Source organism: Brachyistius frenatus, unplaced genomic scaffold, assembly GCF_029030835.1.
Source record: "Brachyistius frenatus isolate BFR_SWC_R1_liver_20210118 unplaced genomic scaffold, ASM2903083v1 Contig_29, whole genome shotgun sequence".
Taxonomy (NCBI): domain Eukaryota; kingdom Metazoa; phylum Chordata; class Actinopteri; family Embiotocidae; genus Brachyistius; species Brachyistius frenatus.
The window spans coordinates 1,994,711-2,060,050 of NW_027210628.1; the positions used below are offsets into that span (position 1 = coordinate 1,994,711).

General features: G+C 41.5%; 6 protein-coding genes across 6 annotated transcripts in view; 2 read left to right on the top strand and 4 right to left on the bottom strand.

The window, feature by feature from the left end:
• Positions 1 to 12,144, bottom strand: part of enc3 (ectodermal-neural cortex 3) — a 12,954-nt gene extending 810 nt beyond the window's left edge. The window contains exons 1-4 of the mRNA XM_069699106.1: positions 11,897 to 12,144; positions 9,588 to 10,622; positions 8,729 to 9,503; positions 1 to 633 (exon numbers count right to left, since the gene is read on the bottom strand). The exon at positions 1 to 633 is cut by the window's left edge and continues 810 nt beyond it. Of these exons, the coding sequence (XP_069555207.1) occupies positions 8,757 to 9,503; positions 9,588 to 10,610 (1,770 nt within the window). The 5' untranslated portion in view covers positions 10,611 to 10,622; positions 11,897 to 12,144 and the 3' untranslated portion in view covers positions 1 to 633; positions 8,729 to 8,756. The remainder of the gene's footprint in view (positions 634 to 8,728; positions 9,504 to 9,587; positions 10,623 to 11,896) is intronic.
• Positions 12,145 to 16,071: 3,927 nt separating this feature from the next.
• On the top strand, positions 16,072 to 17,863 carry timm13 (translocase of inner mitochondrial membrane 13 homolog (yeast)). The gene is made up of 3 exons (XM_069699108.1): positions 16,072 to 16,309; positions 16,474 to 16,542; positions 16,923 to 17,863. Exons 1-3 carry the CDS (start codon positions 16,190 to 16,192, stop codon positions 17,019 to 17,021), a joined length of 288 nt encoding a protein of 95 aa, XP_069555209.1. The 5' UTR covers positions 16,072 to 16,189; the 3' UTR covers positions 17,022 to 17,863.
• A 966-nt stretch (positions 17,864 to 18,829) lies between these two features.
• On the bottom strand, positions 18,830 to 26,830 carry tmprss9 (transmembrane serine protease 9). Its single transcript, XM_069699336.1, has 15 exons — positions 26,683 to 26,830; positions 26,349 to 26,476; positions 26,199 to 26,266; positions 25,925 to 26,100; positions 25,727 to 25,771; positions 24,459 to 24,572; positions 24,102 to 24,267; positions 23,375 to 23,649; positions 23,105 to 23,247; positions 22,035 to 22,320; positions 21,803 to 21,916; positions 21,560 to 21,728; positions 21,204 to 21,469; positions 20,555 to 20,691; positions 18,830 to 19,910 (listed from the first exon to the last, which is right to left on the bottom strand). Exons 1-15 carry the CDS (start codon positions 26,828 to 26,830, stop codon positions 19,749 to 19,751), a joined length of 2,397 nt encoding a protein of 798 aa, XP_069555437.1. The 3' UTR covers positions 18,830 to 19,748.
• Positions 26,831 to 29,105: 2,275 nt separating this feature from the next.
• lsm7 (LSM7 homolog, U6 small nuclear RNA and mRNA degradation associated) lies at positions 29,106 to 31,478 on the bottom strand. Its single transcript, XM_069699109.1, has 4 exons — positions 31,430 to 31,478; positions 31,059 to 31,149; positions 30,845 to 30,916; positions 29,106 to 29,601 (listed from the first exon to the last, which is right to left on the bottom strand). Exons 1-4 carry the CDS (start codon positions 31,433 to 31,435, stop codon positions 29,459 to 29,461), a joined length of 312 nt encoding a protein of 103 aa, XP_069555210.1. The 5' UTR covers positions 31,436 to 31,478; the 3' UTR covers positions 29,106 to 29,458.
• Positions 31,479 to 31,777: 299 nt separating this feature from the next.
• On the top strand, positions 31,778 to 33,932 carry LOC138621224 (kelch-like protein 23). Its single transcript, XM_069699110.1, has 3 exons — positions 31,778 to 32,784; positions 32,961 to 33,372; positions 33,504 to 33,932. The coding sequence occupies exons 1-3, from the start codon at positions 31,800 to 31,802 to the stop codon at positions 33,805 to 33,807; spliced, it is 1,701 nt and encodes a 566-aa protein (XP_069555211.1). The 5' UTR covers positions 31,778 to 31,799; the 3' UTR covers positions 33,808 to 33,932.
• A 54-nt stretch (positions 33,933 to 33,986) lies between these two features.
• On the bottom strand, positions 33,987 to 47,058 carry LOC138621225 (ceramide synthase 2-like). The gene is made up of 11 exons (XM_069699111.1): positions 46,996 to 47,058; positions 45,920 to 46,096; positions 42,968 to 43,085; positions 40,874 to 40,992; positions 40,396 to 40,453; positions 40,077 to 40,127; positions 38,468 to 38,560; positions 37,564 to 37,692; positions 36,495 to 36,601; positions 36,073 to 36,229; positions 33,987 to 35,997 (listed from the first exon to the last, which is right to left on the bottom strand). Exons 2-11 carry the CDS (start codon positions 46,093 to 46,095, stop codon positions 35,788 to 35,790), a joined length of 1,218 nt encoding a protein of 405 aa, XP_069555212.1. The 5' UTR covers position 46,096; positions 46,996 to 47,058; the 3' UTR covers positions 33,987 to 35,787.
• Between the last annotated feature and the right edge of the window lie 18,282 nt (positions 47,059 to 65,340).

The following is a 65,340-nucleotide window of genomic DNA, read 5'->3' on the forward strand; positions in this document are numbered from 1 at the left end:
TGCACAAAATCATACACTTCCCCGAATGTCTTCTCTCCTTCTCCACACGCCTGGCATAGCAAAGGTCTAATTCAGTCCATCAGCAGTCCAAATAATTTACACCTGAATAAACGCCCAGTGTCATGGAGGAGAGAGTAACCACATTAAAGGACAGCGTCACTTTTCTTTTTTTTTTTTAGTTCACTGTAAAACAACATCAGTGAGAGATGATACACGTCTGATGGGAAGTGAGTCTGTTGAGCAGTGCAAGGCTGATACAGTCACAGTAGCTTATTTAACACCAGGAAACAAAGGAGAGAAGTTTGCAGGTTTTCCTTCAGAGGCGGCTCACATCTCTGCCTCTCGTGGCTCACGTGTTACATAGAGGCGGCTGTGAGGTCCCTGCAGTATACATGGCAACGAGTCCAGCTCAGACGAGGGGCGACATGGGAAAGTTACACAAGAAGTAAACAGATCAGGTGGAAAGAGGCCGCAGACTTCCAGTCTCTGGGCTGTTTCCAGGACCCGGGCCTTTGCTCCTCTGCAGCTGAAGTTAATGTGAATCAGGCTGGATGGAGCACACAAACCCCTTCCTCTTCTTCTTCTTCCTCCTCCTAGGAGACACATGCCTGCATACCAGACGCCATGGCTCATCTGGGGAGAGAGACAGAGGGAGATTAATATTTAGGTTCTGTGAACTCTGGCTGTACGCTGGCCACATGACCAGAGGGGTGGCTCGGACATTCTCAGGGAGTGGAGAGGAACGCAGAGACTTCACTCCTCCGGAATACACATCAGCTTATCACCATGCCATTTTATCAGGCTTACCCACATAGCATTAATAATGCCTCAGGACGGAGCGTTATTTAACCAAAGTCCTCCTGGCATGTGGGATTAAGCTGCTCAAGCCATTTATGTTGCTGGGTAATAAATATCTGAGGGTGGCAGTGCAGAGGACCCCACTGTGAAAATAAGCTGCTCTGGACTTCAGATAAGACACATATTCTAAAACCATCTGCTCATCTGCTTTATCCGGATATAATTCATACTGTATAAGGTCTTCTTATGATTCAATTTTCACATTGCTGCATCTGCGAGCATCGTTTTTATTATAAACATTGTAATAGATTCTCTGGAATCTCTCATCTTCAGCTTTCTGTGCAGCGTCAGATAGCTTAGTGTGTAATTTTCCTCGCCTGCTGTTATGAAGGAATGTTCCACTGGATATTTGGAGGGGTTGGAAAGAAACCTGAACATGAGGTTTGCCTCTGATTTGCATATTTTTTATGATAACTCAGCTCTGCTCGCTCGACTAGAAGAGAGTCAACATTCAGGCTTTGCTGGGGGTTTACTTGGATAACCTAATGAGCCCTCATTTCCATTGCTGACAAAGCCGGCTGATACTACAGAAGCCTCCGCTGATCCATATGCATCTGTTACTGTTATGAATACTTCGCATGAAGTGTAAGAGTAGGACACAGCTAGGGCACCGCACTACTGGAAGAAGGACAGGGAGGCACCAAACGGTTACAAACAAGTTTTAGATTAAAAATCAGCAGCAGGAAAATACTTTCTGTACATTTAAACTCTCTGAAAGAATTACTGTGTTAGATTGGAGTCATACAAACCATAGTATTTTGTAGAGGTGTGACCCTTCACTGGACTCATGATTCAAATACAATTCATTTGGCAATAAATCGATTTCACGGTGCATTTTAATGCAGTTTAAAGGGTAAACCAGGTCATTCTGTATAGTTACAATTTACAGAAGTCCCGTAAACGCCTCACATGAACGCTACCGGTAGATGTTGCAATTTACAGATGTCCCCTAAACGCCTGACATGCAGACTATCGGTAGATGCTACTATTTACAGATGTCCCCTAAACGCCTCAAATGCAGAATGTCAGTCAACACTATGATTTAAAGATGACCCTTGAACGCCTCACATGCAGGATATTAGTAGGCGCTACTATTTACAGATGTCCACTAAACGCCTCACATGCAGGCTGTCAGTAAACACTATAATTACAGATGTCCCCTAAATGCCTCACATGCAGACTATTAGTAGATGCTACAATTACAGACGTCCCCTAAATGCCTCACAGGCTATCAGTAGATACTTGCTGCAGCTAGGCACATAGGATCTAGTCTGCACTCAGAAACTGCAACACACACACATTTCAGACAGGTCTGTGGCCAATTTTTTTTTTTTAAATTGGAGTGTTCCAATGTAACATTCACTCCGCCTCGAGTATTTTGTTGAATGCTAGAAACAGATGTGTCGACACCAAAAATGCAAGAAATGTTGCTCATTTCTTTATTAGTTGAATCGCCTCAAGGTAGAAACTTTCTTGGGTCATTCTACGTGTTTTGGTTCTAGGTCAATACAGTATCAGTTTCAGTACCAATGCCAAACATATGTTTTTTTATTAGCTTCCATAAAGAGATATGATAATCTTTCTAAATACACTTACTTGCTGTCTTGCCAAGACTTGGATGAAAACAATGCTAACTGAGCTAAACTAACCAGCTCAGCTGCTTGAAAACGAGGAACCAGCTAGCCTGGCTCTGTTTTAGTGCAGCTCAGCTCACCCTACCTAAACAAAGCCTGAGTAAAGCAACAGTAGCAGTATTTATCGTATCACATGTAACGGCAGGCCTGATGGAAAGTTTCCACTGATCTCTCTCTCTCCCTGTATATGTGCATGGGTCACTGGCAGTACTTTCAGTTCTGCTGCTGCTGGTCTAATCTCTCTCAAGTGCAGATGATGAAGAGCATGCCTGTGAATCTTAAATAAGCCACCACTCTGGTCTGCTCAAACTATGACAATAGATCACCGTTTCAGAAGAGTTGCCGCTTCATTTTTATTAGTGTATGTCCACTGTAGTGAGAGTGGGCATTCACATGCTGCATTCATGCTGTGAAGAAAGTGCACGAAGTATTAAAAGATACAGAACCTGTTTGATTCTTCCTCTGAGTTCTGGTCTACTACAATTATTTTTTTAAACGTAGTCCAGAAGGGAACAAAAAGGTAGACCGTTGTATTCCATAGAGACATACTCAGATTCAAAGTTTACACACTGTCATCATCAGTAGATCCATCAAACAACACCCTGCCTGTCTCACATGATCAAACCTCGGCTCCCTCAGCCTCAACAAGGGTCCTGCTGTCACTGGGAATAAGCTGGAGACTGTCTCACAGGCCTTTCATTATCACCTGTCATGTCAAGGTTGATTATGCTCAGCTGTATCAGTGTAACTATAATTATTTTGTATGGACACCCAGACATGCTGTTGTGCATTCAGACTTGGTTTGTAAATGCAAATCAGTGTACAAAATAAGGAAATTCTCCTTCACCCATTTGCTGTAAGTCAGGTATTAGTCAGGTACCCTCTCTCTCTCTCTGTGTGTGTGTGTGTGTGTGTGTGTGTGTGTGTGTGTGTGTGTGTGTGTGTGTGTGTGTGTGTGTGTGTGTGTGTGTGTGTGTGTGTGTGTGTGTGTGATGGTGGTGGGGTCAGGTCCACTGCAAGAGCCGTAGTGAGCTGCCGTGAGTGATGGAGGGAGTCTATGTGTCCTTCAGCAGAGCAGACAGATGGGCAGGGACTCTATGAAGTGATTGGATTCGGCACTGAAGTTTAACTTGACTGATTTTGAAATGACACACCGTCTAACTCGCCACTCGTCCAGACCAGGTCACATTAATCGAATGAACGACACATGCAGCACAACACTGCTTTTTTCCAGTTGTCTTTCATCTTGGATACCATCTGCATCTCCTAGAAGCCCAATTACGACTCAAACCAAAGCAGAGTCCTCTTTCTTTATGCCCCTCTTGTGTGCAACAAGGCCTGCTCCATGTTTATTAATGACCACCAAGAATTCCACTATATTGACCAACATATGAATCACAGTCACATCATTTACATGAGTTTGCAGTGTTTTCAGGGACACGTGAAGGACTCTGGGATGAGCTGAATAAGCGCTATTTCAGCACAACTTCAGCAAACATTACATAATTCAGATTAATTACCAAGCAGACAGACTCTGTCCTACCCCAGCTGGCTTCCTGAAGAGGCCCCTGTAACTGTAAGACAGCTCGTCTCTTTTTAAGGGTGTAATCAAATTAGTCCGGGTGATTATTCAGCCATTTTAAACATCGTCTTCCCTTTTCCTTTTTGTTACTCTCGGCGTGGAGAAAAGACCAATAAAAACTCCATTAGGTTTATGCAAATGTAGCAGCGTGCTGAGGACTGTAATGTGGCAGATTGATTACTCAAGGGACTGGAGACGAAGTGTGAGCGCACGTGCTAACTTTAACTGTCTGTGTGTGTTTCTGAGCCGAGGGGGGGGAGAGGGGGTGGCGGCGTTGTTGTACACAGATGCCACAATAAAAGCCTCATTCAGCTTGTGTTCCTGGTGGCCCTCACAGTGAGGCATTAATAAAACATTAGTATTGAGTGACTGGGGGCCTCTGCACTCCTCCTCCCTGATCCCAGCGTGACCTTTCCATTTTACAGCAGCTGTCTGGGGATGCGGAGATCCCGCCGAGGAGTCCCTCTCTGGCCCCTGACCCCTCCAGGTGTACCCTGTCACACAGAGCTGTGCCAGCACAACAAGAGCTTCGGTTGAAGCCGTTAAAAAAAAAAAAAAAGAAGGAGAATGCTGCTTATGTCTGATTTTTGAGGAGAGGGGGGAGGGATTGGGAGGGATCGGTGGGGAAAGGGGAGGGGGCACAAAGGCTCAAACAGATTACAGGCATTTCAGGGGCCGTTATAGTCCAGTAGTTTAAAGGAGAGAGGGGCTGTTGAACTTTTGCCGGCATCTCCAGTTACATCCCGTCTGCCTGTTGTCTGGTACCAACAACTGACCAGACTTTATCCTGATGCTATGACTATTTCCAAAAACGCACACTGATATATACTATTTAAAGTATTTCTGGTAGCAGTAAAGGCCGTACAGGGGGAAAAAATGAAGTAGTTCTACATGTTTTAAACTTGTTTTGAGAATGTTAAAAAGCTATTCACTCCCGTCTGGTCTAGAACAAATACGACCCATAATGCTTTAACATTAACAAACACTTTTCCATTAACAGTGGGTTCTGGTTTGGGCCTGGAGCCTGCGGTCGGGCACATCTGGTGGTGGTGGTGGTGGAAATGCACGGGACCAACAAACTACAGTAGGTGGTGACAAAAAAGAGCAGAAAGCCTGGTAATCCCATACAGGCCACGCAAACTGCCAGGACAACCCGAGGCCCGAGCCAATAGCCAACATTAACAAATCTTTACTAATGGGAATGCAGGCCACACCTTCATTCCTCCCAAATTAGAGTAAGGATGGCTGGCTTTTTAAGGGACAGGCAATGCCAGCAATGTGGCCTCCTCTGTGTGTGTGTGTGTGTGTGTGTGTGTGTGTGTGTGTGTGTGTGTGTGTGTGTGTGTGTGTGTGTGTGTGTGTGTGTGTGTGTGTGTGTGTGTGTGTGTGTGTGTGTGTGTGTGTGTGTGTGTGTGTGTGTGTGTGTGTGTGAGTGAGAGTGAGAGTGAAAGAGTGAGAGAGAGAAGTAGAAGTAGTAGTAGTAAAACAGTAGTAGTGGAAAACAAATGGTTTTACTACTGTGTAAAAACTCACTAAACTACTAGTGAATACTCGAACAGCTGACTGGTGGTTTTAGGCACCAACAACACAGAAGGGGAAAGGAGCACACACACACACACACACACAGCACACACACACACACACACACACACACACACACACACACACACACACACACACACACACACACACACACACACACACACACACACACACACAATTATTTTTCTCTAACCCCAGCTGAAAGTTGACAGGAGCAATGTATTTTTAGGCAGGCGTTAGTCTCGGCTGCCAAATGCTGCAAAATATAGCTTCACTTGTCCTGGTCTTACTAGCTCTCTACTTCATCTCCACGTGTGTGCACGTATGTGCATGCGTGCGTGTGTGTGTGTGTGTGTGTGTGTGTGTGTGTGTGTGTGTGTGTGTGTGTGTGTGTGTGTGTGCACTTGGTGTCACTTTGTTGTTCCTGCATTTTTGCCACTTCACTTCTCCTCTCCGCCCCCTCCCTGGTCTTGGGTGAGAGAGAGAGAGAGAGAGTCGAGTAGTGTTGGGGCAGGAAGTCAACTTGACAAGCTGGAAACCTGAGCTTTTTCCATCTCAGCCGTAATTAAACATAAAGGCAGTCGGTGGCGGGACGGTGGCCACCGTAGCTGCGAGAGTTCATAAAGATGGGGTGCCTTGATCTTTCATAGTCAGCCTCTCTGTCTCCATCCTGGCACAAAAAAACAAAACAACCTTGGCTACCATGGATACAGTGGCCCATACCAGCAGCCTCATAATGCTAAGCCCCCAGCTCCATCATCTCCAGCTGTTTACTGTAGACACAAGTCACACATAAGCCCTCTGCTTCTCACTTGCTTCCGCTTAGATTTACTTTCAAAGTCCTTGTCAGCATAAAAAGCAGCTTGTTAGGAGTCACTTTCCCATATTCCATAAAAAGCGGTTGTCATGCAGTACAGAGTACAGAACTGCATCTGAATCTGTCAAATGGAAAATAACAAAACATAAAGCAATGATGAAAAATACTCTTATTTTCATCGGTATTCTATTTGCATTAGTGACACTGAGTAAAATTTCTGTCTAATTATAAAGACTTAACTTGAAATGTAACTGTTCTGCTCTGAAATAGATGCAAACGACATACGTTTTCATACTATGATCACATGTTCCCTCTCACCATTTACTTCAGAAGTACAATTTTCATTTGTGAGTTGTATTTATGATATAATTTGAAGCAATTGGGAAAGTTTGAGAAAATTGCTTCTTCACTTTCTTGGGGAAACTTAAGTGATGTGATCTGCACAGTAAATATGAAGCCATGAGCTTAGTATAAAGACTGGAAAACATTAGGAAGCAGCCAATGTAGTTACAGTAGGACATTTCCAGAGCAACATGCAAATGAGTTCCACTTCAATTCATTTTTTAAATGCCTGAAGATCCTATCGTCTTTTAAACATGTCATACAATAGAGCCAATAAAAATAAATAGAATGGTCAAAGTAGTTATATTGACTTGAGGCGTATTTATTTATTAATGATAGCAACTCAAAGCCTCAGTTTAATCCGCTACTGTTTGCCCTGTTAAAGTTACTGCATTACTCATCAATACAAACTCAACACTTCCTGTATAATGTTTCAAATTAAAAACCTCTCAGATGACAAAAAAAAAAATATTTCTTAAAAAGGCTTTCATTCTAAACAAATTGTGACTGAATTAAGATGATCACACTTTTTAGTTCAGTAACACAGAATGACCACTGAACGTGGTATGCTTAGAGCCTATAGTTGACTTCATTGAATTATACAATATTGACTGTATGTAAACTTGCCATCATGGGAACAATGGTTACGCAACCTTAGAAATGTGCATATGCATGCACGTCACAACTGCGCTCCAGTACTTTAAAAAATAGCATTACACCCCTGTTTACAGCAAACAAGCTGCATTAAACCACTGAGCCTGTAGAACAGAATACTACAGTAGGACAAACTAGTGTAATAAAACCCTTTCTTGTTTCTTCTTTTAAGTTCCATTATTTCAAATAAAGAGTAAACCATGAAACCAACAGTAAAAAGATGTAGCAGAGTCTGAGGTTTTTAAATCACAAATTCAGTGACTACTGCAGCATTAAATTGTGTTTCATTGGTTGCATCAGTGCTAAAATAAGATCACAGCACAGGCGGCGCGTCATGAAATTTAAAACTAGCTCTACCACCACCGGGCACATGTAAAGACAACCTGCAAAGCTCCGAAATATTCTCATTTTAGCTACAGGCCTCCTCCTTTCATCTCCCTGTGCAAAAACTGAGAGCACCTCAGGAAAAATGTATCATCTCTTATCTCACATGAAACTGTGAAAACTGCCACCTGTCTTTCCTTCGGGCAGACTGGGCCGAGAAATACTTCAGTGATACGTTATATATCAGTCAATCATATTTTCATACCCCTCACCCCCACTCTGTTCCTTATGGGAATTTTTTACTTTGAGCAGAACAGATCACTTTGGCTTCTATCAGCACACATGGTACTGAATTAGGTTTTTTGTAAATTTGTTAAAGGTTGACATCTTAAATACTGTCACATAATAAAAGGTATGTTGCTGATCTTATCTAAAGCACACCGAATGTGACACCATATGTCACACCACCTTTTATAACTTACAACTGCTTTAAGGTACTGACTCATAACAGGCAGTCAGTTAGCACCCAGCGCCGGCCCTGCACAGCACCCTGCCCATTTGCCTTTCCGGCGCTACAAGCATAAACCTGATTCCTGATCCTCTCCTCCTCGCTCCTGTCAGTGACAGAGGTCTTGCCTTGGGACTCTTGCGCTGTAATTATCAGCACTGCTGACATTCCTCCTGCTCTCTAAACCAGGACTTCACCATGTTTATCCAACACCCAGCCGTCACAGCAGCTAGATAATGTGTAGCCACTGTAGCCACTAGCAACCATGTTAGGGGCTTTAAACTGGCCTCCTCCAGTTCAAAGTTTCCCCCGGGCTTGTTCACTCTGTAGCAATGTGGTTTGAGCTTTTTTAAGATATTATTCTTTTTAAAAACTGAGTTCCCACAATAATATCTGACACTATGAATAGCTCACATAATTGACATCTAGGTTGTTTGTGTGAGTTTAAGGAAGCTACAATTACTCACCATGACTCCTCAGAGAGTCAGTGCGTCTCTATGCTGAGAGGTACTTCCACGTGCTGACGAAGGCAGTAGGAATGAGTGAGTAGGGCACACTGGTCACACTGTCCCAGGAGTCTGATGATGGATCGTAACAGTCTAGTGTCTTACACCTCTGGGCCCCAAAGTACCCTCCGACCACATACAGTCTGTTTCCTGATGCCACTGCATGACAGCTGATCCGCTTGGCCGTCACATCACCAAACTTTGACCACTGGTACGTCTCACTGTTGAACCGGTACGCCGAGCTGGCTGAGAATTCGGTGTCACCGCCGATTACGACGACGTGGTTGCCCACCACGGCGGCTGCTGTGTATCGCCACAGCTGCGGACAAGAAGCCGGTACCGACCACCGATTCTGGCAGGGGTCAAAGCATTGCACCTTGGGATATTTTTCTCTGTTTACGCTGGTGCCCCCAAAGGCGAACAGTTTGTTTTTGGCGCCCACGACAGCAGCATTGCTCACCCCCTCTCGGAGTGGAGCCACCAGGGTCCATTTATTGGTCTGAGGGTCGTACTGTTCCACCTGTTTGAGTGACACGGATGGAGAGGCGGGGAAGGATCCTGCAAGAGAAGTGTGTCCTCCCACAACGTAGAGCTGGTGGTCGAGCTCTGCAGAACCGTGTCCAAATCTGGCTACCAACATGGGCGCCGCTTTGGACCACTCATCGTGTAACGTGTCATAGACCCAGACATCTTTGGAGGCTCCGTTCTCAGAGCCACGCCCTCCAGTAACATAGACCTGAGACACAAGAAAAATAACGATATGTGTACATCCAAATCATCTTAGAAAAAGCACATGTTGAAGTATACATCACATACATACCTTGCAACCAATAGCACAGGCACTGCACTCTTTTCTGGGGCTGGGGATGTCTGTTTTTGGGGTGATCTCCTTGGTCTTGTTATCGATCATGTAGACTTTATCACACATGAAGGTCTGTCCTCCTAGCAGCAGCAGGGCCTGGCTGACTTTTCTCGGCCGTGCACAGAACCCTGTTACGATCCCGTCGTTTTGGAGAATCCTCATCTTACACCGTACGGCGTCTTCAACAATCTCCCGACCCACCTTGTGGCACATCACCAGCTCCTCCGAAGCAACGTTCTTCAGCAAGTACGATTCAGGCAGCAGCGCCAGGCGGACACAACGTAGCAGCTCGGGCAGCTCACTGTGCCTCCGCTCCATGTCCGCCTTCACCCAGTCGATAACAGCCTCGTACACCAGGCTCTCATCTTCCACCTCCAGCTCCTCACTGAGGATCAGCTCCTGGACTTTGTCTCTAGGTAGGCTCAGGAAGTCTTCTGTTCTGAACAGAGTGGCAAAGTTTGCCAGGCACATCCTCCATGACAGCTCATAAAGTCTCTGGCACTGGTGGGCGTCTGACAGCAGCATCATCCCCAGACAGTTTGACTGGTGGAGGTTCTTTTCTAGAAACTCTGCTGCTGCGTCCCTGATGTCGTGGAACTGAAGCATGTCTCCGGCTTCTAGGAGCGACTCTGCATTTTCCTCGTTGATGATGACTCTGGCGGAGTAGGCGTAGTCGAGCAAGAGCTCCAGCACCTCCGGATGGAGAGAGTCGTGGAAGTTGACATCGGCGTCGCGACTCTCCCTGAGCCCGCCGCTGAACATGGCCTCAAAGTAACGGCTGCAGGACGCCAGGACGGCCCGGTGGCAGGGGAAGGAACGGTTGCCGGCCTTGAGCACAACATCTGTGAAGACTTTGCGTTTGCGTAGCAGGTTGAGCTGAGTCAACAGGCTGTCGGCGTGGGACGTCTTGTGGAAGAGTTGGATGTTCATGGAGCCGGAACTAGAGCGAGACTTTCTGTTTTCGTGGTTGCTCACAGACATCTTGACTTCGACCTGGAGAAGTAAACAAAAAAGAATAAATTATACAAGCTCGAGAGGGGAGTGCCACTCCTTTAGATTAAGTTAATTCAACTGACTTTTTAATAACAGCTGGATAGGAGAGGGGCATCATAAATGTCATGCACCATCTTTTGATGTGAACTCTACCATAAACCCATTTTATGATGAAACAAAAACTATGCCAACAGCTGATGAATGGGGCCGTCCAGAAATAAAAGAATAACTCCTATCTGCATGGTGGTTTTACAACGGAAATGAACTTCAGACTTTAAGAGAGATGAAAGGAGATCAGATAAGAAGAACTCCCACGGAAAACCAGCTTGTGTACACAGAGATTTACACAGTAAAACCTATAAAACACATCACTGTCAAACCCATGACAACAAATGAGCCACATTAACCGGCTCTTAGGACAACCTTTTGTATTTAATTTTAGGTAAAGAAGCAACACCTGGGCGTGTTGTTCTATATCACATCTTTCCACACCTATAAACATTTCAGGGCTGTGAATCACCTCCAATTAACAGGCATAGCCAATACATTCCTGCCAGCTTGTTCTGTTGCTCAGCTGGCTCACATACAAGATGGTGCCAAAGGCAAAGCTTTCAAGCCTACATAAGATGTGACACCTCAGACCAGTTCCTTAAGGAAAAAAATTATGTAACCGCGCTGCAATGGATTAAGGGGGGAAAAAAACATATTTCTTTTGATCATGTGCAGAGGGATTGGACAGGCTTGCAGCCATATCATTGAGTGGGAGGATGTGATTAACTTTATTTGAAGTCTGCATTCAAATTCTGGTAAATATGATGATGTAATGCCAAGCTATACCTAAATTATCATCACCTCATTGTGTTTGCAGTGATCATGGCGTGGCACAAAGAGTGTACACAACTTAAAAACGACCAAATAAATATCTTCCGCTTAGAAGCCTCTATTGTTTCATAGCAGATAAATTTAAGTCGGCTATTCAGTGCCACTGAAAGGGTGTGGACGGTGGACTTCCGTGGAGGGACTCGGCGTGAAATCCAATTGGTTTTGTGCCGTAAATGTGAAACTCTGGTCAGCACTTCAGCATGCGCTCGACTTTCCTCCCAAGTTAGCAGCAGCAGCAGCAGCCTGCAAAACATCCAGGCTGCTACAATCACCCCACATCAAAAGGATCCTGAGTTACAGCCTGTAACCAAACTCCTCTCATATCGGAAGTTAGAGAAATGCACAACAGGCACGTATCTCCGTGATCGATACTTTACGGAAGATTTGCTTACCTTGATCGGAGCAGAGGATTCCTTTATCTCGGTTACAACTTCTTCTATCGTCGATTTGTTTCAAGTTGTGGCCGATTTAAACCGATCCCATTTCCGAGTTTAAAACTATATCATGTCCTAAACTGCTGGGAAGCGGTTGAGCCATTTGTTTGGGTGGCAAACCTTGAATTTGTACGCGCATTAAAAAAAAAAAAACAACAACAACGTGGAAAAAGTTTGAAGCTCGGTGCGCTGTGGTGGAGCCACGCAGTCTGCAGGAGAAAGCAGCGAGCAGCGCGCAGAGAAAGAGCCGAGGCAGCTGTGGGGGTTCGCGGTGACTCCTCCTCCCTCCTGCCGCCGCCGTCCAATAGGCTCACACACCACCGCACAGCGTATCTTCTTTCTTCTCCATCCAACTTGGCTCCAGGTCCAGCATTGTTGTCAGATATCAGAGCCATAAGCCATCCAAAAAAGAAGAAGAAAAAAAACCCACCCGTTTGTTTCACCTGCTTGCTTTGTTCCGTACTTTGATTTTTATTGGCATACAGATGAAAATCTTCACTAATATCAATGAAATTCAAATTTATAGTGTCTTTCAGAGGAAGATTTAGCCCTACATACACTGTTTAAGACAGTTTTTTTTTTTTTTTTTTTTTTTTTTTTAAAGAAGAAAAGAAAGACAATGGGATAAAAATGATCCAACATAAAGTAACACCAACACAATAATGCGCTAAATACACCTGGTGTTAAGGGTCCTGGGTTAAAAAAAAAATACCCCAGAAAAGGGGTTGTTTAGACTCACTGTTGGAAACTGTTATCTGGTGTAGTTGTTTTGAAACATACATGTAATCACTTTTTGTTCATAAAATATGAATCCTTTACAGTTTTGTAACCATTTCATACACATTTTATATTGCATATACTAACAATCCTTTTGGGACAGCTGCAATGTGAAACTTGAGCTGTTGTGTCAAAATAACCAGATTTTAGCAACTAATATCATCAACACTAAGAACAGAATAACACTAATGCTGGTCCAATATAACCCATTTTTTACTGGGTAAAATTAATCTAATGTCAGTGCTATTTTGACATTAACTTTGTCCAATATATAACCTAATGATTCTAGTGTACATATAAATAGAATCTGAAAAAAAATAGTCCCAGAAAAAGAATAACAGACATCGTTAGAGGGTAAAACCTGCAAATTTACAAGCTTACATTGAAGTCAATATAAAGACGTTACAAAAAGAATAATTTCAGAATTTATTTCCTTACACTCAAAACATTATGCACAATGTTATGTATCTTTAGAGGGCACTAACACTAACAGTCTGCTCTGCAGCAGCTTTTTAAGAAGTCATGAGCATCCAACACCCATCTCCACCCTCAGTCACTTCTGAACAGAAACCTCACAAAAATGTCTAAATTGTCTAGATTTTTTTTACATATTTTTTTTTAAATTTAGTTCACTATTGAATCATGCTTTCTGCATGTTTTAAAACCCAGCATGAAGGTCCAAATGTTGCATCAAAGCCTTCACTACGCTGCCAAGAATGAAAATCTTTCCCCGGGTTAAAACTAAAATCTGAGATTCATGAAAAAGGAAAGAATTCTATATGAACCCTTTGACACTTGACCTCTGTGACCACATCCTGCTTTGAACAAGCTGGATTTTCACACAAGTTTTCCCTGATAATGCAGCCATCAGCAATATTGATCGGCATCTCCACACCCCCCCCGCAACACCAAAGCATTACCAGCAGTCTTACTGATCATATGATTGCAGGTTAAGTCCATCTGAGGACCAAGAGATTGTTTCTTCAGCTGAATTCCTAGCATTTTCTGAAGGATTCAAGTACTCGTGAGGTTTACAGGAATTTATCAAGAATGTCCCTGCGTTCCAGGCAGCCTATCAGGACAAGAAACAGGTCAGTTCAGAATCAGCCAAGTCAGCCTGTACATACAAGGAAGCACATGGGTTGCATGAAACATCACACAAAACCGAGACTGTAGGGTTAACATTGACAAAAAGAAAGGAACATTAACAACAGGCAAACATTTGATTAATTTACAAGTGATAGTTGTACTGATGTAATCCACATGATTGTTGAATTTCAAGAAATACTCCAAAAATGTAAGAGTTAAAACACTTTTCGGTGCAAAATTCTTTGTTAGGACAGGCCCAAACTTGTGTAAAAGTTGTAAATGAATTGCATTGATGATGGCTTTATGGCCTTTACTGGAACATTTAAATGGAATAAAGCCACAGTTAATTTTATTAGCTGTAATTGTGCTTTTCATACTTCGACGAATCTAAATGTCTACAGTAAAAAAGCATCATGAAAGTCAGCAAAGAAGAAAAAAAAAAAGGAAAATCTAAATATATTGTTTATTGGTCTGTCGTCAGTTTGATATTTGCAGTATCATCTTCATTCAAACAATATACCGACTGACCAAACCTGGCCTGTCTTTGCCCCGAGATGACTGAACTCCAGCTCCAGGAGCAGCACTACCAGAGTGGAGGCCACACTTCTCAGGTTTCCGCTGCCTCTCTCTGTTTTTCACTCCCTCTTACTGTCACTCAGCAGCTGCTTTTGAAGATTGCAAACTGCTGCTGTTATGTCTCAGCTGTCAGAGTATGTGTGGATAACTGCATGTGTTTTTGAGTCATCTCCCCTTTAATCCACTATTTCCAATTGTTGTAGCGTGATGTGGTATTTACGTCTGAGTGCCCCTCATACCTCAATTTAACAATTGTCTTTTTTTTTTTTTAACACATGAAAGACCTGAAGTGTAACCACGAACAGTCTGGTGTAACCTTGAAGTTTGACACCAATACACACACTCACAGGAGATTCACAGTCACATAACCATTGTTACCGGTGATGGTTGAAGGCGTCTTTGTAGCTGACTGGGCCAAATGCTTTCAAACACACAAGTGTGCCTAAAGGAGATTAAGAATTTAAGAAGATTAGATTAATGAACTCATGATTGTAATCTAGGGTTAATTCATTTTGCTGCACTTTAACCCCCCCTCCTCCCCCACACACACACACACTTCCAGCCCCATGGCTTTAGGCCAAACTGATCCGAGGACTGTATGTATGTGTGTGTGTTCGCATGTGCGTGGCAGTGTGTGACTGGCCATTAATTACTCTTAAGCAAGCACGCCACTAACCAGACACCTGCACACACACATATGCACAATTATTCCTCCAAGCCCTCAGCATTGCAATCAACCACTGAGTGTCCGTTAGGATGACAGTAACCGTCGCTCCATTGTTGCCTGCAGACTCACTGTACCAAATATTTGTTCACTCAAGGCAGGTGGTCTTTTCAGTGAGGTCATTGTGTCTGAAACATAATGCAAGGGGTCTTTGGAGGGGGTCATCCTCAACCCCGGGCCTCAACACCAAACACTGGAGCTTCTTGTGACTTTCTATTTCTGTCTTCTGTCATAATGTTAGTCTCAAGTAGATGTTTTATTTACTCACCTTTTTACCCGAGATAGTTGACAAGTTTAGTCTTAACGGGATTGCAACTTAGTTTTCTAGTTATACAAGCAAGCTGACATGCTCCTTGTTTACAGTAACAGCCTCACAACGACAGCCTGAACGTTAATGTAGTTCTATAATGGATAAGGGGAATATATTATATCTTGTTTAACTCAGTGGATGTTATTAACTTTTTAAAAACTGAATTTCTTTTCCATTACAACCTGCTGTGGAGGATCTAAATAAAACATAAGTATAAGTAGGTCTGTCTGTTGGTAGCACATTTAAAAAAATGTCTAGACTTTCGTCATGCACTCTGTTATAGATTCAGACTTGAGGTGATACAGTCTGTGGGTAATATTCAGTGGAGTACATCGCCACCGTGCGGCAAACTGGCGATGCATGCGCACTCCTGGATGTGTGTGTGTGTGTGTGTGTGTGTGTGTGTGTGTGTGTGTGTGTGTGTGTGTGTGTGTGTGTGTGTGTGTGTGTGTGTGTGTGTGTGTGTGTGTGTGTGGGTGACAGGGTGCACAGTCTACAGAGCCGTGACACTTGAGTTGCGAGCTATGGTTGCGAAAGATAATTTAGTTGGCAGCGGCGTATCTATTACGCCGTGTCGACTCTCAAAAAAACTACACTTCCCATGACTCGGAATACCACATACGGAAATGACGTATATGGTCTTCCGCTTCTGTCAAGGGCATCGACAACTAGGTACTTAGCCGGACTTAGCTGCAGCAGTTCACACGTGCGTTGAGAGAAGCGTTTCAAAACCGCATTTTCGAGAACAACACCGGTAAAAAAAAAATAAAAAAAAATGGACGGCTTTGGTTCCGACTTCTCGGCAGGAGGAGCAGGCGGTAAAATGGACACTGGTACCATCATGGAGCAGGTGAAGGTCCAGATCGCCGTGGCCAACGCTCAGGAGCTTCTGCAGGTAAATCAATGGATACGGATGCTAAGCTAACAAGAGTAACCACCGCCTCTTTAACCAGATATACTTTTGACCCAGGTGAATTTTGGACGTCTCGGAGCTGTCGCAACTGCAGGTCAGCTCTAAGTATTACTTTACAATAATAAACATTTGTCCTCGTGTTTCAGAGAATGACAGACAAATGCTTCAAGAAGTGCATAGGTAAACCTGGAAGCACCCTGGACAACTCTGAGCAGGTAAGTCTGCCCAAGATGAGCTGATCAATCGATTTGTATTATTAGTTAGTTGTTTATGTCACTTTCAATGTTTAATTCTACTGGTTCCACCCTTTTTTTTTTTTAAATGTGGGGATTTGGTGCTTTTCTGTAATACACTGCATTTGTTTATCATTAGACTTGTTAGATAAAAACAATTAAAAAAAAAAAAAAGTAAGCGATGTGAATATGTAACTTTTTCAACCATTTTTATGTTTGTAACCCAAACAATCAGTGAAATAACTGATAAATACATATTGCAAATAAGCATTGATCACAGCACCACAAAAAAACCCCGACATTTATACCTTCTTTCAGGTGTATTTCTTCTGTCTTCTAACCTCGTTGCTTTTTCCTCTCAGAAATGTATTGCCATGTGTATGGACCGGTATATGGATGCCTGGAACACCGTGTCCCGAACATACAACTCCAGATTGCAGAGGGAAAGGGCTCGCATGTGAACATGCCTCTCCTCATCCTCCCTTTCCTCCGGCTGCTGCTGACAGCGAGGAGTGGCGCGGTGCATCACTGGAGGTTGCGAGCTGTGTACAGGTGTATCATGGCGGCAGCGCACCCTCCACTTATGCCATAATACCTCACGGACAAGGCGAGCTAAGCCTGCAGACTCCAGCCATAGCAGTGTCATTGGTGGACATTTCTATTTAGCTCTGAGGAACAGTTCACTAACAAAGTTTAATTATTTATATCCTTATATGTCAGAAATAACTCCTCTTCGGCGCCTCCCTTCCTATAAGATTGGAAATACTGAGTTGCCTGTTGGAGTGAACTTAAAGGGATGGTTTGTATTTTTTTATAAGTGAGGTTGTATGAGGTATTTATCCATTGTTAGTGTATTACCTGAAGTAGACTGGGGTTGTCATGCCCCCAATTTGGAGAGGCAGAACATGGAAGTTGCTGGTGTAACTCCCTTTCACTTGGCTGCCTCCAATAGTTAAGTTTGATTGTGTTATTTTGTGACTTCAGAGGTCTTTCAACACAATTTACATCTCGATGAGGCAGCGGGAGACCTCTAACTTCTGTGTTCTGCGTGGTAAAATAACTGATTTGTTGCTAACCTCGTCCAGAGCAGTACATAGCTTAGCTTTCATCCTGGAACAGCCCGTTTCCCCCAACTGGGTACATGTCAACCCCTGATTGATTAGTACCTTATACAACCCCACTTCAAACAATTTAAACTACCCCTTTAAGTGTGAATGTGTTTGCAGGTATAAGCTAGCCCTGTTTTTAAATGGCAAAATGTCCACGTGTCATGCAGACATGTTCAGCCCCCTGTGACTGAATTAGAAATCATGTCAGAAAAAATGATGTATCGATGTGCCAGTAAGACGTTAGTCCGCTGCAGTCCTCTATTTTTGGAGTAATTTACTACACTGTGGCTAAAAAGAAACACTTACTCACTTCCTGCCAGCAAACTGAGATTGAATGCTTTCTGTGTCTGATAATTAGGACATTTAACACCCAGCACTGAACAGGGCTTCTTCTGGTCACTACTACAGACCTATTTAAAACCATCAGGAAGAATTGAGGAGCAGCTCTGTGTTTTCACAGCCGTGAATCTGACATTAATTGAAGTACACCTGGAGAACAACACTGTTTTGTCTGATGTGTTTTGTGGTCGTCACTCTATCTGCTGCCCTCCACAGTAGTGGGCTTGTTTCAGCGGGGTCTGCCTCGCTCTAGACGGGGTACTGCACCTTTCTCATCTTTGTGCGTGTGGTTTGTCAGATGTCTGGGAACCTCTATCCCCTTTTTTCTGCTCTCCTGCTCAGTTTGTGTAGCAAAGTAAGCACCATAAACGCCTGTGAAAATCATTTGCAGTGTGACTGGAAGTGTAATTGTGAACAAAAGGAATGATTTTAAAGAAAAACAAAATCAATATCAATAAATCTCATCAATCAGGCTATTCTTTTGAGTTTTTCAACAAAAGCGTGTATATGAGTGAAACAACACCAGTTACCTTTATCAAGTTCAAGTCAGATGGTGAATTCCTCTAAAAGCTGATTCCATTATCACCTTTTCATTCAGAAATATATTTTCCCCAGAAACCCAACTTCCAGTAACGGATATTACATCACATCTATGTCTTATTCTCAAAGAATAGATACAAAAAAAGACCACAAAATGTACCCATAAATGAACCACTAATGAGGTGCGATCAGAGAGTTCTGAGACTTCCTGTTGCACACAAACAGCACAGTGACTTGATTGAGCAGGGAGAGGCTTTAACCAAGTAAAACATTTTTTTAACAACAACTGTGTTATACATGTTTTGAAGTGTAAAATTTGGTGTCAAACTTGGGAGATTGGTAACAGAGATCCTTGACATGCTTCTACAGCAATAAAGTAAGGATCCAGGTGGGGTGTTCTGGTTCGCATTTACATTTCAAGAGGGGCAGAACACCACTATCGAAGGTTGAAGAAGGTGAGTCAGGTCAGTAGCGCAACCAAGAATTCGCTCCCCAGATCAGACTGTCGGAGGGAAAACATTCGGTGCAGACGATCTGAACTGGCACGATGGCACTTGGGTTCGCCAACAAGCGCCCTCCCAGAACAACACAATTGTAGCTCTCCACCTCCAAACTTGCTGGCTTTGACTCCTTGAGACTTCTTTATGTTCCCCAAAAATTTGACAAAAGATTTGATGGGTGCTCTCTGTTCAAGTTTCAGGTCCATTGTAAAATGGCAAATGCGCCACACCAGTAGTCACAAAGATGCTCAATTTGCATTACTGTGCTGCACTCTATTCATGCGCAACATCCGTCTCTGAACCTTTTGATTACGCCTTGTACATCCTGAACCCCACACAATGAAAAAAAAAAAATACACAACACCATGTACAGTATGTTTAACAGTCGGGAAAATAAATAACTGTAATAAATACTTTGAATCATGCGTGTGTTAGCAGAATGTCCATGAGCCATAGTTCAGGATTATTTCTTCAGTACACGTTGAAAGACGATGGTCCCTGTTCAGATGATTGCACAGTATTACAAACAGCACCCATGACCGGTAGGTCACACAGGTGAATACTGTGTACACTGAGTGTGTGTGTTGCTTATAGCATGATGACTTTAGTCCTTGTACAGTACAGATTTTTTTTGGAGAAGATGCAACTTTAAAGTCCAGTGTCCACATGGGTTTTTCTCAGATTTTTTTTGTATCCCTCTTCAGAAAGGTAGGTATGAAGATAACCATTTCCTGATGGACGTCACGCGAGTGTAAACCCCAGGAAAACCGATCCGTCCACATCCATGTCCCCAGCTGGTCACTCCAGCAATAAACCACTGGCCGGAGGGCTGACGGCAGGTCAGCGGCCCTCCAGAGTCTCCCTGGATGATTGCAAAGGGAGAGAGAGGGATCATCAGTGCAGTTATTATATTCTAAATTAAAATGAATGATTTTATGCCTCCGGCAAATAAAGGAAAGTCAAATAATTGATTAGAATGGGGAAGTGGAAGCAGGAGAGTAAGAAAGACAGCAGGTACAAAGAGAATGTCACTTGGATCGCTGCTGAGATGCCGGGTGCTTTGACCGAGACAGGAATGCATGTGGGTTTCCTTACATAAGAAGATTACAGAGAGGGAGATGGGGGGGGGGGGACTTTCCATCAGTTAAGCTTTCTTAGAAGAAGTGCAGCAATTTACAACACATTCTTTTTGTTAATATCTGATCAGTGTTTTCAGACCTTAATTTATTCATATGTTTGCTTTTTCCAAAGACAAGCTCTGCCAGTCTCAGAAACCTTTAAAGAGTAAAGCGCAAGATTTACTTTGCTCTGACCTGGTTAACCATCCACTGTAAAAAGATTTATCAGAGCCGTGGCCCTATTTCCCAGAGCCTCTGAGCACTATAGTGTAATCTTGGTCCACAATCTTACTGCTCAGAAGCTGCCAAGACTGTACCACCTAGATGTCCGGCCCATTTCCAGGCTGGGAGAAAAGGCATTTGTGTCACACGGTGTGCTGTCTCTCACCAAACAGGTGTCTCTGCCTCCCTCCATGAATCCGGCACACATCATGTTGGGAGTGAGCACGTTTCCATAGGACTGCTGGCAGTCTGCCTGATCGATGATGTTCACTGCAGCTTTCTGCAGCAGGTTGGTCAGTGAACCTGTAAAAATACATGATTACATTGGTGTCTTATGCATTTTCACTAGTTTGATTACGACACTTTTAAATATTATTTTCTGCTCCTGTGAGCACGACTAAACCCTCCATTGTTCTGACGTAGCAGCTGTAGGTTCAGTGGTAAATAAGTCAGAAGCTCAGGAGATAAAAACTATCTGCCTCACTACAATTGAAAAATAATGCATGTTTGGAAATTGTGAATTCAGGCCCACACAGAGCTTGAATAATGGAGCTGTAATGGCTTTTCTTGGTTCAACAATACTTGTGACCTTTAAGTATAAAGGACTCGTTGTGGTCAGGTCTGTATCATAATAATGTGGCATCTTTTACTCTTCTGAAGTTTTCCTGCTTTTATTTCTCATGCAAGACAATGTGCATGATTTCTATTTTTTGTGCCCTAAAAAATTCCATGTGGCGGATGGTTCTGTTTTTTTCATTAATTTCTTCTGGAAAAATGGACGTGGAGTCAGTGTGAGTCTACAGTTTGTGCCTTACCTCCTTCCCTCATGGATCCCCAGCCTGTGATGTAGCACTCTGCGTTCTTCAGGAAGCGGTGCACAGGTGAGGGCAGACAGACGGACTGGATGGTGTAAGACACCGGTGCTGGGACCGCCAGTTCCAACAAAGCCACATCGTGGTCCATGTTGGTGCCATTGAAAGCCGGGTGGATGACCACCCTCTGGATGGGAATGACCAGGGCTCCTACCCCAGATCGCAGCACGGATCCCAGGCTGACAGCCCAGTTAGTGGGACCAGGGTCACTATGATGTAAGTAATGAATGTAGGCTGTCATAACAGGGTCAGTGCCGTTCTAAGTGTCATAGATTTTTTTATGTAAACGTATATTGTACCTTTTGAAGCAGTGTGCTGCAGTCAGTAACCACTTATTGTGAATGAGTGTGGCGCCACAACGGTGAAGTCTCTGGTACTGCAGACTACCAATCCAAGGCCACTCCCCCCTTCGAGCTGTTATTCCACCCACAATTCTTTGGGAGCCCAGTGCTGGACGCACACCGCAGTCTGAAACAACAACACAACTCAGAAGCATGTCCTTTAAAGCCAGCCTGAACTGTCCTTCGTGCATGTTAACTTACCACAGTTTCTTTCGTCCGCCTTATTGGGGCAGTCAGGGACTCCGTCACACTCTGGGTTGACCTTGCTGATGCAGGAAGTGGAGCTACACTGGAAGTTTCCACTGCAGTTTAAGACTGGGAGACAAGATGAATGGATCAATAAACACATTAGTGATTTATAAAAAATAAAAAAAAGTATTCTATTGGTCTTGGTAACTCATGAATGAGCTCATAAAACTAAGAATGACATTACCAGGTAGTGCTAGGGCAGATGACGCCTCCGTGGCCACGGTCCTGGGTACATGCACATTATTAAAGGTGCCTTCAGTCACAGGAACCAACACAGTGGGAGCATACTGGGCGTAATCGGGGACCAAGCTGGGATCTGTGTGGCTCAGGATCCAGTTGCGGAGCCTGGTGACGCGAGAATAAACTCCAGGCCTGTTGATCTGGGCACAGCCCACACCCCAGCTCACCACCCCGGCCAGGAAGAACCTCCCCGGGGCCCCCTCACACACCAAAGGCCCTCCAGAGTCGCCCTGTACAAGACACATGATTGTCTGACCCAGGTGCTAATTAATCCTATGGGAAGTATAATTTTGGTGACATTCAGTATAGTGTCAGGAATCATGATTTTCAGTGAACTTTGAACCTCAGTGACCTGGTGACAAGTGGGGGGTTAAAGTCTACATATACCTGTAAGTGCATGTTATCTTTACTAGACAACTAACACGAGAGAGAAAAAGAATGACATGCAGCAATGGTCCCTGGCCAAATTTGAACTGTGGCTGCTGTGATTCATAGTTGGCATCTTAACTTCTAGGATAATAGGGTGCTTTTCCTGTCCGTCTATTTTATAAGCAGCCTACCAAAATATTACCAGCTTTGTAGTTTTTATCAAAGAAAAAGGATAAATAATTTTCAGAATGTGATATATTACCTACAGTTTGGATTGTTTTTGCCACATTAAAGCATTTTGAGGTGAATATGAATCATGTTGGACTGAGTCTTTACTGGGGACTAATGCCACGTTTTCTCCCTCCATTATGAACAGCACACAGCATGTTATGCTGAGACAAAAATGTGAGTTGGCCGACAGGCCTCTATTTTTAGGGTGGGAACAATGTTACTATACAGTTTTAGCTCCTCTGATAGTTTCAAGGTAAAAACATAAAAAAAAAAAAAAGGCCAGTTCATCAATGTATGTGTATAAACTTTGCCCCGAGACAAGACAGTGTTGTGAGAAAATGAAAGACGATAGCTCGTCCTATTGAACCCAGCTGATGTGAGCTGTTTTCGTGGAGCTGAAGAGACGGCACTGACCTGACACGAGTCCACCTTGCCCTGCAGGAATCCAGCACACATCATGTTGTGAGTCACAGCACCTCTGTACACAGACGACTTGTTGCACACCCTTGAGTCAATGATTTTCACCACAGCTTTCTGCAGCGTGGGTGGCACCTCATCTGAGGACAAAATAATCAGTCATTACTCCCAGGATGATAATGCATTCTAGGTGACTAATGTCTGTCAGTCTTTTCACTCTATAATATCATCTGTTGTGTTGAGGCGAACACATGCATGCAGACTCACTATTATACTGGTGTTCTGCGCCCCACCCTGACACCATGCAGCTCTGACCCGGCGCAAACACATGCGACGGGGAGGGCAGGCAGACCGGCTGGATGTAGGAGCTGAAGGTGAGAGGGGTCTCCAGCTCCAGCACAGTCACATCATTGTCAGTGGTCATGGGGTTGTAGTCTGAAGATACAACTAGCGACTTGATGTTAAACGTTTTGGACTCGGACTCCTCACCGCTCACCAGTCTGGCCCCAACCAGGGCTGTCCACTCTCTAGGGTCGTCGTCTCTAAAACCAGAAACGACGGAGAACACAAGTCATGATGTATGCTTATGAAATCACACATGATGATGAATTATATCTTTGTTTTATAATGCTTGTAATTCACCGAATGGCACAATTCACTGTCTAATGAAATCACCCATAAATTTCTTAATTTCCCAAAGAAAATTATTTTAGAAAAATTATCACTACAACAGCGAGAGCTATTTCACTATATTTATGAGTAACAAATCTTTAACAACTCAGAAATTATAAAAAAAAAATTCTAACAATACCAACAAGCAAAAAAAAAAAGTAGAGAAAGACAGAAAAGTAGTGTGCATATGCATTTTCCTTCTAAATTCTGAAAGTTTGCAACATCAAGCAAAAACACCATTACGAACTATTTTATTTAAATAGAAAGGTGGCATTAAAAAAATAAAGACAATAAAGAAACAGAAATGACAACTCCTGCCCACCTCTCAAAGCAGTGTGCTGCACTGACCAGCCAGCGTTTGTTGATGATGGAGGCTCCACATGTATGCCGTCCGTGGAACCGCAGACTGACCTGCCATGGCAGCTCTCCCTGACGAGCATCCTCACCACCCACCACCCGACTCCCCATGGCAGGACGTGTACCGCAGGCTGAGTGGGATCATGTGGTTTAGGTGGAGAGAAAGACTGAATAAATGTGAGCGGTCATTTCATATTTACAAAATTACCTCTTTATTCCTGTATAGCAGTTTGAGGTAACCCTGTTGTGATCATTATCAACTGAGGAACGGAAATACAATAATAAAGCTACAGTATCATATGTAGTTTGGCGATTCATTCACCACAGCGAGCTTCATCAGATCCATCTGCACAGTCAGGGATGAAGTCACACTCTGGATTTAATTTGGTGACACATTCTCCATTGTCACAGGCGAAAGCACTGTCAGGACACCTGGCTGGAGAGCCCAGGGGAGAGAACATTAGTGAGATAAGAGGTAGAGAAGAAGGTACAATATGTATCAGAGAAATAAATATAGAATTACAACAATACTTTTAAAGGAAGATACTCAAGATCTGTATCATACAATATGTAATGTTGACAGTTGTCGAAAGAGAACAAAGTACATTCTTTATTTGGTAATTTTTCAGATGAAGAGAGGGACTAAATGTTCCCTAATGGCCCTAAATAATTTTTTTTTTAAATAATTTGGATTAACAGAAAAATGAACTGTTACAAAACTCAAAAAGGCTGGGTTTTTTTTTTTTATAGCTCATTATAATAGTTGGAAATGGATTAAACAGGAAAGTGATAATACTGTGTTTAGGTGGGAGATAGGTGTTCAATTTGATTCATGGAAGAGGGATGTGAAAGACATAAAATTACACTTATTTACATAGTTGGGGGCATTATGTTTTCGGGTTGTTTGTCCATCTTTCCTATTCTCGTGAATGTGATATATCAAGAGCACCTTGAGGTCATTTCTTCAAATTTGGCACAAATGTTCACTTGGACTGAGAGATGGACAATGTCACTGAGACCTCACGACCATCCCGTGATTGTCAACTCCATGCCTCAAAAACGCCTTTAAATGTGCCACAAATGTTTACTTGGACTGAAGGACGAACTGATTACATTTTAGTGGGCAAAGGTCTCAGTTATCTCATGTTCATTCCATTACTGTGAATATGATGCCATGACTCAGGAACAGAGGAGAAGATTGGGACCACATTCTGTCTTTAGTTAGATACTGAATTGGTGACACTACTTTTGGGTGTCCACCTTGAAACTGTGGTGACTGTACAGATCTTCTGTGCTATAGGGTCGAGGATGTGTGTCAAACTACCGCGTTTTAGAATTTATAGCGTCATCGCAACATCTATATTAGAAGTCTTGTCTGTTGTCATGGCTACAGCTTTACGTAATATCGGAATTCGTTTATTTGGCCGAGCATGCGAACACATAAGGATTCTTGCAAAGTCTTCATGACATTCAGTACATAATGTGAGTCTGGACAAACATGGATGTGGGCTGCAACTTGACTAGTTGGTGGAGCATACTACCATGAGGCAGTAATTCTATTTTTTTTTTACTTAATGTGGGTTAACTTACCGAATGTCTCATCTCCGATGTTATAAAATGACTTCCCACTGGCTCCTAGTAAGGACAAGAAAAACATTAGTCCTGTAAGGACTGTGGAAGTTCAGAGACAATGCATTGCACAGCTGTGGCCTATTTCTTACACTCCAACAATACACATCCATTTGTAGAGTCACAGACACTGAACTGATGACAGTATAGCTTTACTACCCAGTAAGACGATAGTGCTGATCTGTCCAAACTCTGGCACCTCTAGTGGTTTCCCGTGCATTGCTGAGCTGAGGCCTGCTCTCAGCAAGTCCTGAACAAAGTTGTCTGAATACTGCTGGATCTTGGACACCCTGAAGACCAGTCTGAACGTTACCATCACATCCTCATTAATGTTACTGGGAAGACAGGACAAACACACAATGTTGTTGGTTTCATCCTCAAGATGCTTTTTTGGGGGGTTCAAGAAAATGACTTCAGTTCAGCTTCTACTTACCCATAGGCAACAATACTGCAGTCAACGAAGTGATGTGATATAGAAGAGGCAGTGAAGATGTTTTTAATCTGAAAGACCAGGATAACTGACATTTCAACACTTTTTAAAAAGAAACATTGTGCTCTCAACATGTTGCAAATCAGCACTGACCTTGGATTTTAAAACTGAGGACAGTACTATGGAGAAACCAGAGTTCTCATCCTGCAGGACAACATCATACTTCAGACCTCTCAGCTCCACTGTCTCCATGAAATAATGCTGCTCCTGCACCAGGTACGCTGGAAGGGAAAGATGAGAAATGGTTATCTGTTATTACTGTAAATAAAGTCCACATTTCCAAAAGCTTTACTTACGATGTAAAGTCCAGTTTTAAACTGGACACTGCATAGTAAATAATTCACGAAATGTTACATCTAATGTTTAATAAAAAATTATAACACAAGTGTCTTTGTGGCGAATGTGACATTACTTTACGTGGACTCACCTATAACCAGACCTACAAAGATGCCGATGACGAGGAAGAAGAGGAGGAAGGCTATGAGGGTGCTCCTGTAGCAGGCAGGGTTGGATGGGGTAGGGGATGCTCCTGAAGAAGACCAGGGCCCTCCTCCTCCATCTTTCTTCACCTCCATGTTGGATTCACAGCATCAACCTCACAACTCACACTCGACTTTCTCCAGTATCATAATGCCTGATAGACAAAATGATCCCGGCCTGGTTGACATAAAACAATAACTCCTCTGTGAGTCACTGTGTTCAGTATGCCATGAAGTCCTAGGGGCCTCTCTCTAATAACAATGATTAGATAGATAGATGGTTAGTTAAACCTTATAGAATCAATGTTGCTGGACAATATGATCAAACAATCTATGCACTATGTTTTTCATGTGTACGGTATAGCTTACAAGCAGTAGATCACAAACTGTGCAATACGTTACAAAAAAGTCTAAAAAAGAAAAGCATTTAGTAAAATTTGTATCCACTATTATAAACAGTAGTAGTTTAATATCCATACACAAATGCTGAAGAAGACAGAACAAGGGGTGAGTTATTGATATGACAATATTAAAACAAAGGCCTGTATAAGAATGAGCACACAGACTCGTGTGACCACAGGGATAAGATGAACTCGTAAAAACTACATACAAACTAAGCGACATTTCCGTTTAGGAGAGCTGGCTGAGATTGAGGTGCACTGCAGCTCTACGGCTGTGCGTAAAAGAGAACAAGGAGGCCATGTTAGTTGGCAATCATAAATCAGATGCGGTAAAAGGTCAAAGTAAAAACAAGTCAACTTTCCTCAACTATTACAGATAACTGGGCGCCGCAGAAAACCACTGAATGCGTAAATTACGCGCGGTGACTCCAGATGCATCCCACTGTGGAGTGTCAAACAATGCAGGCTTTATATTCTGAAGTAGACTCACTTACCTCATTCTTCTCTCATGGCTCCCAACACGGACATTCGCAATATCCTGCAGTTCTTGGGGTTGCACAGGAGTAGATGATGGAAATCGAAGCGACAGAACAGAGAGGTCTGCTATTTGTTCCACCTGCCGAGGGGCGTGCCGTGTCCCGTCCCACAGGTAACTCACCTTTCTGTTTACTCAAAGAAATCGACTCGGCTTCAGTAATCCTACGCCAAGCCTCCTTCCATCCGTCTTGATCCTTTTGGTTACACACCGATGTGCACAGGCATTTCTCCTGTCACCTTAGTGCCGCCATAGTCCCCAGGTAAACAATAAACACCCGCTACTCCTTCATTACAGAAGGTTTGAGCAGAATAATGATGATGAAACGGTGTTCATTGGAGCTCGGCGCGCCCTCTGGGTGCTGCCCGTCTGTGCTCCATTGACACAGTGATTGAGCAGCAGAGGAGGGGCGAAGCCTCCTGGAATTCTGCCTCTGTTCCTGGCCGCGAGTCCCGGCTTCACAACACCTGGCAAACCATTAGGGTCCTTTCACCAGGATTACAGCCTCTCCAACCAGATCAGGTGCCTTCCTGTGACTTTATTAACCTGCTGCACTTAGGCTCCCACAAATCATTCGATAAAAGGTTTCACTCCCAGCTCTATAACATATTGTATACTCACAAATCTGAAATGGTTTAATGTAATTTGGAACCCGATTCAAGATGCAGTTTACAAGAAAACAAAAGTGTAATTAACCTGTACCTATTGTTTTAATCAGCCACTCATTTCTAAGAACCCAGGTCCAGCATAAACAAAAATATTTACATACATTTGTCTGATGCAATATCCAAACACACGCCCTTGCCATCTCCCAAAGGAACAACCCAAACAAAGGTAAATAAGTTTACTTACATTATTCCCCCACCCTGCTTAAAGCACTTCTGACTCAAAGCAGTTAATGCCACAAATGTGTCTTTGTTAGTGTGCAGACAGGCTTGAATGGCTTATCTTCTCGCTCACACACACACACACACACTCCCTTTATCCCTTTAAACACTTTCAAAGATCACAATCAAATTCTTCTGTTACTGCATGAAAAAGAGGACGTAGCTGTACTAAAGTCAGTGGTCGCAACCAGCTAAGCCATTGTTATTAAGATGAATAGAATTTATGGAATTAACCAGGATATTAACTGTACTTATCCATGGATTTTCTTTTTAATTTTATCTTTTATTTATCCAAGAAATTCTCACTCTTGTCTTAAAGGCAAAGTTAGACAGCAGTGATGCTGAGCTGCAGAGTGCACAGTATGTCACACTCACAAGAAAAAAAATACAAGAGGACAGACAAGTTGGCTGCCGAGCCGTGCAGAAATTAAACTGGTGTAACTTTCATGGCTTTCTGAATCTGATCAGTCGTTTTCTATTTTTGCCATCAATAGTTCTGTATCCACAGATCCTCAGTTTAAAAACAAAAGACAAACAAAACTAAAACAAAGCATCCACTCCTTTTTTCATTTTATTTTCTTATCAAAACAACAAAAAAATAGTAAAAAGTGTACTAATTCTAGATACAAAGAAAACTGTACTGTCAACACGTCACAAACTTGTGGCCCTTTTCAACACAAATCTTTGCAAATATGCACATTAGACAGGAAAAAAAAGAGTCAAGTGCTTTCAAATGTCTTTTTGCTGATTAACTTACGAGTCTTTACAGAAGAGCACTGTTTTCTTGTTTGAATTCTTACTGTTATAGTTAAAATGAAATAAAATGACAAAAAAAAAAAAAAAAAAAAAAAAAATCTTGTAATTGTGTGCGCGTGTAACGTAGCAGGCAACAGCCATCGTGTTAGCCGTCCTGCTGCTGTATGAACGGGTTCGGTATGGCCTCCATGCCATCCTGAGGACAAATTAGCACGACGGAGGTTCCTCTGCAGACCACCAGCCCCAGCTGCCTGGTGTCTTCTGTCAGCTTTAGCTGGTCATCTGGATCTGAATACACAAGAGTTACAGAAGCACAAGAATTTAGGTTTAAAGTATCACATTACTGAAACCAGTAAGTTCTTATTGAACTTCATTGAGATTAGACCGATAGCAGTGGAAAGTAAAAGGTGCATTTTGAATTCTTTTATTTTAACCAAATAACATCAAAGAACAGCACAAACTTCTCCGAGTATACCGCACATACTGCGTTTCAAAACTTAATTCACAATTTTAGAGGTTTTGCGAGACATAAAGCCAAAGACTCAGATGAAGATGTAGGAATTTTAAGCAGAGTTAAAAAAAAAAAAAAAGGTTTGTTCACAGCGTTATCTCTGTTGTAATGCAAGTGCACTGTTCAGTTCCAGGTGGTAGTGAGTCAGACAAACTAGTATTTAGTGGGTTGGTCTTTTAGTTTGACTTTGCATTTCCCTCATTTTCATCACGGTGAAATATTAAGTTTGTGCAGGTTGGATCAATTCCTGCCTGTCAGGACACTGAAGCTGAGTCCACATTGTTAACAACGGGGTTAACTTTCAGCCCTGGCTGTGTTTTGTGCCGTTAAAAGAGACAGAAGTTCATTACTGAATATTTAATTCCAAATGAGCTCATGTGCACTCCTCATTTTAGACAGAAGGATTAAACTCCCGGAGTTACGATGAGGTTTATAATGTTATATCCTGATATCTGATTACAAAAGTTACATTACTGTGATGTGAGCACGTTATCCAACACCGGTCACTCACCAAGACACCGGACCAGTTCACCACTACTTTTCCTCAAACCATAAATTAAGTTTACACTGATGATCGTTATGGTCTCATTACAGTCTTCAACGCTGGTTCTGTTACTGTCGGAGTTTTAGTTTGTGCTGAAGTCCGTTTCCCCTGAAATTGCGCTGCCCTCAGCAGTTTGAAAAAGGGCATAATGAACGACAGGCTATGTTTTGGTATTGCGGGGAAGAGCAGTACTGATAAATGAAGGTTGAAGGTTCAGGGAAACACTAGTTGGTGCAGTCTTGTCCTGTGTATGAATCCGTGTTTACCACCACACAGATTATGTCGATTTGTTGAATAACTCGCCCACTAAAGATGAGAATAATTTGTAGTGTTTGGCCATGTCATTTTCCACAACAATGCCTTTTTTGTTGTTGTTGTTGTTGTTTTTGTTTGTTACAACCATCCCCACGTTTCATTTGCTCTCTTGTACATCTGATACCAAACAGGACCATGTGGAGGAGTTGGTTTCCACTTACCGCGCATGTACTCGATGGTACCGTCCAGCACCAGGTTCAACAGAGGGTCGAACCCTTTGAGGACGCCGCTGGCTGAAGGGGGGAACACGTTGTGTAAAGTTTACATGAGTTGGGCTCAATTCAAACACTTGGAGGGCAACGAAGCCCAAACAGCTGCTGCTGCTGCGGTGTGACCGGGTCAGCCTCAGCTTCTCCCCAGGCCGACAACACCTACCTTCTCGTCCTCCTTGAAACTTCACACGAATCGGCTTGTCGATGTACTTGGACAAGTCGAAGATACTCTCCTTTTTCTTCTTTTCTTTATCCTGCAAAGGCACGTTGTTGTTGTTGTTGTTTTGTTTTTAAAGTCGCGTGCACGCTAACCACACACACACACACACACACTAACTTAGCTTGAGTTAGCTTAGCTCGGCTAGTCAAGTTAGCAAATGTAAGAAAGACGCCAGACACAACTTTCGAACAGCTGTTCAACATCTCGGTTCATGTTCGGAATACACGGTCGCAGCTAACGACATACCCGATGATGTTAATACACACAAAGGTTAACAAGATGTTTGAATGAAAACGAAAACAGTCCGAACTCACCGCCATGTTAGCTCTGTGACACGGAAGTTAAACTTTAACCTCGGAAATGTTCCACCAATCAAATTGTCGAGCGTCAGTAGTGACGTCATTAGTTTTTTTTTTTAATCAGTTTATTGCCTCTAATGATATTCTATTAATAATCTATTGATTTTTAGCTGAAAAATGAAACAGTTAGAGATAAGTTTTAGGCCCCTGACATCCTGGTGTTATAATTATCACCTGTTTTTCAAGCTGACCTCCTTTTCCATGTGTTTCACCAGCAGTCAGTGGGGGAAAGTCTATTAATACCACCAGTTGGTGTGTTGTAAACCAGACGGAGGACAAGGCACTATGCAGAAGGTAGTTGGTTAGTGTGTTTCTTTATTGTGACATGGCCTGCAGAGCTGACACTGAGCTGAATCCTCAGAGCTTCAGACTGACACTTCCCTCTGAAGAAATAAATGAAGCGGAGGAGGATGGATTTGCTTTACATGAGAGAGACTCGGAGCCTGATATAATCCCTGATGCTGTTTTACAAGTAGAAGGAGAACGATTTTATGTCAATCGTGAACATCTGGCCCTCCAGAGCCCGTACTTCAGGGCTCTGTTCTTCGGCTGCGGCATGGAGAGCAACAAAAGGCAGGTAGAGATCAAATGTGTGCGTCTGAAACATTTCAAGGTCTTGATGGAATACAGCAGGACATGCTGCCTGGCTTTGGACAGAGAAAATGTTCTGGGGATCATTGAGACTGCAGACTTTTTACAACTGGACCAAGCCAGACTGTTGTGCTGCAAGTTCCTGGAACGTGAGCTGCACCTCAGTAACTGTCTGGGAATGATGGCCTATGCCTGGCAGTTTGGCTGCACTCAGCTCTACACTGTAGCACGGCAGGTGGTGCTTTCACACTTCTCTGCTATCTCCACTCAAGAGGACTTTCTATCCCTCTCCAAGGAGACAATAGCAGCTCTACTTGCCAGTGATGACCTTGCCATCCATAAAGATGATCTGGCCATTGAAGCCACCTTACGCTGGGCGTCATTTGACCCGAAGCGAGAAGAACATTTTCTGGAGCTCATTGAGCTGGTGAGGCCTGAGTCTCTCTCTTTACCGTTTATCACTGATCTTTTGATCCGAATGAAAAGCTCTGACCTCAGTGCCAAGCTCATCAGCCAGCTGAATGAACATTTCCCGGCAACTTGGTCAATGGGCAGGTCAATGAGGAGGACCAGGGCCAGAGAGACCCTCTTCGTCCTGGGTGGGCCTCACGATCAGGAACAACAGGCTCTGTACCAGTTTTACCCGCAGAGTGGTCGATGGCAGAACTGTGCACCTCTGCAGAGGAAGAACCTCACACAGTACTCAGTAGCTGCAGTAGGTAATGTCTGGATGATGATACTGATGATGTTTGTGCTGATGAAAATGAGGATAGCAATTAACCGATGGACTGTTTAATCTGTCATCTGGTTTTATTCTTACAAGAAAAGGAAAATATCATGTCATCAAACATACCAGACATCAAAATTGTCTTTTATCTATTTTCTCATTATTTAGGAGACAGTGTGGTTGTGACAGGCGGCTACTTCCGGGATGTGCTGTGGTTCAGTGTGGATTGGGTTAGGATATACGACTGTGGGAACCAGCGCTGGGTGGATGGACCGGCCCTGCAGAAGTCCAGACACAGCCACTGCTCCATAGGGCTGGATTCAGTGCTGTATGTCCTGGGTGGCAGCATGGACGAAGGCCTCGTGGCTGATGTAGAAAGGCTGGTGCTGGGGACAGAGAGTGGCTGGGAGGAAGTGAGTCCCATGGTCAGGGCAGTGGAGAGGGCAGCCGCTGCTGCTCTGGGGTTGTGTATCTATGTGGCGTGCGGCCTGGATGAAAACGGAGAGGTGTACGGTGGAATTCAGAGGTATCTGGTGAAGGAGGATCAGTGGGATGTGGTCTCCTATTCTCCATTTCCGCGGTGAGTAAAGAATGTACCAATTCCTCCACTCATCTTTCTGAAAAAGTTAAATGTTTTCATTAGTATGCTGTTTCAAAATAAAGGATAAAAGATGACTTTTTAAAAAGTGAATTCTTTCTTTAAAACTACAGCTATGACCTGGTCGCCACGGAGCTCAACGGTGCCCTCTTCCTGTTTGGAGGCCAAGCCCTGCGCTTCGATGTGGAGACAGATGAGTGGACTGCAATAGAGGAGGACTGTCTGGACAGAAAGTTCTTCTGTGGCTGCACCACAGTCAGCGGACAGATATATCTGGTCAGTGAGAGGAAGAGTAACAAAGCATTCCCAAACATGGTGCTGCTGGACCGTTACATAGACACTTGCATTGAGGTGGATGATGCCATACCTTGTCCTGTGCCCCTCAGAGGATGTGTCACAGTGAGAATGGTCTTATGACAGCGTGTAGGGTCATATACATTAATGTCTCCTACAATACCATGTGTGGTTATGTTCATTAGAAATGTTATTCTTGCCTTAAACAGAGCATTTTATTTGTCTGAAATTAATAAAGAAAATGAAAAGCTGCTCCTTAAAAATGGATTCAAATTAAAACATATTCCATCCATTGGTGATAATTCATTCAGGAGTAATTTATTAAAAGTTTTGAACTGGACACACAATCAACAAAGCATCTATTTGCACTCATAAGAGAACAGTCAAGTGTAAATTTGATGAAAACATAAAATTTCTCTTGCTTTTATATCTTTTAAAAACGACAATCTGGTGGGTCTCTAAGTGTGTCATTCCGTGGATCAGCCCTTTTAGTGCCCTTTAACTTCACTTTAAGTCCCGCTTTATCTGATGGGTCTCTGTGTTTTTAAGTCCCTGTGTAGACACAACCTGTTTCCAGGTATCTGAGTTGTATTGTATCACAAGCAACACATCTGCAATCAAGCAGCAGTATAGACATTGACCCATGTATTCCACAGTTCTCCAGTATGCTGCATAAATACATCCAAAATCCTATTACCTCATAAAGTATTCGAGCCCAGTCTGGTCATATCAAAATATGCCATCAGCTTTTTATAAAAATCACTGAATCTCTGCACTCTTGCTGTCACAAAAACTCTTCTTTGTCTGAGACATAAAGCATTCGACCTTTGTAGACTCCACCGTCTAACATATCTCACTAATGCCCATCTGTGTGCATATCTTTCATGGCTTACCCAGGCACCGGCAGCCTCGCCAAATGATCAAGAAGAAACATTTACACCCGTCACAGTAAGGCCTTTTCCACCTGTTTGCCCAACAAAAGTAATCCTACTAGCACACAGACTTAATATCGAGTGCTTGTCATAAAAATAGTGTAAAAACAGCAGCCAAGGCACAAAATAAAAGTCCAGTGGAGCAAACCGTAATGAAAAACCTCGTCGAAAAATCATGCTGCCTGTTGCAATGATGTTCCAATGTAGAAAAAGAAAACAAAAACACACAAATATGGTTCAAGTTCGTATTTCTAGCAGAAGTACTATGTTGTTGTTGTTGTTGTTTTTTTATAAAAGGCATCATCCTGTCAGACATGGGGTCTATATGAGGATATGTTTTCTTTGTTCACCAGGGGGCGCCACATCTAAGATGTGAGCTCAAACATAACTGACTAAATCAAATACTGTCAGACAAAAATATAACTTTAGAACTGGTAAGGAGCTTCAGCAGAAGCATTTTGTAGTCTGTCACAGATTACAACATAAAAATTACCTGTTCAGTAATCATTCATAAAAATAGAATATAAAGTGGTTTATCAACAGATTTACTACAATCAGTGTTCTGAAGAGTCTATGTACAATCAGCCACATGTATGTGGATGTAAAGCTGTGGGGAGGTGAAGCACTGTTAAACTGTGGTTTTAGGTTAGTTTTTCTAAAATAGTTTGTATCATATTACATGACAGTTTGATTTAATATTAAAACATTTTGTTTTTCTTTTTGACCAAAAAAAAGAAAGAATGAACATGAATTAAGCACAGTTTCTGTCCTCAGTTATTTACAAACAAGTTATTATAATACAATGAAAAGAAAAAGCACAAATAAAACATTGCTGCACAAACTATGATTAAATATGAAAAAGATTTTTCAATCCCTTTGTTTTGCCATATTTATTTTTTTGTGGTATGAGTGACAGTAATGAAGACGTTTCTTCCTGGTTGTGAAGATCTACAATCATTGGTGCTTCTATGCCCTATTTTTTGAAGATAAGCAGGATGCAGACCTACCCTGATCTGAAGTCATCAGTGGACCGTGTCGGATGCACGCAAGCCGTATGTATGTATCACATGGTGGAAATGAGTTAATCCTCAGGAAGAGGAAGAGGAAGAGGAAAGACCTTTTTTTTTTTTTTTCCAGTGAGGCCCATTAGACGTGGAGGGGAGTCGCTCCACTATCTGGCTTTGGGCAGTCTGCTGTTTATGTTCCTCTGGTTGGTCAGGTTGTTCAGGACACAGTTATTAGCCAGCGATGCCAGTTTGGAGTTGATAGCACCCTTCTTTTTCTCCCAGCTGCACTCATCCCCATCCTCCTCAAGCTTCTCTTCCCCTTTCTCGTCATCATCCACCTCACTCTCCTCATCGCTGCGTTCATCCCGCTCAACCTGTGGACAGAAACAAAAGATTATGAGTGAGTTTGTACCCTGGTTTATGCTGATTTAACAATACACTCCTCTCACCTTGCCCAGGAACATAAACTTGTAGACCATGCGTAGGATGAGATAGGCCCAGAAGATGTGCAGCGCTTGTAGCACCAATAGTAAAGCATTGAAGAAATAATAACCGAAGAAAGGCTGGAAGAATTCGAGAGACACCACCAGGGTTGAGTGGACCACTCTGGAAAACAAAAACAGTTAGTCAGTTTTTGACACCGTCAATGCTCCAAACTCTACAGGCTCAACATCAGAGCTTAAGAGTTTAGCCTTATATGATATGTACTGTTACAGACAGTACATGCTGACAATTTACTAACGAAAAATCACTCTGTCAGCGCTCTCTGGTGGACAAACTATGTAATGCCATGGTTTCTCAATGACGTCAAATGACATATTTATCAGTCTAGCATTTACATAAAGGTCCATATTCCTGCAGACGGTCTTACCTGCCAGGAAACACCACCAGCCTTGTGACCAGGAAGACCACAGCAAAGATGACGAACAGCGTATCACACGTTCTCGTCCACACCGCGTAGTGAAACATCTTTGCAGACTTTCGGAAGAAAAAGAAAGATAATAGCCATTTTTAGTTTTTATTATTTGCAACAAAGAGTGAAGACATATAGAATATGTTGTCTTCACGTCATATTTAAAAAAAAGGGTTTTAAAAGACAAGGCTCAATGCTGAAAGCTTATGCTGAAAGAGACTTTTGATTTGTGGTAGCATTCAAAATGTTATTGGTATTCACTCAAGTGCCAAAATGATCAAATGAAACCTTTAATGGGACATTCAACTTTAACATTTAAAAAGACCATATTTGATGTTTGTCTTGCTGTCTAACCGGAAGATGAAATCCTAATCCGAGTAAATTGCTGGAAATAACACCCACATCATTGTCCCTTTATGACATTTATCAGAGGCCAGACTACACTCAGTCACGCCTGATGTCACATGACTGACTCGACATATTTCCTCCGGTCTAACATGATGCAGACAATCTTGATTGTCAGATGTTATCAGTGAAACGTGACACAGAGGAAAATAAGCCTAATAAAACTAAAAACAACAGAGCCATTGTCTCGCTGAGGGACCAGCAGTTAAAACTTTTACAGCAACAAAGGGTATTTCTATGTTTACCATAGACCATAATTTTTCATTTCATTTTTCACAAGTTTTTCTGTGTACAGCTCCGGTGTTGAGTCATGATGTGTTATCGTGGAGGGATAAGGACACTTTGGCAAATAATACACAATGGCCTTACTCAAGTCATGTTTCCCCTGATCTTAGCGCAATATGTTGGCATTTCAGAGTGCATGTGAGCAGGGAAAGTTCATTCAACACTGATTGTATCTTAATGGGTTTTTTTTCCTTTCGCTTTGCTCCACATCAGAAACAAGATCAGATCTGTGAAATGTCCCCATCATTGTTCCGCCACTCACAACAATGGAATAAAAGGAAGGAGGAAGATATTTTTTTTTACCTCAAGACGGAAGGAGGAAGATATTTTTTTTTACCTCAAGAAGGAAGTCAGAAGAGTCGTGAACCAGCATCACCAACGTGCCAACCCTCACATAGTTGGCACAATAGGAGAAACCGATGAGGAAAATTGTGGCGATATGATGAATTACTTGCTCCTTGAAATCCTGGAACACACACACAGACCACACAGTTTGAGGAAGACGTACGGTAGCATGAACAGTAGCGCCATCTGTGGTCTTATAAATCAGTTTTGTTCAAGAATTGGAAAAGAACATTTACACAGATTGTCATGTACGGAGCTCAAATATCAATGAACAGCGAATTGAAGCATCGTAAAAAACACGAAACCCCCTCAGTTTGTTTTCGTTGCATACTTAAGAAAAATGCCTACAAAAGTTGGCACACTGGCGAGCATTTCCTTTAAAACAGAAGTATGGAAATTAGATTAATTATAGTGAATATTTATTTGTAAAATTACAGCCTAGTAAAGAAAAATGTAACTGATTTAGAGCAAATTTAGATGTTCGTTGAACTCCTTTCTATAGGTTTGGGAAAAATCTGATTTTCTATTTCAAATTGAGTACATTTTAGAGTATGTAATGTCTTCCTGAATATTTTAAACCCCACAACACTCACAGAGAACATTAAATTATAATGTAATAGTAGATAATCCGGGGCGTAATCCGTATTAAGTATAATCGTGCAAGAGAAAAAGAACATTTGGATTACACTGTTAAAAAAAAAAAAAAAAAGAGCAAGTGGCTGTGTGATGACATTTAGCATTTGGTTTTGGCCATCTGACTAAAAGTTTAAGGCACAAAGTAAAAGTAAGTAACCATGTTAACAGGAGGCTGCTGAGGTTGTAACTGTATGCGTTGTTTTAATTTTGGATGGGAGGGGAGGGAGGTGTTTATCCCTGAAAGTCTCAGTCATACTCACTTTTCGCTTGACATCCACAGAAACACACAGAAGCAGGGACAAATAGAAGCCCATCTCCAAGGTGTAATACCAGTAATGAGCCTCGGCCACGGGCTGAAGAATGAGATGAAGAGAGTAACAAAAGTCAACATTTGCATTCAGTGGTATGTGGATAAAACAGGAGCAAACATCATGCTTGTCTGTGCAGTCCCAGAAAAGCATACTGTTGATGTAAGCGGAAGCATTTACAGGCAGCAAAGCTAAACCTCTATAAACGGACAGTTTTGCAAATAAAGTCTGTGTTGTTCAACTCTCTGCTGTTCAAGAGCTAAAAGGGTAGATTGACCTGATATTGCAGATTGACTTTGGTCCCTCCTGCGACTGTTTGCTGAGAAAGAGCTGGGGAGGGAGGGGAAGGGGGTGGAGGTAATGGGACCCCGAAAAGACCCCTTTGTCCAAAAAGTACCCAATATTCCACACTGCTGAGCATTTACAGCTTCACCTATTTGCACGGTGTGTGTGTGAAAAAGTATACAGTAGTAGTAAAGTTGTGCCAAAGTTTAGTGGTCATATAAAAACTCCCATTTAGAACGTATATGAACAAAACTCTCAACCTACTTTCAAAAAGACGAAGTGTTTTATTTAATGGAAGCCACGGTGTACTATGTGCAATAAAAACACTTGCAGAGGACACAACATTCAAAGTTTGCAGCGACACAATGGTAGGAAGTTGATCGAGGCATTTAACCTCTAAAAACACATCGTTTCTTCCTGTCAGCGGCCACAAGACCTCAGAAAAGGAAACAATGTCAGCAGCAGTGTTGCCTGCAGGAGCTGTAATCAGTCAAACTGCAGATACAGGGAGCTGCAACATTACTTTTTTTTTTCTTTTCTAGTGTTTTCTTTTCAGGACCATGACCCCATGAAGAAAGGCTGGCTTCCTGGGAGGAATGCCAACCTGCAGGCACACCTCACTGTTATCAACGCAGCCGAGATGTTAGCTTTCAAACTCAGGGTAAAAAAAAAAAGACAAAATAAAAAGAAGAAGAAAAGTCTAGAAAGCTAAAAGTATTCAGGAAGTAAAGGAATGGAGATGAAGGTTAGTGGGTGGATGGAGTGTGCTCACCAATCAGCGTTATAAATCCAAAGTGTTATGCAGCCTAATTTTTTGCCACTTTTAGTGTTGCACATTGTTTTATTGTTTCGGTTTTGTAACTTCTAACCACAAGCTTTCAGCTATGTTCACCGAGTGGTCACATTTATGCAAATATTATACTCACCGTAATTTCTTGTCAGTAATATGCTTATTACACGTTCAAAGGGACAATGTGAGCTTTTAAAAAGGCTTCTTTTGTACAGTTAAAATTCAAGGATATTCAATTTACATAAACACAAGCAGAGAAAACCAACCAGTTGTCAGACTTGAGAAGGTAAAACCACCAAGAATTTGAATTTTTTTTCTTGATAAATTACCTGTTCAATTAATTGATTATCAAAATTAGGTTTTAATTGGCAGTTGATTGACCAATCAATTAATATACTTATCATTGTAACACTATTTTAGAAAATTAACGAACAGAAAACTTTAATTTACACAACATATATACAAATCACACCATCTCCTGCTCACCTGTATGGGATAACCCCTCCAACACTCTCGGTGATCCCAGAACCATGGAGTCTAAAACGTCAAGGAAACAGTTCACATGAGTCTTCACATTAAATGAGTCCTATCTGAACATGAACCTCAAACAAACAGAGGGCCATTCAAGAAACATCTACCTCTAAATAACTACTTTAAAACACACAAAACATGAATAAATCTAACAATAAATGAAACATCATCCCATTGATATAATTACACATTGTATAAATTGTATGCAAGTGTAATTCACTACAAGTACACGAGTATCTGTTAAAAAGAAAAAAAAAGTGTTCAACACACTTACATTGATTAAAGAGGCGAGCCCTGCTATGAATGCTACAAGGTAGAACACAAACCGCCAGCTGCACAGATAAAAATAAACACCATTTGTCAGAGGCTGTGGTCCAAATCAAATTAGCAAATTAGCAGGAAATAGAAGAAAGAGACAAAAAGCTGAATGATACATATGATATCTGTTCAGCAGGAGTGTATGAATGAAAATAAAAACATGCTTCACATTTAGGTTTCAACATAGATGGTGACATAAAATCAATAAAACTATATTGAGCACTCTGTGATGTGTAATCTGTACCAGGCTTTTTGCACATTGGAGGCAAAATAAGCAGCAGAAAGAGTTTAAAAGTTAACAGAGGCTTACTTCTTGTAAGAGGATATCAGCAACCCAGGGGGAGCACACAGTTTGCTTTGCATACATCAGTGACTTTCCGGTAGCTGAGAGCATTTTTGCCAAAGATCAAATCTGTTTTAGAGACAAGACTCACGAGGCCTCGCAGAACTTTTTGGTGCTACTGGGTCGGTCCTGGTTCCGTCTGTGTTTAAACCAGGTCTGGGTCTTTCTGTGGGAGATGCCGCACTGCTTCGCCAAGCTCACTACTTCACTCTGAATACACACAAACACAGATACATAATGGAAAAGTATTTTTTTTATAGACTATACAGCAAACTGCTTCCCCAAAGTCTGCAATATTTCAAATGTGATGTGTCAATCTGCGTGACAGTCGTGTTACTGCTTCATTACAGCAAAATTGTACAAGGTGCATAGTTGTCCTGTCAACATGGATAAATGATAAATGTGCCTAATCTAACCATTTGTTCCCTGCCGATGAGTGTGTAACAAGACTACTGTGAGTCTGGAGCTCCCTGACCCCTCTCTCTGCACCCTGATACTTTACACAGAGTTACGTTACTGTTGAAAAGGTCCTTGTGCTGGGTGAAACTTAATTACATGGTTAAAGGTGTGCTGTTCTGAGTGAGAGCAAACAACAACACATGCATCTTTTTATCTGTAGCCCCCTATTTCTGTTGTATTTAATGTGACACTGTTAAAGGTGTAACATTTTTCTCTGACTTTGCTTTGCAAATGCAGTACAAGCACCTTTAAATACATTAAATCTATACTTCGTCTGGTTCATTGCGTGTTTGAGGCCTGATATTTACACTATACAACAACAAAGTCATCAGCTGCTGCTTGTCCAGGCCACATGGAAATGAAAGGTTTGAAAATTAGTCTGGGCACAGAATGAAAGCATACAGCACATGCACATGAACACATGCTTGCACATACGCAGACACATAACCAAGTAGTGCATATGAATTAGTGCATTTTCATTTGATTTGTCAAGTTATCTCTTGTTATACAACAATTACATTGTTCTTGTGCTACTTTTGATGGAGTGGTGAATTTAGATTTTAATAAATGGATTCACAGGAGCAAAAGCTGATGATAAAAGGTGGTAATGACTATTGAGGTGAATAGACAGCATGGGGGAACTTTTTAAAGGAAGGAACACTTTTTTCTTATAGACAGAGAACTTACCTACCAAAAGACATTTAATAAAAGTCTGGTTTCATGACTATTTTTTGCACATTTGCAAAACGTACACCACTTAGTGTGACACATGAGTTGTAGGTGAATCTCTCTGGGGACTTTCTTGTTTCGAGGCAGCTGACAACTCATCCAAATGGCAAACAATAATGCTTTTTCACCCATGCTGCAACCACACCCAAAACACATTAACATGCCTTTTTACATCTATCATCTAATTTTCCTTAGTTATGTTTGCAAACGTATGGAGACCTCTACGTTGCTGCATTAGTGGCTTATGCATTTCGCTTCAATGTTGCTGACTATTACAAATGTGCTGAGCATTATGAGTGGGAGGCTCGTAGTGAGAACTACCGTTCTAATTTGCATCTGCCCTGCAGCGTATCTGTGGAGACATGCAATAATTTGACATCGAGACCTCCTGTCAGACACAGTTTTATCTCCTCCTGTAGTTACCAAGGTGTAGGTTTGTGGCAGGGACACAGTGACAACGAGGATAGAGAAAGACTACGTTCACTTGTTTATAGAAAATAAAACATTGTGATGAAACTAGTTGTTTTTGGTTATAAATTTAATCTTAGAAAAATCAGATATGCTGAGTAACCTGAAATATTATCAGTACACTAACACTACTGATAGTCAAGTCAACTAATATTAACATCTCTTTCTTATTGCTCTATGGGGTAATGTGTGAAGTCCATGTGGATTCCCATATGAAAACTTTTACACTTTTCCCCATGCTATCATGCTGCATCATGTGCCATATATGTAATCAACTCATGGGTTTTTATTCTCTAAGGCTCAATCTTGTATTTTCATATGCTTGTTTATGATGACTCTGTAATATCTGTCCAGGAACTGCAGATGAAAAACATCCTTTTACATTTACAGCGATGCTTTTACACTGTCCCTGCTGCCTGCACCAGTAAATACATTGTTTTGCACCATTACTAAATACAGCACTATCAGTTTTTTGTGTTGTGTTTTAGGAGAATATCAAGTGTAAATCAGGAAGAACAGAGACACAAACTTGTGATGGCTGCCGACTGTTTTGCTTGTAGAAGGCCTCCAGCTTTGGGACAGAAGGTGCTCGAATCTGGATCCGATCCTTCACACCTAAGTATTTGCTTAGTGGAGCAGCGATGAGCCTGAGAGGACAGAAAGAACGACAGAAGAGGAAGAAAACATTCATTTTCTGCTGCAACTTCAATCCTTGCTGTGCAACATACTGGATTAATGACTGGATAATTCAAGCAGGATTAACGTGAGACGTCATCAACAGCTGTCCAATGTGATCCTAACACTGTACACAGTACAGTACAGTACAGTGTGGCAACAAGATCGCTCATTATGCAGCTCCTGACAGCCTGTAGAGCCGCTCCCATGGGTGTATTGTGATATTTGGCCAGACAGTCTTTGTCATTAGCTGATATGGCATCAAGAGACACTTGATATGTGTGTGTGTGTGTCACACAGAAGGAGATAGAATAGAAGGACAATGTGACTGTATAAGTACTAAAGAGATGTTTTGATAAATGCATGTGTGTGTGCGCGTGTGTGTGTGTGTATGTGTGTGCACGTGCATAATTACATGTGTGTAACTCTATCTCGGAGATAATAATCCTGGAAGTGGGCATAGAGATCAGAAAGAATGAGAAGGTCAGCGCAGCTTAATACAGAGACACACATGGGGTCTGGTTACAGTAACCTCTAACACGCACACAGAAACACACACAGACCCATACCTCAATGTATGAAACAGCTGCGGTCTAAGATAATCAAATGAAGACACACCTTTTTCACCTGACTGTCCTCTCCTTAAACACAGAAACTGCTGTCCACCACAACAACTGAGAACACACAAATGCCCGCCAAGACGTCACGCACAGGTGCATGCTGGTATTCAGCATATGTTATCATCCTGTCACCCCTGACTACTGATAATACATGTTACTACTCTGCTAATAAATACCTGATGAAGATGAAATAATGGTGCTGATCTTACGCAGCTGTCGCCGAGCAAGTTCATGCAGTTTTTCAGCATAAGTACAGAAAATAAAGTAGCTGATAAGAGTGTGCAAAAACAAACTTCTGTCTCTGCATCTTGTCTCCGTCATTCTCAGTTCTTGTCCTGTTACCAGTAGAACTAGTTAAGTGTACAGGCAGGTTGACTGTGAGGCTGCTTTTACCAGCTGCCTTGTTTTCAAGCATCAACTTACTGTTGTGCATTTCTGAACTTGAAGAAAACTTCAAAAACACATTTATTTTCCTGCCCATTGACAATCTACATGATCCAGTGCTCTTGAACTGTGACGTCTCAGTATTAAACAATTGATTCTACCAATGAAAACACAGCAGAAAGACACTATCTCACATTTTATGGAAACATTATATGACTTCAAACAGACAACACAACCATTTTCTTTAATACATCACTGCCTTGTGTTGCCTCATTTTTTAATTTGTTTGTCGTACCTGATTACAAGTCCGCCAGGTCTTGGTTTCTGGACTTGACAGTTTAGTTTGATGTAGTTGGTTTCTGTAACTATTCCTAATTTTCATGGATTCTGAAATTTTCTTGTTGCTTAAGATATAATTTTATGACTGCATGAGATTCATAATGTTGATGATTCATCATTTTGTATATGGTACAATGATGCAGAAAAGAAGTAAAGTGTGCACAGAAAATATTCTGTGAACAAATTATCACATACATCCTCAAGATGGACAGTGAACCCTTGACAGTGATTATATTTATTGTTGATTCATTTGTAAATCATCTGAAAACAGTAACAAGTATCCATCACATCATCCTCGAGTCCAAGGTGACTTCATCATGTCTTGTTTTGCCAAACAAACAGTCCGAAAAGCCAAAAACCTTTAATTTATTGTCATGTAAAACCGAGCAAGGCAGAAAATTATTCATTTGAGAACATGGAAGTATCACATTTTTTAAATTTGCTTTAAAAATGACTAATGCCGCATCAGCTTCAAATGTAGTTGCACTAATTGATTACAGTATTTGGTCTCTAATGTCAAATGTTTAATGCTGCTCAGTGCTTCAAAAGAGGAACAAAATACGCTTCTTTTTCTAAAACATTTAAAAAAACTAATATTTTCAGGAATGCCTGCCATATTACATGAAGATAAGATCAAATTCCCTGTTGTAAGCACAGAAGTGTTTTGACCTTTTCTAAGAAATCTTTGGTTGCATCAGCATAATTCTCATAACAAGCACGTCTGGGAATTTACATTAAATCATTAAAGTCTTAAACTCAACAGCACCCAGTGGTTACTAAATCTCTCTGAGGGGTTGCAGAAGCCGTTATTTTTGTATGGTAACTGTTAAAGTGAATTAGCACAGCATGAGTAGCCATTCAACATTAGAAAGTTCACTTCAGCCCGTTAACTGTAGTTTACTATAAGCCTAAATCAGCAACAAAGGGACCACCCTCATCATCGCCATCACAGTTATTATCCTCATTTTTCTCAGACACATGCACCACACTTTTATAAGGCTCGACCCAGCCGATCCCTGTGGGAAGAGAAAGGCCTTTCACACAGTCAGCAGCTAAAACTGTCTACTCACGATACCTGCCTCTCGATGCATGTCAGATCTACCCCCTCCATATACAGAGGGCACTTAGTAGAGATAGAGGGTGAAGGTAGACATTATCCGGAGCAACACAAGCAGCTTAGCAGGACGCAAACAACCGAGACAGGCTGCCAGCATGACCACAGCAAGTCAGACAGAAAATTACCTTCACCTGCAAACAGAATATCAGAATGAACTGTTTCCTTCAATTTATCACAATCGATGTATTAAATATCATTCAAGATTACAGTTGCAGGTCCACCACTAAGAGTAAAAACGTACTCCTCCACTGAGTCGAGCAAATGTCAAAGCAAGTTACTGGAATGACAACAAAGAAAATAATTATCTTGCTTCTGAGATTTTATTTTCTGGCTGTTAAGGCCTCACCTCTCAAAGACATATCTGAAGGCTATAAATGCGAAGGCCAGTGGCAAGGTGCAGATGAGATCCCTGGGAAGAGGAAAGTGGCCCTCGTCTTCCTCCATTTCAATGTCCTGCCAACGGATCCCAGGAGGGAGCCAGTACTCCTCCTGCCACAGCCACTCATTTAACAGGGTCTCCATCCTGAGGAGAGGAGAGTAGAGGAATGGATCAGGAAGAGGGAGAGGAGAGGAGATTAGAGGAGAGGAGAGAAGAGGAGGAAAACAGTGTTTGAGTGTTTGCTGGGTTCCCACACAGTCCTGACTTACTAAAACATTGATGCCTTATTCATATTTGTGCCAAACAGCTGCTGAGGCCCTCAAGATTTGAAATTAAAAGACAAACATCTTGCATGTTCGAACATGACAGTGATCACAATGAGCAAGTTTAGGGTGTATTGTGCACCACACAAGAGTTGTGACTATTGATCATTTTTATGATCAATTAATGATATATTAATTTTAGCGCAGTGGTAATAACAAACAGTGTATTGTAACAATACATAACATCATACAAATCAATAAGAACAAATCGGCCTTGATCCAAGTAAGAGTATCTGCATGTGTTCCGAAAAAACCTGAGCCCATGCATGTTTCACATCTTATCAAACTGCACGCATATAAACTGTGGTTCGGGTTTAAGGGTCACACTGATGGGCATATTGATCAAGCTGTAGCGGCACAGCACGAGTGTATACAGTAGGCTCTGTCAAAGCTTCACGGAGCTAGCTGACAGCACATTTACAGCGCAGTGCTGCGGAGGCACACTATTTCTCTACAGACACAAATACATCACTTTACATGTTAAAAAACGCAACATATTATTAATAATAATCCAATGAAGAGTGGCTGCGCACAGGAAGAAAGCCCACCGCTCACATCCCGCTACAGCCGAACAGGCTCGAGCTGAACAGCTCCATCAACGATCAGCTTACCTTTTTCATCAAATGTATTTTCCTTATATATCTAATTATCCTGAGAAATGACTCGCTGCAGAACACACAACAGAATCCCACAACAGAATACAAATGTCACTGCGCTTACCTGTCCGCGCTCCTGTGATGGGGATGGGAAGCATGCAGCGACAAATGGGAGAGGTGGAGCGTCTTTGACGCACCCTGCTCCTGCTGAGGGCGGAGAGAGGCGCTGCTGTCATCATCACCATGATCATCTCATTGGGCTTTATGTCACCCTGCATGAGATGAGCAAATGATCGTCATTTCTTACCAGCCAAAACATGTTCAATGAACAAATAATCATGATGATACGTTTCACAACGCTGTAAATAACAAATAATAGACATCTTATTGTTTACAGCAAAAAGGCAAAAAAAAAACTCTTTTTGGATTATTAGTTCAGTTTCATTTGTTTCAAGACTTTTCTCGTCACTATAAACAGCAGTGAACATTTAGTTTGAAAATCAAACTAGAATTTGGCTACCGCCTCTGGTTGTCTGCCTCCATTAACCCGTCAAGTTTCAGTTTACATCCATATCTGTCCAGACTCATAATATATGTAGTGAAGACAGTTAAGGAATCCTTATGTGTTCACATACTTGACCAAGAAAGCTGACTGACAGTATAGATAATGCTTCTAATGGCTGCAAAGAAGCTATAAATAAACAGGTGGATACTTCACACACATCTTTAACTTGACAGCGGAGGATCTATACAACCATCAAAGTTTGAAGGTCCACACACAAGATTAGTGTCACCAATTCGGTATCTCACCAAATGTTGAATATGATCACAATCTCTCCTTCTGTTCCTGAGTTATGGGGTTGAATAATGTCCAGAAGACTGTTTTTGCAGAACATAGTAATGTCACAGTCAAGATGACCTTAAATACAAAATGTCATCACTTCAACCATTAGACATTGTTACAAATTCTCTCAAAGCATTCCTGAGATATTGCATTATAAGAATGGGACAGATGTGAGGTCAAAGTGACCTTGATCTTACACCCCCCCCCCTCCCCACACCCTAAAATCTACCTGGTTTATCCTTGTGGTCAAGTGAGTGTTAGTGGCAAGTTTGAGGAAATTCTCTCAAGTTAACACGTTCGCAAAAACAGAACGGATATACAGTCCTACGGAGATGTGAACATGCGAGACCAATCAAATAGTTCCTGTGTTACCTGCGGGAAACACATATGGACAGATGACCTAACATAATATAACACCTCCAGCTATAGCTATCGCCATTGCAAAGGTCACTCTGACCTAAGAAAACAAGTTTGTAGCTACGATTTAAGAATCATACTCTAATTATGACAAAATTCCACATGAATATCTAATAGGATAAATTAAATACATCCTACCTTCCTCCTATTCCACTTCCTTCAAGATTAGGATCAAGGATGCATGGAAACACATTACAACAGAGAGGCATTTGGAATATTACAATCTTGATTTACATTTAAATATCAATATAATATTTATCATTGTTATTATATGATTATATTATTATTATATCATATTATTATAGAAGTATATGGCGATTACACATTTGCAACAGAAATCTTTATAATAATCTGAGTGTTATGAATTTTTAACAAACATGTTCATCATCACAAGCGTATCTACTCATGGCCTTGACAGTACTCATTGGCACACAGTTTTACGAGGAATCCTAAAGTTTGTTGTTACAGCCTACTATTGTTACCATTAAAGAGGAAACCGGACATGTTAACAGTACCGGGTTGATTCAGGAAACAAAAGCTGGCAGAGAACGAGACGCAGTGTGTGGATACATCCTGTCACATTTATCATTCAACTGTCATGTCAAGAAAGCTGATACGATTTACAGGCATATTCACATGATGTTAGCTATCATACCAACCATACTCCAACAGCGTGAAAGAGAAAGGCCTCACGGGGAGAACGCCACCCATTAGTTGTTGATGTAGATGAAACACACAAGCTCTCCTTTCTCTTTTAATTATTTACAATTTAAAGCTAAGAATCATGGAGGCAACTTTGGAGGTAGATATTGAGGCAAGTAATTCTGTATATAAATAAAATGTATGCCAGCATCCGAGTGCAATATTATATTTCGTTTTAAAAGTCACACAAATATAAAGTATCCTCATCGTACAAGTGTAGTCTTGGCTCACTGGTGTCATATATACTGTAGTTCAAGTCATTCCCCAGAAGGTGTACCATATGCAGCTGTAGCTGTAATAATCTAAGGAATCATTGCCCTGTGTCACATAATCTTTAATCCCTTTCAGTAATAAAGACATGAAGTGGGAGGTGACATTCCAGGGGATATTCGCTCCTCTACGTGGAGCCTGGAGGGAAAAGTCTGAAGGGAATTAAATGAAGCATATTATAACCTAGTGCAACCTTAGATCTGTGAATACAGTCAGATTCATGTAACTACTACCTCAAGAGGTACTCCCCTTCTGGATTCCTCACAGTAAATGCAAGTTTCAGGGTCGGGGTCGGGGGCATGAAACTCACCGTGCCATTTACTTCAATCAATCAGGTCTAAGAATGTCTGATTCCCTCTGTGTGCACTCTCCAAACCAAGATATGTCTTTCTTTTTTGTCGTAAGTATGTTGTTTCAGGGCTTCTAAGCATGTGAACCTGGGCAGGAGTGTAGCGTGATCCCCAAGCATGTGACTGATGAGACAGTTATGGTGGAGATGAAGAGATTTTATTGTCTGCGGTTGTGGAATTCTTCAGATATGTGTGACAGTTCCTGCAGGAGCTCGATTACATGCTATAATGTTGCAGTGAGTGTGAACTGCACACACACAAACACACGCAGTTCATCTGGCCTTGGAGAGTCATTTACAATAAAAAAAAATATTTGCAGGTTTATGACAAGTTTTTATGGTGACTGTGCTCGCACCACAGAAACTGTGACAAGCCCTGTGATTGACAGGTGTTACCATGATGATACCATCTTTAAAGTGAGGGACACAGACATTTTCTCTTATATGGCTGTGGTGTGTTATATCACAGCATGTTTGTTGTGTTGGCCAGCTGTTGTGTTTTTCACATGCAAGAATGCTTGTTATGTCAATACTGGTAGTGTGATCAGTTTTCTATTGACTCACACAAGCACACACACAGGTCTGTACTAGCATGTTGTTGTTGTTCAAATATAGGTCACATGGGTTAGGGTCATGCACACTTATGCATATGCACAATCACTTTTTACTCCCTTATCATACACCCAGGGTTTATTTACTCAGCCAATACATTTGATTAAAGTAAGACATCAGCAAATCTTTATTTGAGACATTAATAACACCAGGTTATTGCATTCATTTGATTGGGCTGGTACAAATTAAACACACACACACACACACACATGCACTGCGGAAAGAGAAAGACACTACTTAAATAAAAAATGACGCCTGCAAAATTGTAAAAGGAGCAGTGATAAAACAAATTTAAATGTTGGGTTTTGAAATGAGACCATATGGTTTTATAGAGTGGTTTTCTCATGGAAGTTATTGGTGTGATGTTTGTGTGTTGGATAACTGCTGTGTAATTAGTATAATGAGCAGGACATTCATGTCTAAACAGCTATGACCAATGAGCTCATTTCCTGTTTGAAAGCCAATCACAACATCAGATGCACAAACACTGAGCCATGGGTATGGTGCTAAATATTTATCAATGCTGAACATACAGAAAGACACATTGAGTTTGTTCCACTTAAAATCATGTGTTAAAGTGGCACAGTCTGTGTTAATAATGCATTAACACACATATTCAGAAACACTAAATGTATGTAGCCTTTTCTTCTGCTCTGAATGACCTCCATAATTGTTCAATTCTAGCCTTTTAACCATCCTCTCCTCTCCCCTGCGATGAAAGCCTTCTTTAATCTTTATTGGTCACAGTCATGGTCGGGACCATGAACGTGCAAAATTTAATGTCCATCCATCTAAGATTTTCATTTTTCAGGACCCAAACTGTTAGACTGATCGGCACTCCCAGCAACTCTACACCCAAAGATCCACCATCCATCCTGCTGCGTCTCTCTGGGCGATTCAGACCTCGAGGAGAGGCTCTTAGCTGTGCACCCCTCCGTCTGGGCCAACAATAACACAGCCAGGGAGGTGGGGAATGTGCACAGGAAACCAGTGCTTCACAGCAGCAGCAGTGGTGGCGGCTCTGAGCCGAGCTGAGCTGCTGAGGACCTGGCTGGAGTGCAGTCACGTTTCAGCCAGGGCCTAAGGGCGGGGTTGTGGTGGGGGGCTCCTCTAAGAAACACAAACACTCACATACACACTCTTACACTTTTCCCATGGGAGCATTAATTGGGATTACAGTGTGCACATATGCACATACAAGCTCATGTCTCACCTAAACCATTAACTGTTTGTACAAACAGAACACCATCCATCTGAAAGGTCATGGGGGACTGGAGACATTCACACCTACAACCAGTTTAGAATCAGTACAATAACATACATACCCAGTTTTCCATGTTCTGCATGTATTATATCAAATTTTCTCCTTTAATTTCTCTTTTTTATTAGACATAATATGAACCTACATATTGACAACAGCATACGCTCTTTTGATCTCCCTTTTGTCTAATATCCCCCGGTCTCTGTGCGCTGTGACACTCCCTATCATCCCCTTCTTTTTCCCTGTGCCAGGTGTTGTGTCGGCACCATGTGGCTGCCGACACAACAGAGCCTCTGTTCTCAGCTCCCTGTGAAAGACTCCTGGGAAGCTCTCACTGTTTCTCTGCTTCCCCTCTTTCTTCATCTCTCTCCATCCCTCTCTCTATTATTTCTCTCTCTGAGCATCCCTTGTGCTCTCCACTGTTGTTTCTCATTCTTTTGTGTGTTGTTTTTGGCGTCAGTTCTCCCTCGGACCCCCAGAGTGAAGCCGGTTAACTCTGCAGCTCTAAGCTCTAAATACAACAGTGCAAGGCCTCCCTGTCCTAACACACACAGTATTCGATGCGAGGCTAAAGCAACAGGCATACAGTAAAGAAATGGTGCTTCTGGAGTAATTGGAAGTCTCCTTCATGAGCAAGAGTTGACCTCATTCCAGCACTATAGGCTGAAACAGATGCTACTTTAATCCAGCAGAGGGCAGCAGACATTGCAGCATCCTCAGACTTCATTTAATGGAGTGTCTGATAGGGCACCACACACATCATGCCACGTGGGTTAAGCGTGTAGACGTTTCCTAATTACCATGGTCAACGAAAGCATAACCATATTCTATTTGGTACGTATTTGCTTGCTTAAAGTTTTGCCTAAAAACTACATTCACGTTAGAAGACAGGTGCTTCTATTCCAAATGCATGTATTATTTTCCATTTAAGTATTTACTATTTATTCTCGGTGACATTCCTGTCCATGTAAAGACTCAAGAGTGCCGAGCTGTGGTTTTTAAGGAAAGAAAAACACATTTTTAACTTGTTCCCAGTCCAAAAAAATATTGACAAGTATCCTGTTTCTCACAATGTAAAGATATGATCTGTAGGAATCACAGTTTGGGATCTCTGACCTTTAACTGATTATTTGATCTATCACAGACTCTCATACTGATATTGTCATTGACATTGAGGTCAAAACTATCTTGATATCAGCAGGTTCTGCAGCTCACATGTGCATTGAAGCAGAATCTATCAGCCAGAGGGAGCACACTCATATTTTCATTGGAAAACGTATAATTAAATTATGTATGCTTTTAGAATCTTTATATTCTCTTATTAGGAATTTATTTAAAAAAATATAGAAATAGTAAGAGGTTGTGTAATAATGTCATCTGTCAGCAGAATCCACCATATACTCCAATTAATTTCCAGAAAGTCCCTGAAAAAAACAACAACATATTTGTCTTAATGATTTTCTCCTGCGGGGGCAATAACAGAGAAAGATCACTTGATCTAATACAACCAGCAGCTGCATGGATATCTCTCTCTTCGCGTGTGTTTGCGTACAGATGTGTGTTTGTGTGCTCGGCGAGAGGTACATTTCCATCCTTCAAGGGGACCTGAGGAGGTAAACATCATTAAACTTAGGCTGAGGAAGTTGATTGTCAAGTATAAAGTCAGCTACAAAGCCTCTCTCACCCACCTGTTTACACACTTAATTAACAGGCAAACTTCAAGTCAGATGGAGGCTATGTCATCCGTTGTGTCAGGCTGGGGATCGGCCTCTCATAGCTTCATTCTGGAAGTATTTAAGAAACCCTGAGGTCATAAGACTTAACCTCCCAGAGAAGCAACCAACGCTGTGTATTGGCATCATGGTTTGAGAGTAATGGGACACAGTTTCAGAGGTTATTGTTTCTATAATCAGAAAAATAGAGGAGGTAAACAAACCAAGAAAAACAGCATACAAGCTTTAATTTTGTTTCATTTAATTAAAGCCTTTATAAAGGTCAAAATGTTCATTTTAATTTTATTTGCAGGTGTGTTCTTCATGCCAGGATGGATGGAAACAAAGTCACCCGCTGACACAATGAACAATAGAGCAGAAAAGTAAGCCGTTGAGAAAAACAAGCCTTAATCCAAGAAAACAAAACAATTAAAGAACACAAGAAAATGTCAATATTCAACATGACTCAAAATGTTCTGTATAATTTAAAACACATGTTAAAAAGGAACATAAGATGAAATGGAAATTTCTTGAAAACAGACTTTGGCAACTGAAAATGTATCATGTATTGCATTTACTAATATTTTGAGTGTTTATTTTAAGAAACGTGAAAAACAGCAGGGGGCGATTTTAGTACAGGACAGGAAGTACCTGGTACTTGTCCTGTATTGGTGCTGCAGGCCCCCAGAACAACCATGTAGCACAAATACTTTCATGTGTTTATTTTACTTCATGTTATTTTCTTTGAGGTAAAATTCTTCCATCCAGGACCAGTGTGTGCTCAAACAAGTACAGTATTACCTGACCTAGACCTAGACCTAGGATACTGTAAAACCTCCATGGGGCGACAACCTCTCACCTCCTGTACACCTCCAGCAGCTCTAAATCTTCTGGAAAGAGAAACCAGGTGAAGCTGAGCGGTAAAGTCATTGCTATCCAACTCTTTCCCCAGCTAACAGTACATCTTACGAATGACCTGCTATTATGCATATCTGGTGTTTAGCTACTTTTGTTTGGGGTAAAGGTCAAGCACAGTATAGGTCTGTTTTATGGCATTCCTCAGCAATGAAGGCTGTCCTATTTCTTCACCGCGATCCTTTTGGTTTTTTTCTTGTTAAACTCTCATAATTCGGTCTATTTTAAGGTCTAATTATTTATTGACAAGTCTCATTTGAAAAGTGGAAAACTGATTTGGAGAAACTCAGGACAACTTTTAAAATCCAAACAATCATCATGGTGAGAAGTCATGGTTGACAGATTAAAAGCCTGATAAAAAACGGTGGGTCATCCACATTCATGTTCTCATTCTAGTTTATTAGACAGAGTAGGAATGATGACTGGAGGCAAGACCAGACACCTCTGGTGGAAATTAGGAGAGATCAGTAAGAAAAATAAATACCTCTGACTAGAAATAACCCTGTAACACTCTCCTGGAAGAAGTGCATAAGTCTGACATGACACCTTCATAACCATGACATTACACCTGTCATGAGTATGAAGGAGTCCCTACAAGTGTTTATAACTGTTGTCATTAAAAACATTGTTTGAGATGTCTTTGTTATAACATCTTGACATTAACAAAGACAACATAACCTGTCAATGTGACAACTTAACTATTTCTAACAAAGCCATGAAAAATTGCCATGTCCTCAACTACAGTGGCACACATTTGGGTTAAAAGTTTATGACAGGTTATGTTGTTTCGGTTAATGTCAAGATGTCATAACAAAGATGTCTCAAATAATTTCAACTTTGCTTTATAAGTGACATAAATGCCCAAAAGAAATTTGCTGTCAACAGTTATAAACCTCCATGTGGACTCCTTCATGTTGATGACAGGTGACATCAGTGTTAGGCCTGCAGCTTCAAGAAAAGAAGGATCAATAATTCAGATTGTGTCCAATTACTTATAAGTGTTTTATCACTCCATTTATTGAATAAAGAGGATGTTATTCTATATTATTCATTTTATCATTAAATCCAACAAACAGACCCAAACACTTTGTCAATTTGTTATGTCTTCTGACAACAGAAACCTGTCTAAAGCCACAAACCCATTTATTTCTATTTACATCAATGTTTACGATCTAATTTCAGATATATGAGGTGCGATCAAAAAGTTTTGGTTCTTGATGGAGCTCAGCATAGAGAGCATGGAGCAGGGGAAACTTTTAACGTTTGTGAGTAAGTGTGTCAAGTTCTGTTGCTTGGTCAACATCAGGGCCTGTGTTTCAAGTGTTTTTATGGCTGCTAGTATGTGCACATTTATGAATTTACCATGGACTTGGACAGAGAGCTCAAGTCCAAGGTCCATGGATTTTTGGATCAAACGTGAAAAATTGGCAACAGAGACCCTTGAAATGCTTCAGAGAGCCTACAGCAAGGAACCACTGAGCCGGGTGAAGTGTTTTTTCAAGAGGGGCAAAAAGTCACTGTCAAGACCAAAGAAGGTCAGGTCAGGAGGGCAGCCAGGTGGGTTTTCTTTGACATTCACAAGGTTATCCACCATGAACCAATCATCAACCGGGGTCAGACTGTCAACCCTGTCTTCTACTCTGATGTTCAGAGGCTTTTGAAGGAAAACCTTTGGTGCAAACAATCTGAACTGTTGCACAATGGTACTTTGTTTCTCTCACAGTATGTTGTTGCACACTCACAACAACACAGTCATCGCTCCCCATGCCCGCCACTCACCAAATTTGACTCATTTCCTTTGTTTTCCCCAAATTTTTGATACAAAAATTTGATATATGCGCTCAGCTCAAATTTCAGGTCCATGGGAAAATCGCACATGTGCACATGCTAGTGGTCATCAGAATGCATGTAACACAGGTGCTGATGTTGATCAAGCAATGTAACTTTGAATACTTATTCACAAAAGTTATTGCATTGTGCTGTGCTCTGTTTGTATGCAACCGGTGCAGCTTCAAAACTTTCATTCATGGTATATTTTTGAATGAAAAAAATATCTCTAAAACTGGGTATGTAGTTGACAAATGCTACTTAAATGGGAACATTTTTTAGGTTTATTAGGGACAATTTTCAGGTGAGAAATAATACACAGTTGATGCACTAGTGTGTATATTCAGCAAAAGGAAAGAGTATGAGGCATTTACTTGAAATAGTCAAGGTGCAAATGTCTGTCTCAATGATGTGTTTTTAATTATAAACAATAAATGGTCTGTACTTGTATAGTGCTTTATCACCTTTTGGTCTCAAAGCGCTTTAATATGGTTTTCCCATTCACCCACTAATGAGACAGATCACCATGCAAGGTGCTGCCATCAGGAGAACATTCACACACTGATGGTACACCATCGGGAGCAACTTAGGATTCAGTGTCTTGCTCAAGGACACTTGGGCATGTGGACGGGAGGAGCTGGGGATTGAGCCACCAACCTTCTGATTACTGGCTACTGTCTGAGCCACAGCCTCCCTACAATAGGGAATAAGTTACATCAGGCTTTGGTTCCACAGGAAATACTTTAGTTTGGTTCTGTTTTTTATGTGGGATTTGTTGACAATAAGATAAATATAGAACATTGCCAGTTATACCTTTGAACTATTCTTGTGTGTTCGTGTGTTTTTCATATTGTTTAGGGCAATGAAACTATTAATGGAAACGGGAAAAAGTCCAACTCCAAATCTGGATCCCAGAGATTCCATATTAATTGTTCTTTCTGGCTCCAATTCCCAAATTTGCTTCATTTTGTTTTATTTTGGTGAGTGTTTTGAAAATACAAATATACTGTCATCGCCTGTAAATTTCTCTGGCTGTCCCAGCTACCTTTTCACCTAATTCTTCATGCAACATGTAACAGTTGGCAGGGCTCGAGCTTTCATACTAATTACATTAGTGTCAGGAAAAACATTTAAAAGATTGGCAGAGATACGTCCCTTTCATAACCTTTGTTCTGTTCTCCACACTTCATCTTGTCAGCCTTCTTTCATCCCAGCTGCCCTCAGATTTGTCCCTTTGCTTTTTACAGGTCAGAACGCGCACAGCTGCCTCTCCCCATCTCGGCCGCTCATTGTCTTCCCGTGACATCATTGAATTACTCACAGCAGCACATCTTTCATCATCATTTCAGTAATGATTATCATTATCGTACCACCATTAAGGTCCACAACTGCATCATATTTGGCTGACTTTCTTTCCAGTCTTGAGAAAAAGGATGACAGGAGGAAGAGCCTGGTTTGGGTGGCGCTGAGGCATGTTGGATGGAGGAGGAGGAAGGAGGGTTAGTAGGGTGGGGGGTGTACATTTTGGAGACCAGTGGAAAAATGCTGTATCTCATGGCTGCTCTGTCTGGGGAGAAGTATGTCACCTGAAGCCTGTGGTCGCTTATTGTGCTCGGCCTTTCCTTATAATTATCCTGTAAATAATTTTCAACTTTATCACCATGATTATCATTATCTGTTGCCATCACTGCCACAACAGCTTCCTACCGCTTCTTATCTCCAGCTGCTGTTTTGATTCCTTCTTCCACCACTTCACTTATTTATTACCCTTTTGAGTTTTGAAGTAGTTCGAAGTAATGGCCTACTTTTATATTATCTCACATTTCAAGCCACTCAACTCTTTGTTTAAGCAGGTAATGACTGTGTTGTTTTTACAATGGGCGGCACTGACCACTCTCCCAGATAGGAATGGCCTCTCCAGAGCAGCACTCTTATCGAGCATCAGCGATAACAGCCGGGAATGTGTTGAAGTTCTTTCAAACCTCTTACATTGTTTTATGTTTAATGTTAGCAAGAGGGCGGAGCTGCTTTGGTTTTCTGTACACCAAAATAATGTTGATTGTTTTGTTGCTTGTTAACATGATAAAGAGATAGAAATCTGAAAGAGTATGAATACATTGTTTAGACATGAACAGATTGTACACATTGCTGATCCATGCATGATACTAATGAACCTTTGGCATCATGCGCAACGTAAGATTAAATAGGAAACTAACCATGTGGCATCTTCTTCCTTTTCTCTATCTAAATGAAAAGCAGGAGAGGGGGCCTCCTTTTGCTCTGGTCCTTTTTTTTTTTCTGATTTAGAGCCTCAGGTGTCTGTTGTAGCACCAACAAAGCTTTTTATCAGTATTTTCACTCCTTTATTGGAGATAGCATGGGTCTCACGTGAAATTATTCACTGTCAATTTGGTGATAACTTTCACTTCGCCAACAGACACATTTAGGCTAATACCTTTTCTTAAATTCCTTCAAAGTCTTCACTATATATACAGTATTATATAAGTCTGGACAGATGTAAACTGCAACTTGACTGGTTGGTGGAGGCACTCAACTTCGAGACAGTAATTCCTGTTCTCAGTTGTTTTCTCGCTTTTTAAATCATCCACACCGACTTCATTTTCATCTCAGTTTCCTCCCATTACATACACATCCTGTAGCTTTGAAAGAAAATAATGTCATACTGATTTGTGCTTTCCCACAGTTTCCCACTATTCCCACTATTTATTTTCAATCACACCATTAACAGTTTCAAAGCTTTGACTTTGGCACAGAGTAGTTATTTTAATCTTTGAAGATGGGGTTAAAATTTAAATGATGTTTTCTTATTTGATGAATTCGGATACATGGTTGAAATATTGTTATATTGTTGGCTAAACTTTGAAAAAAATTTAAGTAACAGGCAATATATGCAAATAGTGAAATGGACTAATCAATTTCTATTGCTATTGATATAAATCATTTTAACTTTTGGTATAAATACAAATACAGATATTGTTGGGACATGAACAAATACACATTTAGAGACTGTTGCAATGCTTTAAATCACAATTAATAATTATGTTAATATATCCATATGATTAACATGCAGTATGGTACAAACATAAATCCACCAGTGTTATCTGTAAAGCTCTGTAGATTGGTAAAGTGAGTGAATTTTGGCATTGATGATACTTTCCATGGTGAAACTCCACTGACATCCAGTTCAAAAGCCCAACTGCATTCATGAAGCGTATATATTACATTTCAATCTGAACACCACCACAGCAGTATGTAACCCCTCTGCAGTGGTGGTGCACAGCTGTCTTGTTTCCCTGCACCGGCCTGCACTCTTTGCTGAGGTCTTGTGTCAACAAGACTTGGGAGCTCTTAAACACTGTCAAACCTCACACCTCTCAGAGAAAACCCTGCATTTGGAAATGACTCTGGATTTTCTTCCCCCTTGTTCTGTCTCATTTTGTTAACCTCTCTCTGTGTTGTTCATCTTTCTTCTCCAATAATCTTTGATTGTTATCATAAAAATTTAGAGTTCCTGCAGTAAGTGATCTTTTGGCCACTTGTAGGCAGCGGAGACAAGCTGTGAGTACAGATGGCAAACTTGTCAGCAAACAGTAGCTTATTTACACATCAAGCAGCATCATTAGTATTCAGTTAGTCACCTAATGAATGCAATCTCAATCTATTCTTTTTTAGGTCTGTTTTTGGTCTCCACCAGCTGCTGATAGACATATCTGTCTAATTAGCTGCTAAATACTCCACTGTAGTTGTGTCTGCTGTTTAGTGCTTTAACAATATTTTCACATTGACATCTCATTATTGTTATAAAAATGTTGACTATAGTTGTCTTAATAACTATGAAGATAAATCTTCCCAACACCACAAGCTGCCAACATAATGCAAGCATCATCATGGCACATCATGATAAATAAAAGAAATGTCCCTTTCTTTTCCATTGTTTGTACCAATTGCTGCTTCTTATCTCCTCATCTCCTGTAACCTTCCCTATCTCCATCCCTCCTCTGTCCTAGGCTCCTGACCCCTGCTGGGTATGAAACTTGACTGATCCCAGTCAGGAATTTGCCCTATATCACCAAAGTTGGGGCCCAGAGCTGTAATTCACATGACCAGTAATGTTGGTATGGCCATAATGAAGATGGACGGGCTGCAGGGAGCTCTGACAGAGGGAGTCGCATTCCTCAGGCTAGTCCTGCGATCGAGGTGATCTCACATACATATCCACACATGCTTAAATCACCATACCATGTTACTCCTTAACTCTAACACGAATAACCTTGTTCATGATTTAAGCCGAGTCCTGTTGCAGTTGTTGTGGGCCTTAAATCGAAGTCACAAACCGTTTCCGACCGTACTCATGACCTTTCCCTGTTGTGTGTGCTCATCATGAATATGTGCAGACCTTGAATGCAGGGAAAGAGGCTACTACCCTTCTGGCAACACTCCTTTGAGGGCGTGGACCATGGTTTATTTCTAAATTACAGGAGCAGCCTTTAACCAATCAGCATTCACCACCATACACTGTATGTATAGCCCATAGACTGTATATAAAAGTGGACCTAGCTTCTGGGTCTGAAAACTGAGGCCGATGCAGAAGAAAATTTCCCCTCGGGGATTAATAAAGTAACTACCTAACCTAACCTAACCTAACCTAACCTAACCTAACCTAACCTAACCTAACCTAACCTAACCTAACCTAACCTAAGTGCCTTTAGCGGCAATACCACCGAGTGCCACTCGAGACTGGCTCCAAAAAAGCCTCTCTATAGACTCCCAATCAACTAGTTTCATAAAATTTCAAGTCAATACAAATTTTCCAAGACTAATTTCAGTGTTGTTAGCTAAAATAATCCTGTCATGAATTAGAAAATAAGCTTCAAAAAGCCGTGTTTTTGGGTGTGTGTCTGTTTTATTAACAGGTCTGTGGAGCAGTCAGGTTACGGCTGTTGGTGGGACGTATTATCGCTGGGTTTGCAATTAGATTTAGTCAGATCCACCACCGATTCCCCCAGCTGGTCCAAATATAGTCACTTCTGGCTCCAAACCACTCGGGACAAGCAAGGTGGCGACGGCCAAAATCTGAACACAAATCTTCTTAACGGCCGTTCACAAACCAGTTGGAAATGTCACTTCTGATTGCTGCTTGGTTGAGCCCCAAAACTCCACTGCCACGTCATCTCTTCTAGCCACACTCACTGGTCACTAATTGGTCCGTCCTTCAGAGTGGCTGAGCAAACCTTAATGTGAACAGGGTTTCCAGACCACAATCACACCAAAGCTGGGAGCAATACTTGGGTGGAGCTAGTCTTAAAAAGTACTCTTACTGTGGACAAATGTGTCCTGACAGTCACAGTCTGCTAATTAGCTCCTCACTATCGGTGGAGTGCCTACATGTGGAGTCTTTATTTTATTTGGTGACGCAGAATAGAGTAAAGTGTGCTAATCAAGTCAAACACTGCACCGCTGTGGCGGAGGCTTTCAAACTCTGCAGAGCACAATCAAACTGCCAGCTTTCAAGTAGTACCAGATGCTGGAGACCACGTTATAGAAAGCCTTACTACGCTTCCTCAGCGAGACCACACACCTCCACTGTCATTTCCCAGCTCCTTTAAAAATTGAAGGAAGTCTTGAAAAATGGATGGCCAGGTTTACTCTGAATTAAGGATTTCTTTTTCACAGCTTTGGGTAAGAAAGAATTCAAAGAGCCACATTAATGATGAACTGGCTGCTGAGCGTCTTCACAGGCTCTTTCAAGAGTTCACTGAGTCTATCACCAACTCAAGTACACACACAAAGCACCAAATATTGACTCTGCCAGATCCTGTGTCTTTCTTTAATGTTGGGCTGGCAGAGCAAACAGCTGGACTGCCACAGCACTGTCTTTCATCCTGACAACCTCTACTTGTACACCTACAGTACTGCTCTCTCCACGTGGGGGGCCCAAACACTTCAAAGCGCCCTGTGCCGGAGCTGCAGTGGGGTGACAAGCGGCTATAGCCCAGCTGAGCAGGATCACACTTGTCGATGCAAAGGAACACATGTTGGAGACTAGGTGGGAGCGACTTCTGGTTTTGACTGAGTTATTGAGTGAGTGACTGAAAAATAAATAATCATAAAAAGGAGTACTTTGAGTAAGCAGATGACAATGGTGGATTTATTTACAGGTGTGTGTGTATTCAGGTTTTGCAAGCAGAAATTCTCAAGAAATTCTTGAGTTATTCTTGACCACAGGCTGAAAATGGAAACCAGCTTTTGGAAGTTACCCAAATGCAGATTCACAGACTTTAGTATCGAAGAAGAAAATAGAAAGGAAAGCTCACAAGTGTTGGATATGGTTTGACAAAACTACAGTTGTACTTCATTTTTTTTTTATATATATATTTTTATATATATATAAATATATAAATATATATATATAAAATGTTCATTTTTTGTGGATACAAAGCAATTGTTTGACATTTTCGGACATCCTCACTCATTTTGTTGCCAATAGTCTATTTTTTAATTGTAAACCTCCAGCAGATAGTTAGCTTCGCATAAAGACTACAAGCAGGCCAAGAAATACAAGGGGCTATCAAAAAGTCCAGAGACTGCTCCAGTTGCATGCGAACAGAGCGCAGCACTGTGACTTGCATGGAGCAGGAAGAAGCTAAAACCTGCATGAGTAAGAATACCAAGTTTTGTTTCTTTATCAACATCAGCACCTGAGTTACACACATTTTTGGGACCACTGGGACTGGCACATCTGCCATTTCTCCATGGACCTGAGCAGAGAGCACACATCAAATTTTGTGTAAAACTTGGCAAATCAGTAACAGACACCCTTGAAATGCTTCAGAAAGCCTACAGCAATGAATAGTGAGCCGGCAAAGTGTTTTGAGAGTCAATGCAGACTTCTGCTGTGATGTTCTGAGGCCTCAGAGGGAAAACACTTGAGTTTCACACCCGCAACAACACAATCTTCGCTCCCCACCACCCTTACTAACCAGATTTGGCTCCCTGGTTTTTGACGGACAGACATAACTGTATCAAATTCCATCCAGTTTTTGTGTATAGCATATTTGCCAAAATATAAAATTCCATAAAACTATTGTAATTAAAAACAGTAATTAGCAAAACTGACTTCCTCTTTTCTCAGAAAAAGCATCACTTTGTAACTTGGTAACAATCGAGAGGAAACTATGGAAGTAAAACTGGCAAGCCATTTGAGTAAACGTGGCTGTAGGCGGGTGCATTTGTCCTTCAACACAGGATCATGCTGACCTAGACTGAATTGGGTAAACAAGATCCAGAATATTGTTGTGTATGTATGAGCGAGGCATGGAGAGAGAAAGACAGAGGGACAGTATCATGGTGTCGATAAAACAGCTGGTCAGCGGCTGATGCTTTCAACCCGACCTGATGGTTGAGGCCATGCAGCCTTGTGTTGTGTTTTGTGTATGTGCACGCAAACATGTGTGTTGGGACCATTTGTGTATATTAGCAGTTCAGAGCGTGAAAATTGACTCATCATCTCTTTAGATCTTCCCTCTTGTCAGTACTGTACATATGCACAACCCTGTGTTTCCAGACACCCCCCTCTTCCTTTTTTTTTTGGTTTGTGTAAAACTTCTGGGTGGTCCATTGATATGTGGCTTTAATAGGCCTCACAGCATAAGCATGTCTTACAGCGATGGAAGTTTGACCCCAAACAAATGTGTCACAGACAGTCACAGGGAACAACAGTATGTGTTTGTGTTGATAGCGAGCCATGACTTCAGTTTCCCAGAGAGGCATTTTCTTGATTTGTTTAATCAGAACTTATACAGTATATGTTTTCTTGTCGCACAAAGTAAAGATTTCTATCCTTTGACATACAGTATTTCTATCAGCCTCCCCTTCTCACTCTTGTTTTTGTCGTCTCTTTCTGTGCACATGCTCACATTACAGATCTGCCCCTCCTCTGCTGTCGCCTTCACCCCTGTGATTCTCAGTGAAAACAGCCAAACAAGATGCGAGTACGAGACACCAGACGGATAGACCAGAGGGATGGACAAAAGGTGGAAGGAATGCTGATAGGAAGGTACATTGAGAGGATGTTTCAAGTATCTTAGGGTCTTTTTTTCCGAACCTTTAATGATTCCAAGGCGGGCCAGGCTGCAAGCTGGCTGCTTGCTGAACGTCCTGTTCTCCCATTTGTCCAGTATACCTGCTTTACTAGAGTAAAGAGTTCACAAGAGTTTCACACTCATAAAAATTATTTTTGTGGCTTTTTCTGCCCACAAGCTGACAACACAAGGGCACACACTTCTATAGTATGTGTATGTTCACAAACACGTGCACACACATGAGCTAAGGTGCTCACATGCACTGCCGTGTTATCATTCTCAGAAAAAGTGATGCGAAGCTATACATTATAAATTGGCTTGGCTTGGATTGATGCTAAACATGAGAGCATGGTTCAAATTGCTTGAATGAAATCATACTATGCTCAATCCTTTGGCTTTGATGATCAGATTTCCTGCAGCTATCTTCACCTGCTTTGTAGACGGCGAGCAAACGTTCATGGATAAACATTTATTCTTTGCTGACAGAGATTGAAACGTGTGTAATGGGAGACGTCCAAAATCCAGACAGAGCAAATTGATCAATTTGCACTTTGTTGTAACGATGACGTGTTTGGACTGAATTTTCTTTACTGTGATAGAGTGTTTTCACCTTTTGGATTGAGCTGCTAGTTCCAGTTTTAAAGATGAGGATCCAAGGTCACTGCTAAAATGAAGTTAACCATCATATCTGTATAAAAGTGAAAAGTTAAACATAAACTGATTCTGTCCGCTTGATCTCATAATGTAGCTTTTGGTTTGCTCCTTTCTATTTAATATTATCATAAAAATAAGAAATAGTTGTGCATTTTGTAAAGCTAACAGTAACCGACAGGAGACACCACTGTATCCCACAAGAGATGTTACGCTGACATCCATTCACTTGAGAAGCTACTTCCTGTTCACTGTTTATTGCCTTATTTCATCATTGCTGACGAGACAACAGAAAAGACACACAGGGGTTTACTGTAAGGCAAGAGCATGTATATATAAAATAGGGCAAGCAGAAATGCAGTAAAAGTGCATAATGCTCAGTAAACATTTTATTCTTTCCATCCTCCATCGTCTTAATTTGATATCTAGAAATTTTCATTGATGTACTTGAAATTGCAAGGGAAATATTAAACACTTATATTCCCACCAGCATCAAATGTTATGTTCAAGTGGTGCAAGCCGGTGCAGGTCAGATGTGCTTGTGTGAAAAATCCATCTGTGTTGGTGATGTAACAATTTAGACATCATTACAATCTACCAAAGCTTCACTGGAGTCCTTTAAACTAACACACTCCAATGCAATGCTTAACACGCCACATGTTGACAGGAGCGCAGGGCAAATTTTTTCTCAAATGGAAATTTTACAACTTTTTTCATTGCTAATGTTATCACTATGGGTTCTTACACAAAGCAATAATTTGAAGTTGATTCAAACTAGTTCAGTCAACCCATTTCTGGAAAATAGGG

Excerpts from the sequence above, each read along its gene's own strand:
- timm13 (XM_069699108.1), top strand. The coding sequence starts at position 16,190 with ATGGACGGCTTTGGTTCCGACTTCTCGGCAGGAGGAGCAGGCGGTAAA. Across the intron at positions 16,310-16,473 it reads ACGCTCAGGAGCTTCTGCAG|AGAATGACAGACAAATGCTT; the intron begins GTAAATCAATGG and ends CTCGTGTTTCAG. Across the intron at positions 16,543-16,922 it reads CCCTGGACAACTCTGAGCAG|AAATGTATTGCCATGTGTAT; the intron begins GTAAGTCTGCCC and ends TTTTCCTCTCAG.
- tmprss9 (XM_069699336.1), bottom strand. The coding sequence starts at position 26,830 with ATGGAGGTGAAGAAAGATGGAGGAGGAGGGCCCTGGTCTTCTTCAGGA. Across the intron at positions 24,268-24,458 it reads ATCTGATGAAGCTCGCTGTG|CCTGCGGTACACGTCCTGCC; the intron begins GTGAATGAATCG and ends GATCCCACTCAG. Across the intron at positions 23,650-24,101 it reads GCAGCACACTGCTTTGAGAG|AGACGACGACCCTAGAGAGT; the intron begins GTGGGCAGGAGT and ends TTCTGGTTTTAG.
- lsm7 (XM_069699109.1), bottom strand. Across the intron at positions 30,917-31,058 it reads GTTTCAAGGAGGACGAGAAG|CCAGCGGCGTCCTCAAAGGG; the intron begins GTAGGTGTTGTC and ends TCCCCCCTTCAG. Across the intron at positions 29,602-30,844 it reads TACCATCGAGTACATGCGCG|ATCCAGATGACCAGCTAAAG; the intron begins GTAAGTGGAAAC and ends TTGTGTATTCAG.
- LOC138621224 (XM_069699110.1), top strand. The coding sequence starts at position 31,800 with ATGGCCTGCAGAGCTGACACTGAGCTGAATCCTCAGAGCTTCAGACTG. Across the intron at positions 32,785-32,960 it reads GTACTCAGTAGCTGCAGTAG|GAGACAGTGTGGTTGTGACA; the intron begins GTAATGTCTGGA and ends CTCATTATTTAG. Across the intron at positions 33,373-33,503 it reads TCCTATTCTCCATTTCCGCG|CTATGACCTGGTCGCCACGG; the intron begins GTGAGTAAAGAA and ends TTAAAACTACAG.
- LOC138621225 (XM_069699111.1), bottom strand. The coding sequence starts at position 46,095 with ATGGAGACCCTGTTAAATGAGTGGCTGTGGCAGGAGGAGTACTGGCTC. Across the intron at positions 40,454-40,873 it reads AAAAAGTTCTGCGAGGCCTC|CTGGCGGTTTGTGTTCTACC; the intron begins GTGAGTCTTGTC and ends TTATCTGTGCAG. Across the intron at positions 37,693-38,467 it reads CTGTGGATGTCAAGCGAAAA|GATTTCAAGGAGCAAGTAAT; the intron begins GTGAGTATGACT and ends TGTGTGTTCCAG.